The sequence below is a fragment of the Balaenoptera ricei genome, chromosome 4 (genome assembly GCF_028023285.1).
Source record: "Balaenoptera ricei isolate mBalRic1 chromosome 4, mBalRic1.hap2, whole genome shotgun sequence".
Classification (NCBI taxonomy): domain Eukaryota; kingdom Metazoa; phylum Chordata; class Mammalia; order Artiodactyla; family Balaenopteridae; genus Balaenoptera; species Balaenoptera ricei.
In genome coordinates, this window is record NC_082642.1 from 7,381,499 (window position 1) to 7,453,587 (window position 72,089).

General features: G+C 42.1%; 1 protein-coding gene across 1 annotated transcript; it reads left to right on the forward strand.

Annotated features, from left to right (window-relative positions):
* The first annotated feature begins 10,705 nt into the window (after nt 1-10,705).
* MINDY4B (MINDY family member 4B) lies at nt 10,706-49,835 on the forward strand. The gene is given in 12 exon segments (XM_059921806.1): nt 10,706-10,812; nt 11,052-11,079; nt 12,887-13,054; nt 20,115-20,234; nt 20,966-21,057; nt 23,697-23,862; nt 24,738-24,803; nt 29,628-29,698; nt 31,468-31,540; nt 32,437-32,598; nt 47,847-48,027; nt 49,693-49,835. Coding segments are annotated over 12 exon segments (1,377 nt in total).
* The last annotated feature ends 22,254 nt before the right edge of the window (nt 49,836-72,089 follow it).

Consider the following 72,089-nt stretch of genomic DNA (forward strand, 5'->3'; position numbering starts at 1 on the left):
GGAAAAGAATTCAGAGTAATAATAGTAAAGATGATCCAAAATCTTGGAAATAGAATGGGGAAAATACAAGAAACGTTTAACAAGGACCTAGAAGACCTAAAGAGCAAACAAACAGAGATGAACAACACAATAAATGAAATTAAAAATTCTCTAGAAGAAATCAATAGCAAAATAACTGAGGCAGAAGAACAGATAAGTGACCTGGAAGATAAAATCGTGGAAATAACTACCACAGAGCAGAATAAAGAAAAAAGAATGAAAACAATTGAGGACAGTCTCAGAGACCTCTGGGACAACATTAAACACACCAACATTCGAATTATAGGGGTCCAAAAGAAGAAGAGAAAAATAAAGGGACTGAGAAAATATTTGAAGAGATTATAGTTGAAAACTTCCCTAATAGGGGAAAGGAAATAGTCAGTCAAGTCCAGGAAGCAGAGAGACTCCCATACAGGATAAATCCAAGGAGAAACATGCCAAGACACATATTAATCAAACTATCAAAAATTAAATACAAAGAAAAAATATTAAAAGCAGCAAGGGAAAAGCAACAAATAAAATACAAGGGAATCCCCATAAGGTTAAGAGCTGATCTTTCAGCAGAAACTCTGCAAGGCAGAAGGGAGTGGCAGGACATATTTAAAGTGATGAAAGAGAAAAACCCAAAACCAAGATTACTCTACCCAGCAAGGATCTCATTCAGATTCGACGGAGAAATTAAAAGCTTTACAGACAAGTAAAAGCTAAGAGAGTTCAGCACCGCCAAACCAGCTTTACAACAAATGCTAAAGGAACTTCTCTAGGCAGGAAACACAAGAGAAGGAAAAGACCTACAATAACAAACCCAAAACAATTGAGAAAATGGTAATAGGAACATACATATTGAAAATTACCTTAAATGTAAATGGATTAAATGCTCCAACCAAAAGACATAGACTGGCTGAATGGATACAAAAACAAGACCCATATATACGCTGTCTACAAGAGACCCACTTCAGACCTAAGCACCCATACAGACTGAGTGTGAGGGGATGGAAAAAGATATTTCATACAAATGGAAATCAAAAGAAAGCTGGAGTAGCAATTCTCATATCAGACAAAATAGACTTTAAAATAAAGACTATTTCAAGAGACAAAGAAGGACACTACATAATGATCAAGGGATCAATCCAAGAAGAATATATAACAATTATAAATATTTATGCACCCAACATAGGAACACCTCAATACATGAGGCAAATGCTAACAGCCATAAAAGGGGAAATAGACAGTAACACAATAACAGTAGGGGACTTTAACACCCCACTTTCACCAATGGACAGATCAACCAAAATGAAAATAAATAAGGAAACACAGCTTTAAATGATACATTAAACAAGATGCACTTAACTGATATATACAGGACATTCCATCCAAAAACAACAGAATACACTTTCTTCTCAAGTGCTCATGGAACTTTCTCCAGGATAGATCATATCTTGGGTCACAAATCAAGCCTTGGTAAATTTAAGAAAATTGAAATCATATCAAGTATCTTTTCTGACCACAATGCTATGAGACTAGATATCAATTACAGGAAAAAATCTGTAAGAAATACAAACACATGGAGGCGAAAGAATACACTACTAAATAACCAAGAGATCACTGAAGAAATCAAAGAGGAAATCAACATATACATAGAAACGAATGACAGTGAAAACACGATGACAAAAAAGTTATGGAATGCAGCAAAAGCAGTTCTAAGAGGGAAGTTTATAGTAATACAATCCTACCTCAGGAAACAAGAAACATCTCAAATAAACAATCTAACCTTACACCTAAAGCAATTAAAGAAAGAAAAACAAAACAACCCCAAAGTTAGCAGGAGGAAAGAAATGATAAAGATCAGATCAGAAATAAATGAAAAAGAAATGAAGGAAACAATAGCAAAGCTCAATAAAACTAAAAGCTCGTTCTTTGAGAAGATAAACAAAATTGAAAATCATTAGCCAGACTCATCAAGAAAAAAAGGGAGAAGACTCAAATCAATAGAATTAGAAATTAAAAAGGAGAAGTAACAACTGACACTGCAGAAATACAAAGGATCATGAGAGATTACTACAAGCAAGTATATGCTAATAAAATGGACAATCTGGAAGAAATGGACAAATTTTTAGAAAAGCACAACTTTCCAAGACTGAACCAGGAAGAAATAAAATATAAACAGACCATTCACAAGCACTGAAATTGAGACTGTGATTAAAAATCTTCCAACAAACAAAAGCCCAGGACCAGATGGCTTCACAGGTGAATTCTATCAATCATTTAGAGAAGAGCTAACACCTATCCTTCTCAAACTCTTTCAAAATATAGCAGAGGGCGGAACACTCCCAAACTCATTCTATGAGGCCACCATCACCCTGATATCAAAACCAGACAAAGATGTCACAAAGAAAGAAAACTACAGGCCAATATCACTGATCAACATAGATGCAAAAATCCTCAACAAAATACTAGCAAACAGAATCCAACAGCACATTAAAAGAATCATACACCACGATCAAGTGGGGTTTATCCCAGGAATGCAAGGATTCTTCAATATACGCAAATCAATCAATGTGATACACCATGTTAACAAACTGAAGGAGGAAAAACCATATGATCTTCTCAGTAGATGCAGAAAAAGCTTTTGACAAAATTCAACACCCATTTATGATAAAAACCCTCCAGAAAGTAGGCATAGAGGGACTTACTTCAACATAATAAAGGCCATATATGACAAACCCAGAGCCAACATCGTTCTCAATGGTGAAAAACTGAAACCATTTCCTCTAAGAGCAGGAACAAGACAATGTTGTCCACTCGCTCCACTATTATTCAACATAGTTTTGGAAGTTTTAGCCACAGCAATCAGAGAAAAAAAAGAAATAAAAGGAATCCAAATCGGAAAAGGAGAAGTAAAGCTGTCACTGTTTGCAGATGACATGATACTATACATAGAGAATCCTAAAGATGGTACCAGAAAACTACTAGAGCTAATCAATGAATTTGGTAAAGTAGCAGGATACAAAATTAATGCACAGAAATCTCTTGCATTCCTATACACTAATGATGAAAAATCTGAAAGAGAAATTAAGGAAAGAATACCATACCATTGCAACAAAAAGAATAAAATATCTAGGAATAAACCTACCTAAGGAGATAAAAGACCTGTATGCAGAAAACTATAAGACACTGATGAAAGAAATTAAAGATGATTCAAACAGATGGAGAGACATACCATGTTCTTGGATAGGAAGAATCAACATTGTGAAAATGACTATAGTACCCAAAGCAATCTACAGATTCAGTGCAATCCCTATCAAACCATCAAAGGCATTTTTCACAGAGCTAGAACAAAAAATTTCACAATTTGTATGGAAACACAAAAGACCCTGAATAGCCAAAGCAATCTTGAGAAAGAAAAATGGAACTGGAAGAATCAGGCTCCCAGACCTCAGACTATACTACAAAGCTATAGTCTGTAGTATAGTAATCAAGACAATATGGTACTGGCACAAAAACAAATATAGATGAATGGAACGGGTAGAAAGCCCAGAGATAAACCCACACACATATGGTCACCTTATTTTTGATAAAGGAGGCAAGAATATACGATGGAGAAAAGACAGCCTCTTCAATAAGTGGTGCTGGGAAAACTGAACAGCTATATGTAAAAGAATGAAATTAGAACACTCCCTAACACCATACACAAAAATAAACTCAAAATGGATTAGAGACCTAAATGTAAGACCAGACACTAGAAAACACTTAGAGAAAAACATAGGCAGAACACTCTATGACATAAATCACAGCAAGATCCTTTTTGACGCACCTCCTAGAGAAATGGAAATAAAAACAAAAATAAACTAATGGGACCTAATGAAACTTAAAAGCTTTTGCACAGCAAAGGAAACCAAAAACAAGATGAAAAGACAACCCTCAGAATGGGAGAAAATATTTGCAAATGAAGCAACTGACAAAGGATTAATCTCCAAAACATACAAGCAACTCATGCAGCTCAATATCAAAAAAACAAACAACCCAATCCAAAAGTGGGCAGAAGACCTAAACAGACATTTCTCCAAAGAAAATATACAGATTGCCAACAAACACATGAAAAGATGCTCCACATCACTAATCATTAGAGAAATGCAAATCAAAACTACAATGAGGTATCACCTCACACCAGTCAGAATGGCCATCATCAAAAAATCTACAAATAATAAATGCTGGAGAGGGTGTGGAGAAAAGGGAACCCTCTTGCACTGTTGGTGGGAATGTAAATTGATACAGCTACTATGGAGAACAGTATGGAGGTTCCTTAAAAAATTAAAAATAGAACTACCATATGACCCAGCAATCCCACTACTGGGCATATACCCTGAGAAAACCATAATTCAAAAACAGTCATCTACCACAATGTTCATTGCAGTTCTATTCACAATAGCCAGGACATGGAAGCAACCTAAATGTCCATCGACAGATGAATGGATAAAGAAGATGTGGCACATATATGCAATGGAATATTACTCAGCCATAAAAAGAAAAGAAATTGAGTTATTTGTAGTAAGGTGGTTGGATCTAGAGTCTGTCATACAGAGTGAAGTAAGTCAGAAAGAGAAAAACAAATACCGTATGCTAACACATATATATGGAATCTAAAAAATAAATAAATAAATAAATAGGTTCTGAAGAACCTAGGGGCAGGACAGGAATAAAGATGCAGACGTAGAGAATGGACTCGAGGACATGAGGAGGGGGAAGGGTAAGCTGGGACGAAGTGATAGAGTGGCATGGATATATATACACTATGAAATGTGAAGTAGATAGCTAGTGGGAAGCAGCTGCATAGAACAGGGAGATCAGCTTGGTGCTTTGTGACCACCTAGAGGGGTGGGATAGACAGGGTGTGAGGGAGAAGCAAGAGGGAGGAAATATGGGGATATATGTATATGTATAGCTGATTCACTTTGTTACAAAGCAGAAACTAACGCACCATTGTAAAGCAATTATACTCCAATAAAGATGTTAAATAAAAGAAAAGAAGTGAGTAGATAATGTATAATAGCTAAGGGCTTTTAAAATTCTGCTTGGTTACTTTTTACGTATGATGATATAAGCCATATATAATAATTAACATAAATCAAAATTAAAAAAAAAAAGAAATTAAAGAGGGGACATCACTACAGATCTCATGGACATTAAAAGGATAATAAAGGAATACTATAAACAACTCTATGCTCACAAATTTGATAACTTAAATAAAATTGACCAATTCCTTGAAAGACACAACTCACACAAGAAAGAGACCATCTGAAAAAGCCAACAGACTATGGCAAAGGTGGTGGGCTATCACTCCCATCATTATGTTACCTCATATGGCAAAGGTGAAGGAATTTTGCAGATGTAATTAAGGTCCCTAATCAGTTTGACTTCCAATTAATCAAAAGGGAGATATTTCTGGGTGGACCTGGTCTAATCAAGTGAGTCCTTTATAAGAGAGCTTAGGCTTTTCCCAAGATCAGAGACTTGAAGCAGCAGAGCCTCCCTTTTTCCTGCTGGTCTTGAAGAAATAAGTTCTATAGTCACAAGGAAATGAGTTCTGCCAACAACTATGTGAGCTTAGAAGAGGACTCTGAGTCTAGATGAGAACTGAAGGCCTGGCGAACACCTTAATTGCAGCCTTGTGAGACCTTGAGCAGAGGATTCTAAACCATGTCTGGACTCCTGAGCGGGGGAAACTGTGACATAGTAAATAGGTATTGTTTTAAGCTGCTGAGTTTGTGGTAATTTCTTGTGCAGCAATAGATAACTAATATAGCAGAGGAGCAAAGATTCCCACCCAATCTGACTCCAGGACATGTGCTTTAAATGCTGGTTCTCAGATTCTTTCTGACACCAGATGAGAGATTGTTTTTTTTCCCCAAACCAACTAATTCGCTATTTCTCCAACACCACCTAGGTGTTCTACAATTGAAATTCCAAAGGTTTGACAGGAACTGGGGACAAAGACCAAATATGTATATCCCATTATACCACATTGGTCTTTAAGACCTTTTGGAGGAGGAATGTGGCCCATACCAGTGACTAAGTGACCAACCAATGACCTCTTGGCCATTGAGGGACAAATGCCCCAGTCTTCATACTTTAGGACTTTCTGACTTCTAGCTCTATCCCGAGCCTGTGCTATCACCCCTAGAATGCGTAAAGGCAGGGAAAAGTAAAACTTTGAAAGGAGAATTTTTAATATATAAGAGGCAAGAAAACATTGGCTAAAGGTTAGGAGTTTTCGCATAGGTCATATTCATTATGATTCTGTGAGGTAAGTCAAAGGAGATACGGAAAGTGAAGCTCAGAGAAACTAAATAACTTCTCCAAGGTTACGGTCATGGGAGAGGCCCTGGGATTTGACCCTGGGCCTGACACCCTCTTTCTCTTCCTTACCACACCACCAAAGAACAAAAGGGGAATATATCAACTATCTTCTAGTTTCCAGTGGATTGGCAGAATTCTTTAAGGAAGGACTATAATCAGGAAATTTCCATCTCCACAGAAAGAAGAACTAAAGAAAATGAATGATAATTAAACCATAAAGGATTTAACTTAATCCTAAGGAAGAGCTTTCCAGGAGTAAGGTTAATTAAACACTAACAAGATTTTATTTAAGAAAAAAAATCGAAAGGCTCTAAAATTCTGCTTCCAGATTTCTGTTTATAAAGTCTCAGGTAAAAACAGCAAGAAGAAAGGTTGGGGATAATTTTTCAAGCCGGTCAAAATGCTTGCAAGCCCAAGGTCTTCAAATTTGACCATAAGGAGGAACTGAGTAAATACTGTAAAGATCAGTCATAGTTTTCTGGGAACCTATAGCAAATGTTAATAACATTAAATGTTTACATGTTAATTTCCAAGTTTGAAATAAAAACTAGCTTTTCTCATGAAATCATTGGTATTATTTTTCAAAATTATCAAGAAAGAAAGCAAATGGATTCAGGCACAGGTTTCTGCACTTACATAGTGTATTTCCTTTACAGGTGAAGGATTTCAGACCCTGCACCATCCCCCTGCCCCACTGCAGGGCTGCAAAACTTCCCTCCTACCCCATGGCCCCTGCTTTGTACTCTTTCCTTTTGCTGTGCAGATCCATTGCTGCATGAGACCCTGTATTCAGGCCCAATCCTTTGATGCATCATGGGCAGTGTTGGGACAGGAGATTTAGGTGACTTCATGTGCCATGGGGTGGGGGCAAAGGTATTAAAAAGTGAGGGGGATAACCCCAAATTCTACATATTTGTGTACACCTTTCCTGCCCTATCTCTCCAGATCTGGCTCGAGATCCCCCAATCCCATCTTTTCTTTCCACCCTACTTCTACGCCCAGCTCCACCCTAAGTCTTTTGACAAAATGCCCAAGAGAGCGGTGTCTTCCTCTGGACGTAGCTGAGTCACATTCTTAACTCCTGGTGTAGTCCAGAGGCCAGCCCTTTCCATTTATAGAACTCTTATCAACATCTAACTGAAAAGAAAAAGAAAGGAAGGGTAGTAAAGACAGCACTTTCTTGATTGAAAAGAATGGGACCATGAATTCCAACTTAGAAATAAAAGGAACAAAAGGGGCTGGGCAAGGAATGCTCACAAACAATAACAAAATTTGGCAGTAGCAAAACTCTTTAAAATAACCATATCATTTGGTTCAGGGATTCTATTTTTAAGGATTAAACAATGGAAAGATAAATAAGATCTACATTAAGTAGAGTGATATACCGTTTTCATCGATTAGAAGTCTCAACATGGTAAAGATATGGAACTATCCCCATTTCACAGATGAATAAACTGGGCACAGAGAGGTTAAATAACTTGCCCAAGGCCACACAGCTAGCAAGTGGTGAAACCATGATTCAAAACTAAGCAGCTGGGGCCCAGAGGCCATGCCCTTTACCACTCTGCTCTCCTACCTGCCCCCTGTGCTCCCACAGCCCCAAGCCACTGTTCTCACAGCATTTTCCCCTCCCTGTGTGCCTGTTTCTTCTGCTAGAAAGAGCAAGAACCACATCTTACCTTGGCATCTCCGAGTGCCTGGCACACAGGAAGTACTCAAAATATTTTATTGAACCCAACAGAATGGTGCATTAGTAAGTTGTCTAGTCAATGGGGCTTATGCTTCTACCTTTATAGAATTCTCTGTAAACCAGGACACAGACATAGTTCCAAATATACAGACTTAATAATGATTCTTAAGAAAAATAGTTTTCTCAGCTACTCTTCTTTCTTGGTTTAGGGTTGTTAAATTATTTAAATGGTAGATCCAGAATTAATTTTTTAATATGACTTTCTAAATTGGAAATTCCAAGACATTTCTCACCTTTATATTATTTGAGAGCAAGGATCAAGTATTTTCATTGTTTTTCTACAGCGGGGGTTAGGGGGTGCCCAATAAATATTAAATACTGATGCCACCATTAAAACTATAAAATTATAAAGAGGAAAGCAGAGTAAAGCTTTTTTTAAAGGAGGATGTATGGTTAGAGGAGGGAAATAAGGAAGGATTTCTTTATGCCTCTTATGTTTACAATAAAAATACTGAACCTGGTGGAAGTTTATGAGACCTGTGAATATGAAATGGTTAAGCAATCACTAAAAGTTAGTTTAAGAAACTGGAGTAGAGCATTCCCAAGCAAAACTGTGGACATTTAAATCTGCCTCTGATTGATGTGGTGACTTGCTGTGTTTCAATATATAACCAGTTCCCTCAGCCCTGACTACTCTAGTCATCACAGATCCACATAGCCTCTTTGCTTTGACCTCTTAGTATTCCCAGAATTTCACAAAACTCATGATCATATATGTCATAGAGAAAGTGACCTCCTGCTGAAGAGGTCCAATTTAGGTCAGAAAAGACAGGAACCCTTTTCTGGTAACCATTATTTGTTTTGATAAAACCATTGTATTTCTCAGGGTTTTCCAGAGAAACAGAACCAATAGGACATGTGGATCTCTCTCTCTCTCTCTCTCTCTCTCTCTCTCTCTATATATATATATATATATATATATATATATTTCCTTAAACTAATTGGCCACATAATTGTGGGGACTGGCAAGTCTGAAATATGCACAGCAGGCTGGCAGGCTGGGGGCCCAGGGAACACTTGATGTTGCAGGCTCAGGTCTAAAGGCTGTTTAGAGGCCAAATTCCTTCTTCCTCTGTGGACCCTGATCTTTTCTCTTAAGGCCTTCAACTGATTGGATAAGACTCACCCACATTACAAAGGATAATCTGCTTTACTCAAAATCACCAATTTAAATTTTTTTGGAATTTTTGAATTTTATTTAATTTATTTTTTATACAGCAGGTTCTTGTTAGTTATCCATTTTATACATATTAGTGTATATATGTCAATCCCAATCTCCCAATTCATCCCACCACAACCACCATCTCCCACCCCCACTTTCTCCCCTTGGTGTCCATACATTGTTCTCTACATCTGTGTCTCTATTTCTGCCCTGCAAACTGGTTCATCTGTACCATTTTTCTAGGTTCCACATTTATGCATTAATATACGATATTTGTTTTTCTCTTTCTGACTTACTTCACTCTGTATGACAGTCTCTAGATCCATCCACGTCTCTAAAATGACCCAATTTCTTTCCTTTTTATGGCTGAGTAATATTCCATTGTATATTCTTTATCCATTCATCTGTCACACTGGTCAGAATGGCCATCATCAAAAAATCTACAAACAATAAATGCTGGAGTGGGTGTGGAGAAAAGGGAACCCTCTTGCACTGCTGGTGGGAATGTAAATTGATACAGCCACTACGGAGAACAGTATGGAGGTTCCTTAAAAAACTAAAAATAGAACTACCATATGACCCAGCAATCCCACTACTGGGCATATACCCAGAGAAACCATAATTCTACCATTTAAATGTTAATCATATCTAAAAAATATCTTTACAGCAACATCTGGACTGGTATTTGACCAAAAACTCGGTACCATAGCCTAGCAAGTTGACACATAAAATTAACCGACACAACCATCAATATTCTTTTTTATGCCAGTTATTACAGCTACAATTCATTCAGCCAATAGGAAGATACATACTTTTAAATTTCTCCCCAAAACAAATCAAACCAGTCCCTCTTCAAATTGTGTAATATTTCTGTGGACTAAAATCTATATCAAATATCCTTTGGCCAGATTCTTCCTCGGCCTACGTATTACCTAATAGTAGTTGCTATCATTTTTCAGTATCAGCATGATGGCTTTTATCCTCTTTGACTACGTATTTCCAAGGAGGCACCACAGAATAAGGAGCTATCACATTCCCCCAGCATGGTATCTCTCATCGATTAAATTATCCCAGTTGCTTTGATACAGGTAAGTAATTGCAGTCCCTTTGTTTATAAATCTGTGTCTTGGATTAAACATTCATGGCGCCCATACAGTGAAGAAAAACACAAAAGTATTCTACCTCTAATGAAAGTTGAATCATGATCTGATAGCAGGGGCTTACAAAACGCCCAAAGCTGCTGCAACTGGGTGGCGTGATCTCCTTGATGGTCAAAAAGTAGGGGTTGCACACACTTCACTTGGGCATCTATGCCAGCCATCTCACTTCACTGCCAGCCCTCTCTCTCCCACCTGAACAACTTCCTTCTTCTAATTCCTTACATTATCTAAACAGGTATGGAGCCCTCGGACCGGGAACAGAGCTCCCAAGAGCTGGATTTAGAGGAGATAACTAGGAAGATTTCATTTCTGGACAAGTGGAGGGAAATCTTTAGTTATCACCGGTAAGATGTTCTCATTTTCTCATTTCTCTAGAACCAGAGGGATTTTAGGTGTTTAAGTAATCAGCTTTTATGCTTGCCACGTGAGAAGTGTCCGTTACAGATTTACATTTTAAATGTTTCAGGTATAACTGTTTGCAGAAAGAGCCATCCCTAGCAAGGTTGAAGTTGAAGAGGTTTGAGGGTGTGAGGGTTCAACATAGTGAGTAATTTTCTTGATGTTTTCTCTCTTTCATTTATAGGTTGGGAACCAATAATACAACTTCTCAGGTAATTATTTTCCTCAAAGCTAGTGTGTTTTCCTCTAGCTGCTTCTTCAAAACAATCACATTAACAGCATAATCTGCATTTATTCTGTGCGCATAATGTCACTCAGGCACCCAGCATTTAATGTGTGAAAACACAAAACTAGAAACCTTGTTGAAGATCTTTTCTTGCGCTTTCTTTTTTCATAAAAATCTCTTCCTACTTTTTCTTTCTAATTGGGGTATAGTTGCTTTACAATGTTGTGTTAGTTTCTGCTGTACAATGAAGTGAATCAGCTATATGTATACATATGTCCCCTCCCTCTTGGACCTCCCTCCCGCCCTCCACCCCATCCCACCCATCTAGGTCACCACAGAGCACCGAGCTGAGCTCCTCTTCATCATTAAAAGCACCATGAGGTTATTATTTTAGAAAAAATAATATGAGAATCTAGAGTTCCTACACTTGTGAAATAACACTAGATTCTGACACCCAAGTGCTTCAGTGATCCTGAAGAAAAGTCGTTCTGAAAATAGTTACTGTCTTGATTCAGCTTCTGAAAAACTGTTTTCCTTACCATCTTCAAATAAGGAAAAGATGACTGAATTCAGGTGTTAAAATGTATTTTAAAATCTGTTATACAGTATAAGATGAAAGATGTTTTTCTCTCACGTCACCTGAAAAGGTTAGAAGGTAATGGACTTTGTGTTTCAGTTATTAATTCAATCACTGAACAAACACAGCATAAAATATTAAGGTGATTTTCTTGGCACTAATATATGATACAATCAAGCAACTGAATTATTAATATTTTAACTATTAACACTAAATCACCTTGCTCCAAGTAACCTGTGATCAAAAGCCTTGTTATTTGTGCTGAAACTCTCTTACCCAGTCTATTAGAATTGGGGAGATAATACTTCTATTTTAGTCCTGAAAGTATTAAATGGAGCTAGCTATCATTTGGGGGAATAGAATAGTCAAAAGATAAAACAATCTTTGCAAGGAAAAAAAAAATAAATGTCAAGTTATGCTTTACACGAGGTGGGGGAAACCCCCTGCCAAAAATGTAAAGATTTTCCATGTGATTTATGAAATGCATCTTATCCCACCAGTAGTCTTCGACTTGGATGCTGTGTTTCTGAGATAAGAAAGCATCTTAGCCTCTAGGAATCCAGAAAAACTAGGAAGGCAGTTTCCTTCATGTTTCAGCTACCAACTGGGCAAATTTGTTTCATGAAATTAGGATAGAAGTAAATTGGAAGAAGAATCATTGCTAACATATTTAAATGCTGTAAGAATCAGTTAAGAAAAGTAAAAATAGATTTTTTTCTTAAAGGTAGGGGGTGGATTTTTTTAAGGAAGAAAATTATTATATTCACTTGCTAAGCAACAGGAATCTGAGAGAATTAAAAGGAGGTAACCTGACTTTGTTTATTGGTCAGTTAACAACAAAATGACAAATACTTCATATAGACTGGAAGATTCACTCATTGTTTATAAAATGTTGCCTTCTCAAAACAAGAGACAGTGATATTTACATTCTTCTATAAACATAATTTCAAGTCAAGGTCTTGATAGCGTTAATTATGTTTCCATAGTTACACTTAACCTCTCCGAGTCACATAAAACTTAGGAGAAACCCTTTTGACACAGACACTGGGATTTTTCTGCCTCTTTTATTGCTATTTATGAAAATTTTCAGACATCTTTAAAAGGGAGACAACATTTTCTGAACACTGATATTTCAGAGAGAAAGAGAGAAAAGAGGGGAAAAAAGGTCATCACCAGCTCTGTTTGCTTTGTTTTTTGGTGGTGGCATTTTACACAGAATCGTGAAGGCAACCATATATCTGCCGGTGAAACTGAAGATGGAACGGGAATACCTCAGCCAAAAGGACACGGACAGTGGCCATCAAGTAGCCTTTGTTCTATTCCCAAACCCTCTACCATCTCTTCAAAATCGGGCGGCTTTCCTATCTCCCTAGCAGTGGCCACGGTAAGTATAGCTTGTCAATTAAACATGAAGTGAAACGTAATCTTCCCCAAACAACAAGGCTGGGGAATCTTATCTGCTGTCATGTGAGAGTATTATGGAAGATAAGACTACAGACAGTGGTTACTGGTAAAAGGCGAATATAATTAAAATGACTTATTTATGGTATTTTTCAAGGACACCTGTGATGTTACAGGCTTTTCCTCCCAAACTTTCAGTCTCTCTTTATTTACTCCCTCAGTGTGACAGTCAAGTGTGAAGCCATGAGGGAGTTAAATTCAAATAATTTACCATATAAGGTAGGACAGGGCAGACGGGGAGGACTGCAAAGGTGGAAGACGAGGTAGATGTGGGAGACAGGACTCCTGTCCTGTGTGGGCAGGAGGGAGAGAGATGGGGGCACGTTTCCAGGCCCAGAGACCTGCTTTTCGAGCCCAGAGGTCAGGCTGGCCCTGACTGCATATTTCCAACCCTCCGTGTAGCTGTTCCTGAGGCTCCCCAGACGGAACATCAGACACAAGGACTACAGCCCCCGTGTTCTTTTTCATCATGCACATCCTTACAGGCTTCACAGAGCAACCCTCTCCACTGCCGTAGCTGCGGCACAAACGTGCAGGGAGGCCCACGTGCTCGTTCTTATCTTCACAGATCTTTCTGCCTCAATCCACCTTCCCTCTTGTGCTCCAATGCCGGATGTCACAGGAAGACAGGCCGGCAGGGCTCTCTTGAGATGCTGCACTTTGCTCACTGGCCTCAAAGTCCCTGGACGGTGCCTTAACTTGTGTCTTCATCACTCTCCTTTTGAGTAATGAAGACAGGTAATGTGTAATCCTATTAGCATCTCCAGCCTCAGTGGTTATTCCGCCTACACTGTGCTGTAGAAACAGTAGTTAGAGCAACTACAGCGCCCCTCAAAATCCTCGGGAGATTGGTTTCAGGAGCCCCCAGAGGAAACCAAAATCCTCCGATGCTCAAGTCCCTTATATAAAATGGCCTAATACCATCTGCGCCCCCATACCCGCAGATACAGAGGGCCGAGTGTATCCATATTTTACTGTAAAAGGTTTTTAATGAACACTTTAATAAAAAAGTATTATTGGCTACTAATGAATTTCTATGGAGAATGTCATTTTAAAATTTACACGTATCAGGAAATAGGCTACCTTTTGTACGGAAAATAGAGAAAACTGTGATTCTACACTGATACCGTATTTGCCTGTATATGCACACAGAAATTCCAGAAGACTCCCTAAGATGTAACAGTAGGGGGAGGGAGAGGCGCAAGAGCCCTGGGTCGGGGGGAGTCTTCTCAGCATAGCTTTTTGTACCCTCTGGATTTTGAACCATGTGAATGGTTCATGGCCCTTTCAATCATAGTGAAAATCAGGGCTTCTAGGGACAGTTTTCCCACATTCCCATGTCCATTCCCACATAGAATGGACAATCTATTTCTAAAAACACCGTCATGCATTTTAAAAACAGGAAAAAAAGGCATTCACAGGTGTTTCCAAAGTCTTCTAGTTCCTCTCTATATTGTGGAGGCAGGAGAGTCTGGGTCTGAATTCTCCCACTTGTCTGCAAACACAGACGTGATGCAATTGGAGACCTCCTCGGTGACTTTTCCAAGGTAATTCTCTCCCTTTGGAAAAGGCTGGGAGATGAAAGAATCAGACCTGATGGAGTGTTCAGGAAGTCCCAGAAGCAAAGAGAATTGATTTTTCTTCAAAAAAAACAAAAAAACAAATTTGGACATATTCCCATTATGAGGACCAGATGATAATGTGTCCTTTAAATGACAGTAGCATTAATTAAACACACACTGGGATTTCAAGATGATGAGCCTTGGGATTCTGAATACTCGTGTCCAGGGAGGCAGTTTGGAAGCTTGACCAATTCTAATTGACATTTTGGCCATGCAGCCGCCTGGCAAATTATTAGAGCGATTGGATCCTAGCACTCACATGAGAGTGCTTTTCGTTGTCATTCTGCTGTTCTCATTTCCCCCCTCCATTTGGAATTGCGATTCATAGCATTTCATGACATTGGCACACACGTTTTGCTGGGAATCTGCTGAGAAAGTAGGGAGTGGGCAAAGCAGCCAATGCCCCTTTGCTTTCCCCAGCTCTCCTGTTTCTCGCCTTTTGTTGCCCTATTTCCAATACCACAGGGTTCTTCCTTCCCCCAGCCTCACGTCTTATAGTGTGTGTGGTGTCATGAATGGCGGGCAAGGCTGCTGGCCCAGGTGGGATCATTGGAGAAGGTGAGGGTCCTCCTCTGGGCTCTTCCACAGCAACACCCCCTTCCCCCCTGTGCTTCCCACCAGCAGGAGTTTCTCATCCTCCTCCACAGTCAGGCCCTTCTGCAGGACCCAGCCTGGAACACATTCCTATAGCCTCTTTTATCAGCAGCCAATAAACAAACCCCTAGTGTATTTGCAATATCACCCAGCAGGATCATATTAAAACTGTAATACTGGGAGATCAAAATATTCTGGGCGAGAACCAGAAGAATGAAGCTCTAATCGAGGGTAACAGGCAATGGGCTGGCTTTAGGGGAGCAGGAAGCACAGCCTGGTAACCCCAACATAGGACTGGCTGATAGATGGTTCTCAGTAGATGTTTAATTCATTCATTCATTCATTGCCTCTGGGAGATCCCCAAGAGAGGCATCTCTGTACAGGGCAGTGGGTGTCATTTGTGTGCCCCTTCAGAAGCATACTCTACCCCTGTCCGCCCTGCTTTCTGCGCTGGAGACTGAGCTGTACTCACTCCATCAATAGGGCTCCCTCCTCTGACTTCCTGTTGAGTTTGACCAATGGGATCCCTGGAGGGAGCCTGGAGGGACGGAAGGGAATGAAGTCAGGTGTGCAAACCTGGCTGAATCCCTCTCCTCAGAAGGCAGTCCTCTCCCAGGACTCTCTTCTCCCTTCCACCCCTCCAGGTGTTGGGGACGTAAAAACTTCTCACTCTTGCTAACCCTGGGACCCTGCATTAGCCACTGTTGTTGCCCCACATGCAGCCCACATCTTTGTAAATGGTCCCTGAATTAAAGTTTCCTCAAGTTAATTATCCTGACTTGATTGCCATCTGTTTCCTGCTGGGACCCTGACTGGTACCAGTTGAAAGGCTTGCATTTGATTCCTGGCACTACCATTTACTATACATGTGACCTTGGGCATACCACTTCACTGCTCTGGGCCCCAAGTCCTTTAACTGTAAAACAAGAGAGCCGAATCAGATTTTTAAAAATTCAACAACTACTTCTTGCAAGCCTACTCTGTACCAGGTACTGCACCAGATGCTGAGAAATCGATGGTGAACCCAGCCAGGTCAAGAGACTACCACTCTATTTGATGGGCTAGTTTAGAAATGTCTTCTTAGGACGCAGTAATTCTAAACTCTCTGATTCCATGATGGTCCAGTAATTTCTAAAGCAGGAAAAGATTGAGGGAAGGAGCTTCAAAGAGAATTATTCTACTTCAAGTTGTGGGCAGGGGGCGTGTGGGAGAGGACTGGATGGGCACAGGTGGTCACAAGAGGTCCCTCTAAGACCAGGGACAGTGGACCAGGCAGTCAGGGTAAGGAAATGAAATCTGTTGGAAAGAACGATCCAGGACCTGTGTGTGTGTGTGTGTGTGTGTGTGTGTGTGTGTGTGTGTGTGAGACAGAGAGAGAGAGAGAGAGAGAATGATCACCATCATTATCGTCATCACAGCAATCAGGGAAGAGAGGTTTTCCTGGAAAACTAACAAAGTGAAGAGAGAAAAACCGTGCTTGATTGTGTTAAATAATAACAATCATTAGAGTCATTTATTAGGACCATTTACCATTTGTGTCTAGTTACCAGGCAGCACAACAACATACATGTATCATTGACTATGTGTCAGGTTAATCTTGTTATAAATTATATGGATATGATAGTCAGTGTTGGGAGGAGGGATAAATTGGGAGATTGGGATTGACATACACACACTACTATATATAAAATAGATAACTAATAAGGACCTAGTGAACAGTGCAGGGAACTCTACTCAGTACTCTGTAATGCCCTATATGGGAAAAGAATCTTAAAAAGAGTGGGTATATGTATATGTATAACGGATTCACTTTTGCTGTACAGCAGAAACTAACACAACATTCTAAATCAACTATACTCCAATAAAAATTTTTTCAAAAAAGAAAAGAAAAGAAAGTCAGTGTTACATAAGTAAGGTGAGTCATCTTTGTCGCCACCCTGGACACTGGGGGCTCCCTGAGAAGCTTGCAGTCCCCCTGTTCTAGGCCGAGGTGAATCTGGACAGCGGCGCTCCCTACGTTGGAGGGGGCAGCTGGCAACAGAAACGGGAGTTTGATTTGGCTTACTGAATTTTTTTACTTGAATTTGAATTCTAAGCTTTCTTAGCCACAGTTGTCTTAGTCTGTCGCATTATCCATGGCTTCTCCTCCCTCACTCCCGCCAGTCTCTGGTCTTTTTCCATCTGGTTCTGGGACTTTCTTCCATGCAGCGTAAGAGGTTCCAGTGTAGACAGGCTGTGTTTTCACAAAGGTAATAACAGCACTTACGGTTCCCACAATCCTTTCCATACTTCTCCTCTTGCAGGGATAGCTTTCAACGTCAGTGATGGGGACAGAGCAGGGGTTATCCCCATTTCAGGATAAGCAAAGAAAGTCTTAGAGAGGTTTGACAATCTGTGCCCGTTCATGTGGTCGGCGAGGAGCAGAGCTGGGGCTTCTCAACCCTGGAGTCAGGAGCGAGCCGTTTTCTTCTGTGCAGTCTTGATGTCAGGGAGACACTTTCTGTCCATATTCAATGCTCTGCTGAGGATGTCCTGGGGTGGTGGCCCTCTTTGGTTACGGTGCACACCGAGTCTGCGTCTCCCAAGAGCAGCCTTTGTGCTTTCTGCCCCCTCTCCTTGATGGACACCGGACAGATAATTTTCCTTCAGGTGCAATTCTAGCCTCTTGCTTATTCTGAAATGCACCTGTCTCTATTTCTCTGTAGAGGCAATCTTTCCTTTTGAGGGTGGGTGCAGAGGTGGCCAGGAAATGAACTCCAGCCATGGAACCAGACCCTGGTTTGAGATGGGGAAGACCGTTCCAGATGCATGCTTCTCCTGCATCTGTCCTTCTTGGAAACCATTAGAGCCCGTGCTATGCACAGCTGGGAAGAGGTACCCTGGCTCTGGACCAGGTGGGCTCCATGTTCCTTTTGTCCACACTCTTCAGCTGGCTCCAAATGCCTGAGTGTGATATTCAAAGCCCTCCAGGGTCAGACCTAAGGTACTTTCCATTCTGAGCTTCCACTGACTTCCTGCCCTGTGGCCGCAGAACACACAGTGTTCTAGACCCCGTGAACTACTCACTGTTGCTGGACACCCTGGTACCATGCGTGTGCGTTTGCAGATCTCTCTCTCTACCCAGCCTCCCCGCCTTTACAGGCGACAGACCACTGTGTGGTCTGTTACAGCGTGTGGGACATGTGCCTGTGCTGGAGCATGGGGTGCTTTGGGGATATGGCAGTAAGTGACACTGAATAGCACTGAGTTACCTCGTGGGAAAGTCAGCCCCTTCTCCACTCTGGCAGGCCAGGGAGAAGACCGGGTAAAGGACAGCACACATTCTCACCTCTATAACGCCTCTTATCTCCCTTTTTAATTACAAAGAGAGCAGGGCTCAGTCAGAGCTTTCACAGGCAACGGTTTCTAGCATAATCCAATAACATCGTTTTATTTCTATTCTTTTTTATTATGGCAAGTGATTTTGATTCTCATTTAAGGATGTGGTATAAAGTGTCCTTTTAAATAAATGCTTTATTTATTTAAATAAATGTTTCCTTGTGAAATGGGTATTAAATGAGATAATGCATATATCTGACCCTTTGTAAGCTCTTAATGACGGTGAACTGATTTGAAATAGAGAAACTGCCAACCTCCCCACCAAGAAAGGAAGAAAGAAAGAAAGGAAGGAAGAAATGCTTTAAATAAATGTTTTCTAAGTTATAAAAGAATGGCCCAAGCTAATGAGAACTATTAATTCAATAATCATTGGCATACAAAAATGACAGCAGTTATAAGGATGGCACATACAGGATTAAAGTTGGGGAGGCGGATCAGTGGTGTTAGAATGGGTGCGAATACCAGCTCTGCCTGACTTGCTGGGTGACCTTAGGCAAATACTTTCCTGTAAAAGGAAGATGATAACAGTACCTTTCTCCAGGAATTAAATTAACATAATGAATGCAAAGCACTTAGCCCAGTGCCTGGTGCGTAGAAAATACTCAATAAATGCTAGATGCCATCTGCCAGCCTAGTTTAAATGCCACCTCTTCCACGAAGCCTTCCTGAGTACTTCAGTCGGAAGTTCTCTCTCCATATCCATACCCCACACAGGACCTAGCACAAGCCGAATGATTAATATGCCTCTGATTATAAAGGGATTCCCTTTTTGCCATGGGTTTGGTTTACAAAGGCTTGTACCCAGTTTTCTGGGATTTTCTAAAAGACCGTCTCCAACCTTAACATGCTGCAGAGTATCCAGAAAAAAACTTAAAGATTCTAGGGCCAAAAAACAGAGACTGCTTGTTTAATACCAATTTACACCACTATTGAACTCAGACTGGAATCAGAGTCCTGCCTATTCCTTTTTTCTGGAGCAAGAGAGAAAGACCCAAATGTGGGAGAGACAGGAGTTACAGAGTCATGGTTAGAGGAATGAGAGGCATAAGGAGAGAGCAGTCGCCCGTCACGGATCTTAAGGGGGTACAGGGAAGATGGCTGGCAATGGAAGCTGAGACAGACACAGAGACAGAACTCGGATGGGGAAAACAAGGTGTGGAGTTGACACTCTCAGCCTTCAGGATAAAATGTCCTAAGTGAACCCTATGCAAACCTTTTGCACAGAGCTGCACAATTACAATCAGGGAATAGAGTAATGTGTGAACCTGACTCTAGGAAGGGGACCGGCCCTCCTCCACGATTTCACCACCTTGCTTAAGTCTGTTTGCTGAGGGCTTGTGTCTAGGAAGGATTCTCTTTGTTTGAACCATTTATTTCCCCTCTTTTCAGAAACTGCGCCAGAGCCTCTTTGGAAATACACTCCAGGTCTTCAGCTCTGACTGGACAGAGGCCTATTTCCGGTTTCATGATCCTTTTTCTGACCTGGCTTTCGCTTTGGAAGTGGGAAAGGTAATAGCAGGTGATAATTTTTTAAAGTCCTAATCCCATGCTCCCTGTCTGTGTTTCCTTCCATCCTCCTCCATACGAAGCATGTTTTCATTATCATCATATTGCAGAAACATATCGACAACTTAAAATTTAACCTTAAATGATAACAGACTATTGAAAATTATGACACGCTATCTAGGATGTCACAAAGTCTCAAACTCCTCCCTACCCTCTTCCAAATTTTCATTTTCCTGGCTCTTTTCTCCAGGTCCTAAGCATTCCTAAGAATTTAGAGGCAGGAAGAGATCTAGGAGTTTCTTTCTGGCTTGTTTAAAACCTCAATAATTCAAATCATGGATCCCTAGCCAGGCAGGATTTCAAGAGCTAGCCGACTAGTTCCGTACCTCCTGCAAACCTAACAGTTGGACATGAGGCACGAGCCCAGTGAAGGTGGGGCGGAGGGGCCAGGCATACCGTGGTGCCAGTCTATGGAGCTCCACAGAGAAGCTACTCATCGCAGATTCTAGCCCAGCCGTGGCACCCGGCCACAGCCCATGGGGAGGGATGGCACACGTAGAGAACAGTGGCCCTTCCCTAAGCCTAGGGGATGCTGTGTGCCAGAAGGGAAAAAGCTGCCGAGAAGAATAAATAATGACATCCATTTCCAAGGCTTCTCTTTTATAACGTTGGCCCTGAGGGTTCCACCACCACTGTAAAGCCCTGCTCCTCACTATTCACCCTCCGCTTCTCAGGGAGGTGCCCGAAGCATTCAGATGGCTGTACAAGGATCCATCATTAAATATTTGTTGTTTACAAGGAAGGGAAAAGACTGTAACTTTCTCAGGTAAGAGGCCTATGAGAAGTATTTGAAAAGAATTACCCATTTCCCGAGAACCTTTATAGGCTAAATAACCAGCAGGGAAAATCCCCCAGGTTGCCTCAGGAAGGGGACTTGCCTCATAAGAGGACTTGCCTCCTAAGACAGAAATGGCTCTGGCTCTCCCAGAGAGACTGAATTTCATGACTAGGCAGAGCTCTTCCAGAGTCCCTTTCAATGTTCAGTTGCAGGGGTAACACTGACAGCTTTTATGCTCCACTGCAGAGCACCCTGACAGAGAAAATGAAGCACCAGGTCTCCAGATAGGCTTACTTGACAACATTTGATAGGAAGTCCCAACCTAACAGTTCCAGAGAGAGAACAAAAGGGGTGATGACAAACCTAATAAATGAAGGATTCATCCTCCTATTTAATCACGCTGACAAAGTACAGTGTTTGGTAGTTGCCTATTTAAAAAATCAGTTCCAATTATTTTGTTCTTAGATGCTAATAAACCCCTATCATGTGTAAGACTCTATGGTTGATATTAGAGGAAACAGAAATAATTAAAAGGCATCTACCTTCCCTCAGGCAGGGTAACTTATCACCCAAAACAGGAACTGAATGTCTAATCTATTCTAAGAACGTGAATTGCCAGCTTCCTTAGAAGCAGAGCCAGAGATGGGAATTCTTCATGCAGGTGATTTATTAAGGGAATGAATGCCCGCAGGAGAAACCCCTAAGAGAGCAGGGAAGCAGGCTAGGGAAGGAGGAGAAGCAGGGGAGGCATGTGGCTTCCAGGGATGTCTAGCCTCTGCCTGATCCATGGGAGCTCTGGGGGGCAACTGCTCCATCTTCAGATAAGGGGGCGGGGCCTTTTCACCTCCCACCCTCATCAGGCATCCGCTATGGACCCTCCTATGGGAACGTGGCACAACTCCCAGTCACTTCCAGGGAAGGTGGCTCCAATTCTTCAGAGAAAGTTGAAAAGTAGGAGCCACTAGCAGCAGTACCCAAAGCAAGGGTGGGGGGGACATGTCCACCAACTGAGTAAAAGCGATCCCAAGGAATGTAGATGGAACACATACAACATTTGCTACATGAATAGAAAGCATTTAGCACAGTACCTGGCATGTGGCAGGTATTACATAAATGGTAATGCGTAATTGCTATTATCGACCTGCTCCATGAAGCCTTCCTGAACCTTCCCGATCACAAGTTCTCCCTCCTTCCTCCGTAGTCTCACAGCACTTTGTTTTACTCTCATTCTACCTTGGACAAGGGTCTTGGAGTGTGAGGCTTCTGCTACTCATTTCGGTATCACCATAGAGCTAGATGGATTCTATAAATCAGGAGTCCCCAACCGCCGGGCCACAGACTGGTAGCGGTCTGTAGCCTGTTAGGAACCAGGTCGCACAGCAGGAGGCGAGCGGCGGGCAAGTGAGGGAAGCTTCATCTCTATTTACAGCCGCTCCCCATCGCTGGCATTACTGTCTGAGCTCCACCTCCCGTCAGCATTATGGTGAGCTGTATAATTACTTCATTATATATTACAATGTAATAATAATAGAAATAAAGTGCACAATGAATGTAATGTGCTTGAATCATCTCAAAACCACCTCCCCCTACCCGCTTGTGGAAAAATTGTCTTCCACGAAACCAGTCCCTGGTGCCAAAAAGGTTGGGGACCACTGCTATAAATCATGGCGGAGTTCATTCATTAACCTCTATCATGTGTTTCTTCATCAGGACAACAGTTGTCAATGTTAAACATTTAGAAAATGAGCATAGGAAAGGTCTGTGATGTAAAGATTGGCTCCCATTTCCGGGGAAGTCTCACCCACTGGGATTATTTGATGGAATCTAATGGTTAAGAACAATCTAATGGTTAAGTCAGGAGGCACACTGCCTGCATTCAAATCACTGCTCTACTGCTTTAAAGGTGAATGACCAGGGGCAGAGTACTCAACCTCCCTGTCTTCCTTTCCTCATCTCTAAAATGGGACTAATAATATTGATAGCATCCACCTCGCAGGTTGTCATAAGGATTAAATGAGGTAATATGTGTTAGGTGCTTAGAACAATTCTGGGCCCAGTGAGGGCCAGATGAGTGTAAACTACAAGTTAGTAAGGGGGAAGTCGGCCTCAGATGATTCGTAGGGTGTGATCAGGCAGGAAGAACAGACAGAACTTGCATATTAAAGGCAGACAAGTACATGAGAAAAAGCATGGGGGCAGAATGCAGAAAATATGTCCAGGGAGCTAGTCCATCTGGGGCAGAGGGTTTGCAAAATGGAAACCTGGGAGATAAAACTGGAAGGATTGTTTGGGGTTGCACTTGGGAAGGGCCTGTGTTATCGGGTTAGAGAGTTTGGGTGGAGCCCGGCTGGAGCTCAGGAGAGAAGACAGTGTTGGGATTCAGCAGGGGCAGTAATGCACCGGGTGGGATCAGTGGAGAGCCCAGAGGATTAATGCTCTGGGGTGAGGATGCCCGTTCGGGGTGGGCAGAGAGGATGAGGCCCTCCACAATGTTCTCACGGTGAAGGTTGATGAAGGAACCAAACTGACCCATCCTGTACTCAGAAGGGTTCATGAAAGTGGAGGCCCAGGCCCTCAGCTAGGTGGCATTCATTGCAATGTGTCCCTACCCTCCTCCTGTGTTGAAGTCTGCGCGCGACAAGCAAGCGGGAGCAGGACCACGCGCTGGCTGCAGCGCTCGCGGGTGCCCTGTGGGCCGCAGGAGCAGCTCGGAAAGCCACCATCTGCCTTGTCATGGAGGACGCTTACGTCGCCCCGACTCCTGACTACTCTGGGGACGGTGTCACTGAACGGGTGAGTGCACTCCTGTCCGTCCTGCCAGATAGAGGATGAGGAAGCCTGGGTGAGTATTAGACTCACCATGGAAATGGAGGTGGAACTGATGCCCCTGGGTGGACCTCCAAGATGTAAGCATCTGATGTGGCCAAAGGTACCTGCCAAAGAGGCAAGGGTCAAGGGCATACGTAATCCAAGCAGCCAAAATAGAGGTGCCTGCTGTGAATTTCTCCTTCCAGAATTCACCATGATCAAGAATATTCCATACCCAACAGAAAAGAAGCAGATTCACAGACATAGAGAATAAAGTAGTAGTTATCAGTGGGGAGAGGGAAAGGGGAGGGGCAACATAGGGGTAGGGGATTAAGAGGTGCACACTATTATATATAAAGTAAGCTACAAGGTATGTTGTACAACACAGGGAATATAGCCAATATTTTATAATAACTATAAATGAAGTATTACCTTTAACAATTGTGAATCACTATATTGTACACCTGTAACTTATATAATATTGTATATCAACTATACTTCAACAAAAAAAATTTTTTTAAAGAATATCCCATGCCTGAAATTATCATAAACTCCATTTCCATAGCCACTCTTTTAAACTTGGCTAAATTCTACCTATTAGGGAAAAAAATCTGTTTACAGTTTTCCTGCTCCAGATACCATATTGGTTTAAAACTGAGGAATGTAAAAGTGAGGCCAGTGGCCACCCAATCCTACCATGTATGTTTTACATGGCCTGTGTAAGATAACATGTCAGTTTCTAGCAATGTGATTTTGCAAGGAAACAAAGAACTCCCTTGAGGTACTAACAGTGAGTTGACATCTTCTAGATATAACTTTCATCCTCTGTTTCATTTTTATCTTCTATTTCTGATTTATAGCTCCAGCTGTTTGAACTTTTAGAGAAAGAAGCCACTGAGAAATTCATCTATGATCATTTACAGTGTGTAAGTGTTTAAGTGTTGAGATAATTCCTTTATGTTGAATTGATCTTACAGGAATCTTCTTCCTTTTATAAAGTGTATTTCTAATGATGCTTGTTAAGAAAAGCAGGTCATTTTGAGGACTAAGAGAGGGCAGAATGAGGGAAAGAGAAACCCGTCTCTCCCTCCCCACAATCTAGAAAGAGGCCAGATCACACACAGGCCCACTCACAAATGCCTTTCTCCTTGGCTAATCAAACCCAGAGAATAATACTATAGAGGGCATATACAATAAGATCGCTTTTATGGGAAGAGAAAATGTTAGAGCAGCCTTGCCTCATCTAAGGGATAAAACACAAAAATGGTAGTCTAAATTGCCAAAATGGCCATTCACATTGGCTCAAAAAAATGACTGCCAGTCTGAAAAAGGCGGCCCCCTTTCACGTCTTCTATCAGCACCTTCCACACAATGCCCTCCCCTGCAATGAATCTTCCCCACCTCCTGTGTGGGAAGGACACAAAGTAGGGGATAGGGATGGTGGAAAACGGAAGGTGCTTTTTTAAGTTTCCTCTGTGGATAAAGAAATGTAAGTTGATTTTCTAAAGAATCAGAACCTTACAATGTAGCAGAGGACAATTTGCAGAGTAACCATGAAGCCATAGAAAGGTGGCTTGTATGGAAAGGGAAAATTTGATTCATGAAACTCACAACCCCATTCCTTTCAAAGGTCATAGGGACAGAAAACTTGGGCCTGAGTTCCCAGCCACACACTAGCCATGTGATCTTGCTTAAACTAGTTACCCCAGACTTTCCTCCCCCACCCTCTCTTGGGTCTATGTGGTAGGCAGAAGAATGGTCCCCTGAAAGATGTCCGTACCCTACCCCCTAGAACCTGTGAATGTTTCATTACATGGTAAAGAGGAATTAAGCTTGTTAATCGGATGACTCTAAAATAGGGACATTATCCTGGATTATCCGGGTGGGCCCAGTGTAATCTCAAGGGACTTTAAATGTGGATGAGGAAGGCATAAGAGAGGGGAAGACTGATGTGATGTGAAAAGAGTACCACCCACTGTTGCTGGCTTCGAAGGTCGAAGGTGGGGGCCATGAACCAAGGAATGTGCGGGCCATGAACCAAGGAATGTGGGCAGGGCTGCTAGAAGCTGGAAAGGGCAAGGAAACAGATTCTCCCTTGGAGCCTCCAGAAAGAACACAGGGCTGCTAACATCTTGATTTTAGGCCAGTAAGACCCATTTCAGTCTTCTAACCTCTAGAACTGTAAGATAATAAATCTGTATTATTTAAGCTACTAAATGTGTGGTAATTTGTTACAGCAGCAATAGGAAACTAATGAAAGCTATATGATAGATTTTAAATACCTGACATGAAATGTTAAGCTAGAAGCCTGCTTAGGGACTCTTTGTGGTAGAGGGAGATGTTTAATGGGGCTACATGGAGAGGAACCATGTAAGAAATGACTCTGCCAGCAAACAGAGGCAAACCCTTCCCTCTCTGTCTTCCATCTCTTCAACTCAGACCTGGGAGAGTCTGATTCAATAAGAAAGTCTATCACATCTGCAAGGGCTTCTTAAGTGTAGCCAGAGTTGAGAATAAGATGATTAGAGCTAGAGCTATACATAGGTTTTCCCCCTCAAGGACTAAGAGTTGATAACGGGGACCTGCTGTACAGCACAGGGAACTCAGTACTCTGTAATGACCTATATGGGAAAAGAATCTTAAAAAGAGGGGATATATGTATATGTACAACTGATTCACTTTGCTGTAAAGCAGAAACTAACGCAACATTGTAAATCAACTATGCTTAATTTTTAATTAATAAAAATTAATTTAAAAAATAAAATTAAAAAAAAGACTAAGAGTTGAGCTGGAATAAGTAATGAAAGGAAGCAGAATCAGACTGCATGGTGCAGGTGAGCTTTGCACAAGAGTCGTGTCAAGCGGACCCAAGCTGACCATTACCATAGCCACGCAGGGAAAGGGTTGGCACCATTTCCTGAGTGAGGGGGCATCTTGATGCATAGATATTCCTCTGAAGGGCACTCCCTAACTGGGGCTGCATGTGTGATCAGCCCCCATCCAGACCTTTACCAAACGCCATTCACTATCAAAATGAAGCAGTTCTGTGCCCTGTCTTCAGGCAGAGATCACAAGCTAGAGGTCTGAGGGTTACATGTGGGCAGTAGGCCTGTTGTTATTATGGGTTGAATTGCATCTCCCCTCTCCCCAAAAAAGAGATATGTTTAAGTCCTAACCCCCAGTACCTGTGAATGTGTTCGTATTTGGAAAGAGTTTCTTTGCAGATGTAATCATGTTAAGATCAGGTCATGCTGGATTAGGGTGGGCCTTCATCCAATGACTGGTATCTTTATAAGGGGAGACAAATTTGGTCATAGACACCGACACATGCAGGGAGAACACCATGTGACAATGAAGGCAGAGACTGGAGTGACGCACCTCCCAAACCAAGGACACCAAGGACTTCCAGCAGCCACCAGAAGCTAGGAAGATACAAGGAAGGATCCTCCCCTAAGGCCTTCAGAGAGAGCATGGCCCGCCTCTGACACCTTGATTTCAGACTTCTAGCTTCCAGAACTGTGAAGGAATAAATTCCTACTGTTTCAAGCCATTCAAATTTCAGGCCATTTGTAGGGTAGGTCTAGGAAACTAATACATCGATCACATAGGATCTGCAGCATTAGCTCATATGGTGTTGTATTTTTAAAAACTTGAGTTGGTGAACTTCAAAAATAATCAGAAAATTCCACGTAAAAACCTAAATGTTTGGGCATTCCCTGGTGGTCCAGTGGTTAGGACTCCTCGCTTTCGCTGCTGAGGGCACAGGTTCAATCCCCAGTCTGGGAACTAAGGTTAAGCCACCCCTCAATCTGCACAGAGCAGCAAAAAAAAAACAAAAAAACAAACAAACAAAAAACCAACAACAACAAAAACCACACACAAAAACTAAATGTTTAGGTCCCCCCCCACTGCCACCCAAAATCAGAAAATCTGACAGGCCTGTATTCTAGCATGTCTTCAATCAGCTGATAAAGGGAGCAGTGACTCCCATTAGACAAGTCGTGATAGACTGAATGATGTTACCTAACTGGTAAAGAGGACTCTGCAGATGTGATTAAGTTCAAGATCTCAGATGGGGAGATTATTCTGAATTTTTCTGGTGGGCCCAATGAATCATAAGGGTTTTATAAGAGAAAGAGGACAGCAGGAGATTCAGAAAAAGGGATGTGACGAGGGAAGCAGAGGAGAAGAGGCTATGTGACGTGGAGTCATGAACCAAGGAATAAGGACAGCTTCTAGAAGCTGGAAAAGGCTAGGAGACATCATAGCCTCCAGAAGGAACACAGGCCAACCAGCAGTTTGAATGGAGTCCAGTGACACCAGGGCTGGACGTCTAACCTCCAGAACTGTGAGATGATGGATTCCTGTGTTTTTTTGTTTTCGTTTTTTTTTTTTTAACATCTTTATTGGAGTGTAATTGCTTTACAATGGTGTGTTAGTTTCTGCTTTATAACAAAGTGAATCAGTTATACATATACATATATCCCCATATCCCCTCCCTCTTGCGTCTCCCTCCCTCCCACCCTCCCTATCCCACCCCTCTAGGTGGTCACAAAGCACAGAGCTGATCTCCCTGTGCTATGCGGTTGCTTCCCACTAGTTATCTATTTTACGTTTGGTAGTGATTCCTGTGGTTTTAAGCCAACACGTCTGTGGTCGTCTGTTAAGGCAGCAACAGGAAACTGACGCACAAGTGCTCTCCCTTGCCTCGGGCCCCACCTCTCCCCGTTTCCCTCACGTCCTGCCGTACACCCATTTGGGTTCCCATCTGGCTTCTGTGGGCACTGAAATTTCTTCTCCTGCCTGAAGATCCAGCCCCTGCAAGGGCACAGATAGTGAAGGGGACAAATTAATCCACAAAAGGAAAAGTGCATGCATTTTAGCAGAAGGCTTCCTGATATAATGCCTTTAAAGAAGAGGCTTTAAGCCTGGACACCTTGAAAGCCAGCCAAGGAGCTTCTTTTCTGCAGGTAGAGTATTGACACAAAGCTAAGATAAGGCCAACCACTGAGAGGCCCTGAATGGGGATGGATTTTATCCTGGAGCTCACAGGGCACCTTTGGAAAGTTCGGAGCAGAAAAGTAACCTGGCCAAGAAAAGAGACAGGGAGAAGTGCCTTAGAGAGGGACAGACAGTAATTTTGCTGTGGTTCTAGCATGTTCTAAGAACTAAGGTAGGTCCTGTGCGTTATTTCATTTAACTTTTGCAACAATCCTAGGAAAAGGGTATTTTTATCTACATTTGCAGATGAGATTGAGACTTAAAGAAGCTGGAGTCAGTATAGTAGAACTGGTTTTGAACTCAGGTTTGTATAACTCCAAAGCTATTTCTAGAAAGCTCCTCTGCTCCCCCTGAGTTTAACAGGGTGATGAGGAAGGGTGCACTGACTGAGGGAGGCTGGATAAGGGCCAGCCAGAGTAGCTCTGAGGGACTGAGCTAGGATAGACGCTGGAAAATGGAGAGGAAGTATACACTATGTCTTAGCTGTGATTCGAAGAGAATCACATGATAGAAGTGGAGGAAAGAGAGGTTGAAAACCAAGAGAATGATGGTGCCATTGGCATGCCTGAAGCAAGGAAAGAGGATGCATCTGAGGGTGGACGTGACCTAGGGAAGCAGAGAGAGCTCCCACCGTCCTTTCGGCAGCTAGAAAAAAATCTCTCAGGTGTAAATCCTTGAATTCATGCCCACAGATACACAGAGATGCATTGTGTTTATGCAAACGTGTTTTTCCTTTGTTTTTCAAATAGTTCAAAGGAGAAGGAAGCCATGGTGTCATCTTGTTTCTTTACAGCCTGATCTTCTCCAGAACGTTTGAAAGGTAAATTCTACAAATATTTGCACAGGTATTTCCTATAGCTCTGGGGTCACATAAACAATGCTCTCTTGTGTTAGAAAATATTTTCATGCCTTATTGGAAACATGAGTGCAATTTTTTTCTAGTGGACACTCTTCTGTTGATGCATCCTTTTCTGTAGTTCAGTTTGGCCATATTCATGGGAGAGTGGATGTCATCAGAAAAGTTTGAATCTACTTTTCTAGCACAGTAGTAGGTTCCTTTTTCTTGTGGTTATAAATATTGGCAGATACCACTCAGGCTTATTTGTACAGTTTTCATAAATGAAAATACTTTATGATTTCTATGTACGATAAAATATATATCCACAAATATTAATTTTGTCCCTATGAAATGCAAAGCCCTGTACTTGGCACTGTGGGAAATACAAATAAAAGAGGATATGGCCCTGACATCCTTGCAGGTTCCAATTTGGGAAAAACCAGGGGTACACAGAGAGACTGAGCAAGTCCCAGGTGGCACTTGACATGCCAAATGAAGTACAGAGACAATGAATCTTAACGGATTCCAGAGGAGGGAGGGGCCCCAACAGATAAGGTGGCCAAGGAAGGCTTCTGGGAAGAAACAGACTTTCTTCTGGACCCTGAGAAAAGGGTAAGCTTTTGAGAGTCAGACGGAGAGAAACAGAGGGCCCCCAGAAAGGAAGAATTTCAAGCCTTGAAGCAGTGTTCCTGAAAACTTGTCTTTTGCATATCATACTTTTATGACCTATATTATTATTTGCTTAACAATGTCCTTAAATCAACACACACTTGGGACTTCCCTGGTGATCCAGTGGTTAAGACTGTTTCCACTGCAGGAGAGGCACGGTTTCAGTCGCTGGTCGGGGAACTAAGACCCCGCATGCTGTGTGGCACGGCCAAAAAAATAAATAAAAGAAAAAGAATTCAAAATCAACAGACATTTAAATATCATCCTCTTCTTAAACATTAATATCCTCTAAATCATGTATTTGCTGTGCTAAAGAAAAAAATGTATGAAACACATCACTGTAAATTTTTTTAAATCCTCCTATCTATACCACCTAACATCATGCCATAATTTAGCAAACGCTGCCCTGAATTATACCTGACGCTTGACCCACGTCTTTAGGTCTTATTCACGGAAGTGCTTGACCTTCCAGGCCTGTGAACAGGTTCGTTCAAGAACACATACAGCCCACGTAACTCAGCATCTCCCTCTGGGTGACAACACGAGCGCTTTCCACCGCGATATTATACTGTCCTGGACGGATCCCTGACCCCTTGGCCCTGGTGAAACAGTAGAGGCCGCGGCCAAGACATGGGCTTAACTCCCCAGCTGGTGGCTTCCACTTGAACAGTCTGGTCAGCTCTGCCTTGGGCCAGCACTCTCTGGAGGGGTCACGTGTCACCACCCTAAGCCAAGCGTCCCTCGGCCCTCAGCGCAAACAGTTTTGCTACAGAGCCCAGCACCCACACGGAGCCCACACCCGGGGATTCTAACGTGTGTGGTCTGTCGCTTCGTCCTCCTCCCTGACCACTTATCGCTGGCTTCCCCCATCGGCATCCAGAGCTTGCCCAATCACCTCTGCAGCCGCAGTCCTAGAAGCTTTCCCAGCGACAGATGGAAACACGCCAGGCACATGGGAAGGACAGTGGCCAGGCAAAAGCCCAAGTTACTGCTGCTGTGCGTTGGGGGGTGGAGGGAGGAGAGGCTGCATGTCCCTGGAGCATCGTCGTCTGTGAGTGCTGATGGCTCCTCCCGCTCTGCAGGCTTCAGAAGGACCTGGACGTCTCCACCACTCCTCTGCTACGACCAAATGCTGGAGGTTTCCTGTGCAGGTAGGTGGGTTGGAAGACTTTGCCTTTTTTTTTTAAATTTTTATTTATTTATTTATTTATTTATGGCTGTGTTGGGTCTTCATTTCTGTGTGAGGGCTTTCTCTAGTTGCAGCAAGCGGGGGCCCCTCTTCATCGCGGTGCGCGGGCCTCTCACTGTCGCGGCCTCTCGTTGCGGAGCACAGGCTCCAGACGCGCAGGCTCAGTAGTTGTGGCTCACGGGCCCAGTTGCTCTGCGGCATGTGGGATCTTCCCAGACCAGGGCTCGAATCCGTGTCCCCTGCATTGGCAGGCAGATTCTCAACCACTGCGCCACCAGGGAAGCCCCGACTTTGCCTTTTTATTGTAGCATCTCAATTAGGCTTTTTTTTTTTTCCTTTCAACTAAGTATATTCTCTCCTTAAGTGAAGAGTGATCAAATTATCTTTGAAAAACTAAGATGCTCCCCTGAGTTTGTTATCAGATTCTGTCTTTCCACTTTCCATTACAGTCCTTTCTAGTTTACCTCTGAGAGCCTGCCATCCCTGAGATTCTAGAAACATTAGAAAATATCTTGACAAGACCCCCCAGGAGTCCCTAATAACTGAAAGAAAAGCACTATAAAAACTTCTTAGCTTCTTGCAGCTTAAATCACAACTATGGAAACCAAAGTTTAAAAAAAATATGAAGGGAGAAAGGGCCCATGGGGAGTTATGGAGCATAGCTCAAGAAAAAAAAATCAATAAACTCCTGTTTTAACACCACCAAACATTCATGACATACGTCTTCCCAGAATTATATATTGCGGGATTTCATTCTTTTCACTAAAAATGATACATTTTATGATTATTAAAAGAAAAAAGAAATTAAGTCCTTGCGTCAACGCTACCTGAAATGTAAATATTTGTAAAATGTGTCATCTAGGCAGCTTTGAACATGATTTTAACTGGAAGAGCAAGTCCACACGTCTTTAACGGCTTTAAGGAAGGGAAGTCTCAGGAAATGTTATGTGGGGTCCTGACCCGCAGTGACGTCGGCTATTTGCAGTGGCGTAAGGACACCTCAGAGGATGATAGGCTTTCACAGGTGAGTGTGTCCCAATTCTCAACCACACCACCAGAGTGTCACTATTTGGACAAGGCAATTCAAATCGGAGCTTGCTTTTTCCTTTACTACTTTCCTGCCTGCCTTCCACTTGCACATATAGACACACATGGAGATTTTTCAGCATCTAAATGGAAATATCCAAGTTTACTTGCTTCATATTTTACTGTATATATTTTTATGTATACAGAGTATAGGTAATACAAGTAATATGCAAATAATTTTTAAACAATACTTGAAATATACAAATAAAGTTTCCTGGCATCCCCACTCATCAGAAATCAATACTGCCAGCAGAGAATGGTTATCTGCCCAACTGTTTATTATGCAAACATGAATGCATATATTCTATCTATTGCTCAAAGCTTTAAAAAAAAAATAACTGAAAAGAAAAGGGAATCCCACTTACGAAACACCTCTCAAAAAGCTTTCTAGCTCAGGGGATGTACAACCTCTGACAACCAGAAAGTAGACTGTGCTGTTGAAAAGCACAGCCAGAGAATTAAGTAAGATGTGGTTCTGTAAAAAAAACCAGGAGAGAGAGTGAGGAAGCAAGAATACCCACCCAAACCACAAATCAAAGATGTTTCTGTGATATTTTCACAAAAGTTTCATTATAAAACCCAGAGAAGGCAAGGCAGATTCTATGAAAAGCAACACTTCTTTGGAGCGGCCCTAACACTAGCTGGGATGGAATTCAATGTGATGGTGACAAACCCCGCCCAGGCTCACCATCCACCAGCACCAAATGAGGCCCCATTGCTCAGAGCCTGTCCTTCACTCTCCTGGTTCCAGCTCAAAATCCCTTTCAACGTACAGGGCTTTACACTTTATCATGTCCTTTTATATCCATAGCTTCATCTGTCTTTCCTCCTACTGTTGGCTCCAGCTACAATGTGTTAATCATGAAATCAGCATCTCACAACACATACAAATCACGTCTGATAGCATTGGGAACGTAGTGTCTGACTTTCGCAGAATTAGTATGTTTTGTGTACAAGTGTGTCTTAAAAGTTTACCTAGTATTCCTTGAGTTTGGAATCTAGTCCATCATAGAAAAATGACACCAGAAACTAACATAACATTGTAAATCAACTATACTTCAATTTAAAAAAAGAAAAAGAAAAAATGAGAAGTGACAGATAAGCTAAAAGCAAAAGAAATGAACCCAATCCCATCACCCAGGGTCAATCCTCTCAGAAATGCTTCCTTCTCTTTCTCATATAAATATGTTCTATTCTACTCCTCTGAACCCTGCCTTTTTCATTTAACACTAACGTCCTTATATGCCAATGAATATATATCCTTCACCACATTTAATGGACGCAAAGATTTGCACTGTATGAATGTGAAGACTGTACTTTGAATATGCCCTAGACAGAGAATGGATTTGTTATTATTATACAGTTCCTAATCATTTGTTCTAGACAATTTGGGAATTCATGTTAGAATTTGATATATATATATATATATAATGACAAGGACAACTAAGCCAGAAATAGGGGACTTACAGGTTTCATTTTACATATTTTTCTTTTCTTTCACCCATGCATGGTCACTTGAGGTCCATGGTAAAGCACTCTGTACCGATCAGAGCCCAATAACAAGCCAAGACTCAGTCTGGTAGGATACACTGGGGGCAAGTTTCAAGGAGTGAGGGTGCAAAAACCACAACAATTTTAGTGCTGTGTCTACTATTACAAAGCTCTTTCACAATATTATTTCACTGTATCCTCATTTTAAACTACAAAGATTTAAAAGTGTTTCTCATAGTTCTGTCATTTAATTAGGTAATTCAAAAGCTTTGTCATATCTTCGCACCACCTCTGCTGTTATTTGCTTAATATTTTCCTTTAAATCAACTCACTTTTACAATTTGAATCTAATGTTTTCTGCAGCAGTAATACAAACTATGGACTTGATATGCTATTTTTTTCTAATACATATTAAATAAATAAGTAAACATGTTTTGTTTTAAAGTTCACCCCTTGTGCCCTGACTTCCGTGCCACATGCCACCAAGGGGCACGTGCACCATACTTTAGAAACCTGGTGTAAAAGTGGGGAGGTTCCCCTAACACGTGGAAAACAGCCCTGTCCTGGGAACCAGGAGACTTGGCTGGAGGCCTTGCCCTGCCACTCACAGGAGTGTGACTTGGGCCAGTCCCTTACCTGCTCTGAGCCTGCTTCCTCATCCACAGATTAATGTCCTAACACTTGCCCTGCAACCACATGACTGATGCGAACAGCAAACAAAATCGTGAATGCTGAAGCCTGTTTGGAAAGCCCGAATGACCTCTCCACACATAAGGCTTTATAATAGATGATAAGGAATAACAGTAGAGTGTTTTATTCAGCCATGTTCATTCAGCATCTATTGATTGTGAGATTCTGTGTCCAATACAAAGAGGAGTTATACATGGGCCAATACCACATACGTAAACTGAGTGCTATAGGAAGGCTACGCAATAAAAGCTAAATAACAGCGATCTTGACACTGGCTGCACATTGAAATCACCTGGAGAGTTTTGTTTTTTCAAGCGACTTTATTTTTTTAGAGCAGCTTTAGGCTTTCGGCAAAACTGAGTGGAAAGTATTTACAAAGATTTCCATGTATCCCCTGTCCCTACACAGGCATGGCCTCCACATTATCAGTATCCATCACCAGAGTGGTACATTTGTTACAACTGATGAACCTACACTGACATATCGCTATCATCCAAAGTCCATAGTTTACATTAGGGTTCACTCTTGGTGTTTACATTCTATGGGTTTGGACAAAGGTACAATGACATGTATCCACCATTATAGCATCATACAGAGTAGTTTCACTGCCCTAAAAATCCTCTGTGCCCTGCTGTGCAACCCTCCGTCCCCTCCAACCCCAGCCACCAATGATCTTTTTACTGTCTCCATAGTTTTGCCTTTTCCAGAAGGTTACCTAGTTGGCATCATAGAGTATGTAGCCTTTTCAGATTGGCTTCTTTCACTTAATACTATGCATTTACATTTCCTCCACGTATTTTCACAGTTTGATACCTCATTTCTTTATAGCACTTAATAATATTCCATTGGAATATTGTAACATTTCATTGAACAAATATTATTCTACTGATAAACCATGGTTTATTTATCCATTCACTTACAAAAGATATCTTGGCTGCTTCCAAGTTTTGGTAATTATGAATAAAGCTGCTATAAACATCCATGTGCAGGTTTTTTGTGTGGATGTAAGTTTTCAACTCCTTTGGGTAAATACCAAGGAGGGCAAATGCTAGATCATATGGTATGTTTAGTTTTGTAAGAAACTACCAAAGTGCCTTCCAAACTGGCTGTGCCGTTTTACATTCCTACCAGCAATGGATGAGACGTCCTGTGGCCCTACATCCTTGCCAGCATTTGGTATTGTCAGTGTTCTGGATTTCGGCCATTCTAATAAGTGTGTAGTGGTATCTCAATTATTGGGTTTTTTTTTTGCATTGCCCTGATAATATTATAGTATATGGTATGGAACATCTTTGCATATACTTATTTGCCATCTGTCTGTCTTCTTTGGTGAGGTGTCTGTTAGTCTTTGGTCCACTTGTGGAGCTTTTAAAACTATCAATGCCCAGGTCACCCTCCAGAACAGTATCAACTACAGGTGTGTAGGACCTGTGTGCTCACACCCAGCCCCACACTTACAAGGTGCTGCACTTGGTTTGATGCTCTGTTGTCACTGCCTTAAAATTCTTAACACTTTTTCAACAAAGGCCTCCACTTTTTCATTTTGTACTGGACCCGACAAATTGTACAGCCTTGTCCTACCCAATGACTCTGTTTATCTGGCCTGGAGAGCACCTGGGCATTGAATTTTTTTTAAGTCCTCAGGTGATTCTAATGTGCATCCAAGGCTAGAAACCTCTGTTCTGGAACAGGGCTGCTTAACCTCAGCACTACTGATACTTTGGACTGGATAATTCTTTGTGATGGAGGCTGTCCTGTGCATTATGGGATGTTTAGCAGCGTCCTGGCTTTTACCCACTATGCCCCCTGCCCAGCGTGACAACCAAAAATGTCTTCAGACATTGCCAAATGTCCCCTGGGGGACAAAATTGCCCTGACTGAATCACTGCTCTAAAAAACGGAAAAAAAAAAAAAAAATCTCGTTTGGCTTAGCTGATTAAATCCATGGTGTGCAGAACTGGAAAACTAGCTATTTCAACTGAAATTACAAGAAAGAGTATCTCCTTTCAATCAGTATCAGAAAGGTTGACAGCTTTCTATTCCTTTTTACCGTTTGCAAGGCTTTCGGGGCAAGTTTCAAACCTTATCTTAAATTAAAATTAAACAGGTGTTTGCTAAATAGCTACTAAGCTGCTCCAACAAAAGAAACTATATCAAAGGCTACGTGCCCCACCACCACCACCCCCGCCCCTGCTCCAAGAAAGAGAGTGAGATAGATAGAGAGAGAGAGCGAGCCTCAGAGAGTCAAGAATTCACAGCAATCCAGTGCTACCATTTTCCCTGGATCGCATTTCTTTTGATACAAGTCAGCTCTGACCAATAGTGCTACTAAATCATGCTCTAAAGAAAAATACCTGCAGAGCCTAAAATATCCTCCAATAATAAAGTGGGTGTTTGTTGGGACCTTAAAGTCAATCAAGAGGCCGAGGCCTAAGGTTAAAAAAAATAATAAATAAATAAATAAATAAGTGCTTTCCTGCCGGGAAGAGGGCAAAATGTACCCGACCTCAGGACCACCGTCCAAAGGCCTGCTCACAAATTGGAAGTAGGGCAAAGGATGGCGACAGGCCAGGTTAGCTTTTAAATCTACATAGAAATCACATCTACAAAGCTCCCATCTTTTCGAAAAATGACTAATGTGGCTTTTCATCCTTTCTCCTTAGAGTCAGCGTTCTCTCTCCAGGGAGACGCCTATGAATCCTGCCCACGGTAAAAACTGCCTGAAATTGTACACTAATGGCTTGAAACCCGGAGGATGTTTATTATGTCGTCTCTAACGTGCACTTGAAGCTTGGTTTCAGAACAAATGTATTAAAGAGCAAATATAGGCTGGTAGGTGGTATTCTTACTTGAACTGCTGAGATATATGACTATTAGGCATCCACATGTGTACACATAAAGTTTATTTAATCTGAAGGTGCTTTTTTATTTTCTATAGCAGCTCATTATATCCCAGGATAAAAGCAATCCACAACTCATCTATTATTATTAAAATAATTTTTACATAGAATGACTTTATGTATATAAGAATTTTATATTTTCTCATCATCCTTGAAGATGGTATTTTTTAAAGCTCATTTAGTCATTATATTGCCAACAGCCACTTGTGTAGAGCACATACTGTGTGCCAGGCTCTCTCTAAGCCACCGGTAATGATATCTTCTTTCATTTAATCCTCACTTCCACTCAAAGTTATAATCAGTGTTAGTTCAAGTGCACTGGCTGTTGTTTGGTCATTCATTTTAGAGATGAGAAAATCCAGACTGAGAAAAGTCTAGGAAGTTGCCCTAGGCCACCAGCTAGGGAAGTGTCAGAGCCAGGGTTCTGACCCCAGACCCAGCTACATTCAAAGGCCCCTTCAGCCCACCATGCCATGTTGCCTGTCATGATCATCTTGGCTTGTTTTCTGATAAAGTGGTAAATACAAAATGCCAGTTCTTGGCATTATATCATCAGAAGTACTTTCGTAATCGATCGCATCAATGTATTGGCATAGAGATGTAGATCTGTATTACATAGTCTGTAGGATCAGTCACAGGTACACTGATGCTGAACCACAACAGTTAGATGGTAGCAAAATCATGGCTCAGTTTTAGAATGCATGACGGCTGTGCTCAACATCTAGAACTTTATCCACTGACTTCCAGGTTAAAGCAATGGTGAGTTTGAGTTGACCATGAACTGCAGGTACTGGTAGCACGTACCCTTTCAAGTATCCGTCACCCTTCACCTGTGCTTTGTCAGACCACATCTCTCACTTCCGTGCTAGAAGGACAAGCTCAGTGGCACTCAGAGACGTGCTAACCAGAAGCCCCATCTGACTGCAGTGCGTACAGATGTCTAGTATTTCATAACGTTTTATCATAGAACTTCTTGCAGAACAGCAATTTGCTCAGAAAAGAACCAGATGTGGTTCTAGGACAATGCTTTAAGCATCACTGGATTGAGGCTCTCACAGTCGCTCCCCTCCCTTTCTGCTCTGAGGCATAGTGACTCTGCACAGGACACGTGAATATGCCAAAAGTATATAGGTTTAAGCATTTTATGGGTATTTAGGGACTCCCGCCTAGGGTGGGTGCTCTACATCAGAAGATTCTATGTAGGCACTGGTAATAGAAACCTAATATAAGAAGGTTTCTGAGTTCAAAAGAAAACCAACGTGCTGCCTGACAGATTCTGCTGTCGAGGTGAAACCCCTCCTGTACCACTGCATCTGTCTTCCCGAAGTGAATCTCTTCTTACTCAGTGACAAAATTGCAGAGATTGCAAAAACACACGTCTTTCAGTCCCAATGTCACAGCCCAGTAGGTGAGATTAAAAAATAAAAAAGGAGCTCTCATTAGATGACATGGCAGGGCCCCCAGAGCCCAGCAGACGGATGGTTCCTGCAGCACACAGCCAGCTCCCCTCAGGATGAGGCACTATTTTGAAGCCTCCCGTCACTTTTCTATTTGAAGGTACAGGTTTGAGTGTGAGGTTCCAATACCTAAGTGAGAACATAAAGCAGTTGGAGTCTAACACCATCTGGAAAGCCTTAGGAGGTTCACATTACCTTCGCACCTGCCACAGAGAAGAAAAATCAACTCTGGTTTTTAGAAGGGACTGAAGCCATTTAGGTCTTGCTGGATTTATTCCCCCAGCAGCCCTGGCAGAGCACATCACCATCCGAGTGCTACCCTCTTCCCTCTTTACGTTTTCCCTTTAAAGAGACTGATAGGAAGATATCCAAGCCTAAAAGTACCAGATGAAGCTCCACCCACTGTTCTCTACCACTGAGTCACTGAGGTAGTGCCCTGAAAACATGACAACATCCCTGCAAACTCACTGAGAGAAGTTACATCAACTCAAGTTCCAGGTGGCAGAGATGAGAGCCAGACCCCAAACAGTCATGCACACAAATTGTCACCAGGAATCAGCAAAGAAAACACGACATTTCCAACACCTTTCTCCGGTTCAGATCACCGGCTGGGGGCCTTGGGACTTCAACATCACGCTCGCTGTGCAAAGGCATACTGTAAGAGCCATCGTTCTCGACGGCGGCATAGGAAAGAATTACGTGGACTCCATCCTCATCCTCTGGTGCTTAGAATTGTCCCATCTTTCTTCCTATCTTCATAACTTTACATTAAATGATACATGTTATGGAAGGCTTGATTGCTGCATGTAAGGCTGAACACACTGGGCTTATAACACTATGAGTGAATTTAAGGAGAAAGGTATTTTATTTATAGCACCACTGTATCACAATTTAATTTCCTTCTTACCATGGCAACATGAGGCAACACGCACAAATTCTGCATTGGTGGAATCTCACCAATAAAACATATTTAGAATCCTCCTTTGGGGGAGCTTAGCTGATAAATTGTGTCTAACCCAAAGCAATACAAATTCTTTTTTTTTTTTTGAATTTTTTTATTTATTTTTTAATACAGCAGGTTCTTATTAGTTATCCATTTTATACGCATCAGTGTGTACATGTCAATCCCAATCGCCCAATTCATCACACCACCACCACCACCCCCCGCCACTTTCCCCCCTTGGTGTCCATACGTCTGTTCTCTACATCTGTGTCTCAACTTCTGCCCTGCAAACCAGTTCATCTGTACCATTTTTCTAGGTTCCACATATATGCGTTAATATATGATATTTGTTTTTCTCTTTCTCACTTACTTCGCTCTGTATGACAGTCTCTAGATCCATCCATGTCTCTACAAATGACCCAATTTCGTTCCTTTTTATGGCTGAGTAATATTCCATTGTATATATGGACCACATCTTCTTTATCCATTCGTCTGTAGATGGGCATTTAGGTTGCTTCCATGAATGGCTACTGTAAATGGTGCTGCAATGAACATTGGGGTGCATGTGTCTCTTTGAATTATGCTTTTCTCTGGGTATATGCCCAGTAGTGGGATTGCTGGGTCATATGGTAATTCTATTTTTAGTATTTTAAGGAACCTCCATACTGTTCTCCATAGTGCCTGTATCAATTTACATTCCCACCAACAGTGCAAGAGGGTTCCCTTTTCTCCACACCCTCTCCAGCATTTGTTGTTTGTAGATTTTCTGATGATGCCCATTCTAACTGCTGTGAGGTGATACCGCATAGTAGTTTTGATGTGTATTTCTCTAATAATTGGTGATGTTGAGCAACTTTTCATGTGCTTCTTGCCCATCTGTATGTCTTCATTGGAGAAATGTCTATTTATGTCTTCTGCCAATTTTTTGATCGGGTTGTTCATTTTTTTAATATTGAGTTGCATGAGCTGCTTATAAATTTTGGAGATTAATCCTTTGTCCGTTGATTCGTTTGCAAATATTTTCTCCCATTCTGAGGGTTGTCTTTTCATCTTGTTTGTAGTTTCCTTTGCTTTGCAAAAGCTTTTAAGTTTCATTAGGTCCCATTTGTTTATTTTTGTTTTTATTTCCATTACTCTAGGAGGTGGATCAAAAAAGATCTTGCTGTGATTTATGTCAAAGAGTGTTCTTCCTATGTTTTCCTCTAAGAGTTTTATAGTGTCCAGTCTTATATTTAGGTCTCTAATCCATTTTGAGTTTATTTTTGTGTATGGTGTTAAGGAGTGTTCTAATTTCATTCTTTTACATGTAGCTGTCCAGCTTTCCCAGCACCACTTATTGAAGAGACTGTCTTTTCTCCATTGTATATCCTTGCTTCCTTTGTCATAGATTAGTTGACCATAGGTGCGTGGGTTTATCTCTGGGCTTTCTATCCTGTTCCATTAATCTATGTTTCTGTTTTTGTGCCAGTACCATACTGTCTTGATTACTGCAGCCTTGTAGTATACTCTGAAGTCAGGGAGTCTGCTTCCTCCAGCTCCGTTTTTTTCCCTCAAGACTGCTTTGGCTATTTGGGGTCTTTGGTGTCTCCATACAAATATTAAGATTTTTTGTTCTACTTCTATTAAAAACGCCATTGGTAATTTAATAGGGATTGCACTGAATCTGTAGATTGCTTTGGGTAGTATAGTCACTTGCACAATATTCATTCTTCTAATCCAAGAACATGGATAAATAAATAAATTTTGTCAAAAGTTTTTCTGCATCTATTGAGATGATTGTATGGTTTTTATTCTTCAGTTTGTTAATATGGTGTATCACATTGACTGATTTGCATATATTGAAGAATCCTTGCATTCCTGGGATAAATCCCTCTTGATCATGGTGTATGATCCTTTTAATGTGTTGCTGGATTCTGTTTGCTAGTGTTTTGTTGAGGATTTTTGCATCTATATTCATCAGTGATATTGGTCTGTAATTTTCTTTTTTTGTACTACCTTTGTCTGGTTTTGGTATCAGGCTGATGGTGGCCTCATAGAATGAGTTTGGGAGTGTTCCTTCCTCTGCAATTTTTTGGAAGAGTTTCAGAAGGATGGGTGTTAGCTCTTCTCTAAATGTTTGATAGAATTCACCTGTGAAGCCATCTGGTCATGGACTTTTGTTTGTTGGAAGATTTTTAATCACAGTTTCTATTTCAGTGTTTGTGATTGGTCTGTTCATATTTTCTATTTCTTCCTAGTTCAGTCTTGGAAGGTTATACCTTTCTAGGAATTTGTCCATTTCTTTCAGGTTGTTCATTTTATTGGCATAGAGTTGCTTGTAGTAGTCTCTTAGGATGCTTTATGTTTCTGCAGTGTCTGTTGTAACGTCTCCTTTTTCATTTCTAATTTTATTGATTTGAGTCCTCTCCCTCTTTTTCTTGATGAGTCTGGCTAATGGTTTATCAACTTTGTTTATCTTCTCAAAGAACAAGCTTTTAGTTTTATTGATCTTTGCTATTGTTTTCTTTGTTTTTATTTCATTTATTTCTGCTCTGATCTTTATGATTTCTTTCCTTCTGCTAACTTTGGGTTTTGTTTGTTCTTCTTTCTCTACTTACTTTAAGTGTAAGGTTAGATTATTTATTTGAGATTTTTCTTGTTTCTTGAGGTAGGTTTGTATTGCTATAAACTTCCCTCTTAGAACTGCTTTTGCTGCATCCCATAGGTTTTGGATCATCGTGTTTTCATTGTCATTTGTCTCTAGGTATTTTTTGATTTCCTCTTTGCTTTTTTCAGTGATCTCTTGGTTATTTAGTAACGTATTATTTAGCCTCCATGTGTTTGTGCTTTTTACGTTTTTTTTTTTTTTTTTTCCCTGTAATTGATTTCTAATCTCATAGTGTTTTGGTCAGAAAGGATGCTTGATATGATTTCAATTTTCTTAAATTTACTGAGGCTTGATTTGTGACCCAAGATGTGATCTATCCTGGAGAATGTTCCGCACGCACTTGAGAAGAAAGTGTAATCTGCTGTTTTTGGATGGAATGTCCTATAAATATCAATTAAATCTATCTGGTCTATTGTGTCATTTAAAACATGTGTTTCCTTATTAATTTCTGCTTGGATGATCTTTCCATTGGTGTAAATGAGGTGTTAAAGTCCCCCACTATTATTGTGTTACTGTCGATTTCCTCTTTTATAGCTGTTAGCAGTTGCCTTATGTATTGAGGCACTCCTGTGTTGGGTGCATATATATTTATAATTATTATATATTCTTCTTGGATTGATCCCTTGATCATTATGAAGTGTCCTTCCTTGTCTCTTCTAACATTCTTTATTTTAAAGTCTATTTTATCTGATATGAGTATTGCTACTCCAACTTTCTTTTGATTTCCATTTGCATGGAATATCTTTTTCCATCCCCTCACTTTCAGTCTGTATGTGTCCCTAGGTCTGAAGTGGGTCTCTTGTAGACAGCATATATGTGGGTCTTGTTTTTGTATCCATTCAGCCAGCCTGTGTCTTTTGGTTGGAGCATTTATTCCATTCACATTTAAGGTAATTATCAATATGTATGTTCCTATTACCGTTTTCTTAATTGTTATGGGTTTGTTTTTGTAGGTCCTTTTCTTCTCTTGTGTTTCCCACTTAGAGAAGTTCCTTTAGCATTTGTTGTAGAGCTGTTTTGGTGGTGCTGAATTCTCTTAGCTTTTGCTTGTCTGTAAAGTTTTTGATTTCTCCATCGAATCTGAGTGAGATCCTTGCCAGGTAGAGTAATCTTGGTTGTAGGTTCTTCCCTTCCATCACTTTAAATATATCATGCCACTCCCTTCTGGCTTGTAGAGTTTCTGCCTAGAAATCAGCTGTTAACCTTATGGGAGTTCCCTTGTATGTTATTTGTCATTTTTCCCTTGTTGCCTTCAATAATTTTTCTTTGTCTTTAATTTTTGTCAATTTGATTACTATGCGTCTCGGCGTGTTTCTCCTTGGGTTTATGCTGTATGGGACTCTCTGCCTTTCCTGGACTTGAGTGGCTATTTCTTTTCCCGTGTTAGGGAAGTTTTCAACTATAATCTCTTCAAATATTTTCTGGGATCCTTTCTCTCTTCTCCTTCTGGGACCCCTATAATGCAAATGTTGTTGCCTTTAATGTTGTCCCAGAGGTCTCTTAGGCTGTCTTCATTTCTTTTCATTATTTTTTCTTTATTCTGTTTCGCAGCAGTGGATTCCACCATTCTGTCTTCCAGGTCACTTTTCCATTCTTCTGCCTCAGTTATTCTGCTATTGGTTCCTTCTAGTGTATTTTTCATTTCAGTTATTGTATTGTTCATCTCTGTTCGTTTGTTCTTTAATTCTTCTAGGTGTTTGTTCTTTAATTCTTCTAGGTCTTTGTTAAACATTTCTTGCATCTTCTCGATCTTTGCCTCCATTCTTTTTCCAAGGTCCTGGATCATCTTCACTATCATTATTCTGAATTCTTTTTCTGGAAGGTTGCCTATCTCCACTTCATTCAGTTGTTTTTCTGGGGTTTTATCTTGTTCCTTCATCTGGTACATAGCCCTCTGCCTTTTCATCTTGTCTATCTTTCTGTGAATGTGGTTTTTGTTCCACAGGCTGCAGGATTGTAGTTCTTCTTTCTTCTGCTGTCTGCCCTTTGGTGATGAGGTTATCTAAGAGGCTTGTGCAAGCTTTCTGATGGGTGGGACTGAGTTCCCTCCCTGTTGGTTGTTTGGTCTGAGGCGACCCAATTCTGGAGCCTACCTGGCTCTTTGGTGGGGCTAATGGCGGACTCTTGGAGGGCTCACGCCAAGGATTACTTCCCAGAACTTCTGCTGCCAGTGTCCTTGCCCCGTAGTGAGTCACAGCCACCCCCTGCCTCTGCAGGAGACCCTCCAACACTAGCAGGTAGGTCTGGTTCCGTCTCCTATGGGGTCACTGGTCCTTCCCCTGAGTCCCGATGCGCACATGACTTTGTGTGTGTCCTCCAAGAGTGGAGTCTCTGTTTCCCCCAGTCCTGTCGAAGGCCTGCAATCAAATCCCCATAGCCTTCAAAGTTTGATTCTCTAGGAATTCCTCTCTCTGTTGCCGGACCCCCAGGTTGGGAAGCCTGACGTGGGGCTCAGAACCTTCACTCTAGTGGGTGGACTTCTGTGGTATAAGCGTTCTCCAGTTTGTGAGTCACCCACCCAGCAGTTATGGGATTTGTTTTTATTGTGATTGTGCCCCTCCTACCATCTCATTGTGGCTTCTCCTTTGTCTTTGGATGTGGGGTATCTTTTTTGGTGAGTTCCAGTGTCTTCCTGTCGATGACTGTTCAGCACTTAGTTGTGATTCCGGTCCTCTCGCAAGAGGAGTAAACGCACGTCCTTCTACTCCACCATCTTGAACCCACAATACAAATTCTTAACAGAAGATTCCAGTCAAACAGATTACACGGTGCTCAGAGAAATGAAAGGGGCATGATATTTGGCTGGGTTCCATTGGGAGGTGCTCAGTTTTGGTTTTGTGGGACTCCCTTTAAACCAGGTATGTTCTCAGCTGTAATCCGAAGGCTCACCCCTTGGAGTTAAAACCCAAAGTACTGTGACAGACAGTTTCCTCTTGACCAGAATCTCTCAAGACAAGCGGGACTCTGCCTGCTTAGTGTGGGGTCTGTGGCTGGTCACTTTGGGTGCTGGAGATTGTTATATTTATGACTACTTCATTTTCCTCCTACTTTAATAAAATCTTGAGTAGCTTTGAGTTCAGGAAAGAAAACCATTGCATTGTTGCATAAAATCACAACAGTGTGGTATCAGCCCTTTGTGGAGTATGAATCTGAGCGCCTGTTGAATTTTGCCTACGTTACAAAGATTCCATGAAACAATATCATACAGTCTATTACATCCACCCACACATAATTTACAGGAAATTTCATTGGTTTAAAATCAGCCAGAACATCGACCTGAAGTTCAAATGGAGTGGCTTTTTATTACAAACAGCCCTCAGTTTCCTAATTGGTTTATCCATGCGTTCCAACCTTAACAATCCCAAATCACATGGATCATATTTTGATTACACATAACCTTAGTACAGGAGGTACCATCGCAAGAAGGCCTGAGAAAGAAAGAGCTTATTTTATAACTAATGAATGGTGACAGTGTTCTTTGGAACTTGGGGGTGGCTCCTGGAACGTAAACACATGGGGCTGCTTCAATGGCACATCCTCTGTGTTTTATTTCCGACGTAGCCAGTGGGCGACTTGCCCCACGTTTGTTGTGTGAGAGGTTCATGTTATACTCAGCCCAGAGGGGCCAGTGCTGGTGTGGCAGACGAGCAACTCCTGCACCAACTATGAGCATATCCAGACTGGGGTGCTGGGCTTGCACCCCTTTTTCCAACTGTCAACTAAAACTGAGGTCATTTCTTTTAAACACAGTAATATAATTTTTCTCCAGTAGCTGAAGAGAAAAGCTTAAAGACAAAAGCACCTCTGATTCACCCACTCACCCACAACTGAAGAATTTAAACTCTAGAAATAGGAAGAGATTTGAATAGAACTATTGAGAAATCAAAATGTCAAGTTATTAGCCTTTAGTACTTGGGTTTACAAAACACATGATCATTTTCTCAAAGATGGATTTTCCACACAAAAGAATTTGCTCCTGAGCACACAGGACAACTTGAAGGACTGAGAAGAAAAGAAACAGAACTGAATCCTTTTGTTATGGGAAGACGTGCCAGGGCTGAGGGTCCAGAGCTCTCCCTGGCATCGTGTGAAAATGATGGGGGTTTCCATGTAGCTCATGTTTGTCTCTTTAAGTAGAAAAAAAGAATTTTTTTAACATTAATGAGTTTCAATGGCATTTAAAAAAATGTGCTTCCCTGCCTCTTCAAACAAAATGGGAGACATCATTAAGAAAAATACACTGTAATATCGAGATACCCTCAGGGGCCACTGCAGTGTATAGGACCCTTTATTACGGCACCTCCCAGAGTGGTGTTTTTGTGAATCTAATGCACTACCTTGAAAATTCAAGGCTGAATTGACAGTTGCCTGGAAAAACCAGATAACAAGCTGCTTAAAACAGTGAACTTAACATTATAGGTAATATTAAACTAGTACACTCAGCTGTAAGTACCTCTTCACAATTGATCTACACGTTAACATGCAGATATATGTATATCTGTGTGAGTGTGAGGGTGTGTGTGTCCCCCTTATTTCCCAGAAGCTTTTTTCTGTATTCAAAATATTCACTGTTTCCATATTCTAAATAGTCTCTTTTTCCTATATTCTAAATGGTTAGTGCTGCCAGAATGACCACCTGCTGAATGAAATACTGTCCTACCTTGGGAATGGGGGTAAATACACTAGGCAACAACAAAGACCACTTGACGTTCTCCTGTTCCACCCCTACATTTCTATTTCAGTTTATCTATTTATTCTCCACCTCCCTTCCAAACTGAACTAAGGTGGTCCCACCTCCTCCGTGAGCCCATCCCCAAAATGTTATAAAATACAATCCATGCAGAGAAAAACTGCAGCATCACCAACACGCCATTCATAAATGTAAATTCATTCATGATGAAGCTTTCGTTTGAAATCTTCCTTCACACACTGAGCCCTGCACAGCTCCCCGCGCAACGCCGAGCCCCCAAGCTGCTTTTTGATCCTGATGCCATATCAGCATCTTTCACAGTGTGGCCAAATCTCTATGTTCATCTGTATCCCCCTCTCCCCTTGCAGGTGGGCAGCATGCTGAAGACTCCCAAGTTACCTATTTGGCTGTGCAACATCAACGGAAATTACAGCGTCCTTTTTAGCACAAACAGGCAGCTGTTATCAGACTGGAAAGTGGAGCGCCTCTTTGATCTGTACTTCTACAGTGGCCAGCCCGCACAGAACAAGCCTGCGCACCTTACCGTAGGTGAGCATTCCAGATCCCAAGTGCCCTGAGCTTTAATGTGCTCAGAGAGATGCAGCTACCGCCGGTTCACAGCTCATGCTAGCTCTGCAGGAAGGTGTAGAAGTGTGATCTCTGAAATGAAACCTAGGCATCGATCCCATGGGCCTAACCTAAGCAGTGTAACGTGGGAATTCTAAACCTGCTTTAAATAAGGGTAGGGGGGTCTAGAAGTAGCACAGAGGAACCAACAACTTGTAGGTAAGAGAAAAAACAGAAGGTTGAGAGTCAGATTTCCAAAAAAGTCTTCCCTGGGGTCTTCTATCTGTGAGCACAAGGCATGTAATGCCCAAGGAAAGAACTAGAAAAACAAAGGGATAGGGGCGGGGAGGTTCCAATTGGTCTATTCTATCCCAAGAACAAACATCAGATGATCAATCATCCCGGGACATAGTAACGAAACTGAGAGGGCATTTGTGTTCAGATTAGTTCAAAAAGCATTTTTGAGGCCTACTAAGACGCAACCACCGTGCCAGCCACTAGGAAAGCAACGATAACGAAGGCACAGTCCCAGCAAACCTTAGAGGTTCTGGTCCAAGGGCGACCACACAATCCATTTCAATTCCCACCATATTTTTTTAAACACATGAGGAAAAAAGACCAATCTTAAGATGTCTTTAAACATTAGCCTTTTGGACAAGGGAAAAACCATGATGAGACTGGGAGGCTGTATCTGGTACCTCGGCACCATAGATGGAGGCTTGTTGATTTGATGTCTGACTCTTTGCATTTAGTGTCACAGGTCTGGTGTTAAGCAACTTTTCATCATTATGACTAAATTTGGAGAAGTATCTTAGTGACTGCTTTATCTGTGTAACTCCTAATTCTTTTTCTTTAATTATGAGAAATATCTATGTAGATATAGAGATATACATGAGCCCATTTCATTTAGTGGAACACTGACAATACATTCCTTAAAATATATTATCGTTTCTACTTTACTCTCTTCTTCGAGGAAAGCATCGTTTTTTGTTTTTATTAGCTCACATGCATGGCAAGCATTCTGTTCTAGGCTCTGCGCTGAAAACTTTACGTACTCTATCTCATTCTCCCAACAGTCAGCTGAGGTAGATACTATGATATTTATTTTATGTAGAGGAAACTGAAGTGGCCAAAAAATGATTCCTAATTGAGTAAATGAGGCTGAGAGATATTAAGTACCCTTAAGTACCCTCTCAAGTTGGTCTCAATGTCATTTGAGACCAACCTGGGCCTGGAACTCAGTTCTTGACTACCTCATGAGAATACTTTGCCCTTCACCCCAAAATGCAAAGGTACTCTTAGAAGCATTGAGAAGTGGTAAGCTCTCTCTTTTCTTGTTTTTCCTGACAACATCCGGTGACCTACACCCGGCTCTACGTGTCCCATCTGGTGCTGGACCATGCCATTACATGTCATCAATATTCCGTTTCCAAAATCTACAACAACCCAGGTTATCATGGTCGTGTTTTGTATGGGGCGAGTCTAAATACCATCATCTACTAGAATCCCCCTCTGCTTACCCAGTTCTAGGAACACAGCTCGCTGAGCCCAACTCCTGCCCACCCATCCTACATTCCTTCCTTCCTGGCTTCCTCCAAAATGGTATACATAGGCTGGGGTCTAAATGCTGGCTGTTCCCCCCGACAGATACTCACTCCCATCACTGGGAAAGAGTCCGACATGAAGATGAACACAGGCCAGGAAGACGGTTTTCTCCAGTGGAGATGGCAATCAGAAGCAAGTGGAGAGAGGCCACCATCAACTGGAATGGAACTGTTCCCCTTTTCTAAAGAGAAAGCCAGGATGTGCAATGACGTCTGAAGCGTCAGCACCGCTGGGATACAAAGCCTAATTGGGGGAGAGACCATCTCACATCTACATTCCTCATGCCGAAGCCCCACCAAACCCCGCCCCCCGTGAGCAGTCTGTTCTTTCTTTGGTCCTCTGTGAACTCTCTGCAGTTGCTATATCAGTGCTGTAGGAGACATACAGGCCACTTACTGCAGCACCTGGAACGTGTGTCCTCTATACTCACCTAGACTGGTGCCTTCATTTTTATTCAAAAGAGAAACTGAAGTCTCTTTCCTTCAAGTCCTCTCCAAATTCCCCTCTTCTTGGTGTGATTCTCCCCGGGGATTATGGAAGCAGGGAGCTAGCTTTCATTTGGGGATGAAGTCATCAGTAATACATCATCAGATTTTTAGTTATGGCAAGAACTCAAGCCTTCTCAAAGATTTCCTGGTATGAAGAGCATTCCCTTCCAAGGTTACATTTTGAGTGCCCACATTAGCAAGTTCTTGTCATTAAAATAGTAAATGGGCTTGAAGTGGGGTCTATTCCTGGTAGGCTGGCTATTGCAGCTGGCTGGGAGTTCAAGCCATCAAGGAGAGCACACAGAAGGAGAGATTCTTTCTATCAGTGCTATGTTTGCTTCGTTTCCCTATAAGCTGGATATAAATACATAGACGGACAAACAGATAAACTGAGAAAGAAGTCTGATTCCTAGACAAAATAAAATTATATACAAAAATAAAATGTCTTCTTATGTCATTGTTCAAGGGGGAAAACAATTCTTTTTAGAATATGATCTTTCCCTGTCCTGCTGAATGCTTACACTTTTTCTGTAGAAATACACAGAGCAAGACACATATTCTTTCTAAAAGAAGCACATGGGGACCATCTAGACCTTTTTCCTACCCACCCCACTGGTCTACCGACTCATAGAATTTGGGCTTTGTATTCATAAGCGAAAGGTTCGTTTGCAAAGAACAACTTGTCTGCACCCGTTGTCCAAATTAATTTGTTAAATGCATTTTCTTTTGGCTCAGAGAATAATGTTTCAACTTGAGAAGCATATAGTAAATGAAACTTCAAGGTGAATAATAAATTATGTCAAAAGAAAAAGGCAATATGGCTTGGATTGCTGATTACAGTATCCTTATCATTGATGCTTTCATTCGGGATTTTAAATACATTGGACAAGTGAGTGGATCCCTACAGACCCTCAGCATATTTCTTAGTGTTAGCAATATTGTGCTTTTCCTGAGGTGCGAACCTGTTTTTGTTTTACGGACACTGACTTATTTCTAACTAAATCTCCCTTTTGGTGTGGACTGCTGGAAAGCTTAGAGCCTAATGAGAACCATAGCAAGTGCATCGGTCAGAAACCTCCCAGCCACAAGTAAGAGATCTCACTAAAAGTGTCTCACACAGTAAGGACATTTCTTTCTAACAAGAATGGTCCAGATAGTGGCCCATGACTCTCTTAGATCAACCATGGTTCATCCTCCGGGACTGAGCACAGGATACTTGATATCAGAACATAATCAGGGCTCTGTAGAAGGAAGAAGGGCAGGATGACTGTTGTGTAGACAACCAGCAGTGTTGCCTGGCAGTATATTAGTCCTTACAAAAGGCATTTTTTAATTGGCCTCATTTCTGAATCTATTTTCTATCCTACCCTATTTTTCTGTTGAATTCTTAATTGATTTATAATTTATGTTATTTTGTTGTATTTTATCTGCTGTTATAATGTCTTAAATTATTCCTGGAACAAATGTATTAATAAGTAAAATAATAGAGGAAAGATTAAGAACATGTTTTATATATAGTTGTGTAATAATTTTGACATAGAAAGGCATTCATCACTTTGTATGTCAATATCCAGTGAAAATGAGTGTTTATTTCAACTTATGAACACGGCACCCAATAATGTTTGATTTTCTTTGTAACGTGGAAACATGTTATTTAAAAGTAGCTAGAAATTTCCTAGGACTGGCAGTTCACCTTTGAACTTTCTGTGTTTTGAGATAAATGACTTTAATTGTCCTGTCAGCTTCTAAAACATAAAGCAGGAGAAAGCTATTTGCATGAAGATAGAGATAATAATTTTTCTGAACAGTTACCTAAACTGAATGTGTTTTTAGTGAGACCATGCCCCTGAGGAGACGGCAAATACTTTTGGTATGTCCCTCAAAATCATTGTTTGTGGGCTTCCCTGGTGGCGCAGCGGTTGAGAATCTGCCTGCCAATGCAGGGGACACGGGTTCGAGCCCTGGTCTGGGAAGATCCCACGTGCCGCAGAGCGACTGGGCCCGTGAGCCACAACTACTGAGCCTGCGCGTCTGGAGCCTGTGCTCCGCAACAAGAGAGGCCGCCATAGTGAGAGGCCCGCGCGCCGCGATAGTGAGAGGCCCGCGCACCGCAATGAAGAGTGGCCCCTGCTTGCCGCAACTAGAGAAAGCCCTCACACAGAAACGAAGACCCAACACAGCCATAAATAAATAAATAAAAACAAATACTTTAAAGAAAAAGATCCACACATAATCCTCAAGGTGAAATAAGCATTTCCATTAAAAAAAAAAAAAAATCATTGTTTGTTCTTAGCGAAGATGCATGTATCATTTTTGTCAAGGGTACGCTCACCAATGTCACAAGACCAGGCGGGACCAGGCGGGGGTGGGCAGGCGGGCCTGAGTTTCCCTGGCCAGGTTTGGCAACTGCACGTTATGCTCAACCTTCCATCACTCCTGGACCTGATTTTATTTATAAGTAGGTAACACAAACTATGGATATTCACCGTGGGCTGTTGTAATTGCCTCGTCAGGGCCTCAGAGACACAACAGTTCACTCATTCACTCAGGGAGCTTTTTAAACATCACCTATGTGCCAGGCACTTGGCTGGGTGCTGGAGAGACACCGTGAGCAAAATTAGTCATGGGCCCTCTTCTCTCTGGAGCTCTTCTGAAGCAAAGGCATTCATCAAGAAACCGCTTTAATGAATATAAACTTGGAAACTGAGATAAGTGTTCAGAGGGAAGGTATTTCTGACGTGTCATAGCTTATAATAAAGGCTGGAAGTTCAGGAAAAGGCATCTCTGAGGAACAGACGGCTAAGCTGAGGTAGGAAGGCTGAGTGGAGATAAGCAGGGGAGGGGCAGAGGGGAGAGCAGGTGCCAATCCCTGCAGTGGACACGCTTGAGGAACAGAGAGGCAGTGGGTCTGCCGTGCAGAGCGTGGGGTGGAGCGTGACTGAGAAGCAGCTGGAGGGGCAGGGGAGGACCCACCACCGGGCACCGTAGACTAGGAGGCGTGGGCAGCCTTGGAAGGTTTGCAGTGGCCTGAGAAGATGTGCATTTTGAGAAAATGCCTCAGTGTGGAGAATGGATTAGAGAGCCCACAGTGGACACGGAGACTAGTTAGAAGGCTACAGCAGGGGTCTAGACAAGAAATGACCAGAGCAGAGTGGTGGCAATAAAGGTAGACCAAAGTGGGCCACTCAGGAGAAACTACGTGGTGGGTAAAGCAGACAAGGCCAAGAGATTGATTGCTGGGGCGGAGGGGAGATGACGGAGAAGGAGGCATCAGGAATAGCTTCTGAGTTTCTGGTTTGAAAGCTGGATGGAAGTTTGTGTCTTCATTGAATTTAAAAACACTAAAAGAACAGCAGTTTTGGAGGGGAGGAAATCCCAAGTTCAGTCTTGGATGTGAAGCCTTCACATGCAGAGGTAGAACAGTGGGTTAGAAATAAAGATCTGGACCTCAGAGGAGAGGTTTGCACCACACAAATACATCTGGGAGGCACCAGTGGCGAGAAACATGATGGTCGGGAATAAATTTGCCTGAGGAGAGTATGACGTAAGAAGAGAACTGGGCCTGAATCTGAGCCCCGAGGAGTTCCACTGTCAGTGGTCAGGCAAGTTCTGATGAGCCTGGAAAAGAGACAGAGAAGGAGCAGCCAGAGATATAGGAGGTGGCCCTCAAATGACATCTAAATAAAAGGTATTTTCAGTCAGTGACTCTTTTATGTCAAAACTCAACCAGAGAGAATGGACTTCGAATAAATGCAGCCAGTCAGTTTCAGGAGAGCCGGAAATTAATTCTGCTGAATGTGTTCATATCCCCTCTCTTTCCAAGAAGGACTTGGGGTGGCTGATAATTGGTAAACTTTCTGGAGAACTTGGTGTCTTTTTTTTTTTTTCCCCCCCTCCGGTTATTAAACCCAATTTTTAAAACTTCTCACTACTGTCCACAAGGTGGTGCTATGAGAGTGACTTTTTCAATCTCATCAAAAATAATTAAGTAAATGTGGTCAATTCAATCACACACACAAAACTTAGCAAATAATTATAAAATTGATGCGACGGCTATTTAACTTCTGTGATACTTAGAACTGGTGTCACTAAGCACGGCGGGTAGTACTGCTCTCCTTGGAGTCTCCCTCTGTCTTCAGCTCCAATGGCGGGGAGGGGGGAGGGGTGCGGAGGAGGTGCAGCAAGGACTATAAATGTTAGCTCTCAACTACTTCCATTTGCATTGCCGCCTTCCTGGCGCAGACACCACTGGACTATGAAAAGAGCTGCCCAGATGCTCCCCTCCCCTTCTCTCTTGTCCACTTCTAACCGTTTTCAACACAACAGTTATCTTTTAAAACTTTGAATCTGATCATATTATACAGTAGAGTCATGTTTATGGACTTTGGACAAAATGCCAAAATCTTAACATGATCTCCAAGAGCCTGTGGGCTTTAACTTCTGATTCATCTCATGCCCCTCTCCTCATCACCATGCTCCAGCCAAGCCAAACTCACCCCCACCTGAGGAGCTTTGCCCATCCTGCTCCCTCTGCCAACAACAATGTTCACCCCTATCTCACTCTTCAGATCTCTGCTTAAAAACCACCTCCTCAGATGGGCCTTCTCTGACACTACCCCCCATCTAATAGCTCTCCCTGGTTTGTCTCTCTTAGCACCTTGTTCTCCCTTATACACTCACTGTGGTGGTTAATAATTACATACTTATTTGTATGCTTACGTGTTGAATGCCTAACTACCCACTAGTCCAGTGGTTCTCAGACTTTTTGGTCTCAGGACCCCTTTATGCTCTGAAAATGATCAATGACCCCAAAAACCTTTTGTTCATCAGGGTTATTCTGTTAATATTTATCCTGTTAGAAATTAAAGCTGAAAATCTGTTTAAATATTTATCTATTCATTCATTTAAAATAACAATAATAAACCTATTACATGTTAACCTATCTTATGAAAGACAACTATATTTTCCAAAGGAAGCAGTGGCATTACTTTATTACATTTCCGTAAATCTCTTTCATGGCCAGCTTAACATGAGATGGCTATATATTCTCATATCTGCCTCTTATTTCAATCTGTTGTGATACACTTTTAGGCTGAAATACATGAAGAAAATCTGGCCTCACATAGATATTTAGCCAGAAAACAAAGGAGAAATGTAATAGTTCTGTGGCTCTTCTTCTTTGATACTACACCAGAACTCTACAAGTAGTCATTTCTGAACGGTTAGTTGCAATGCAGGAAGTGAAACCATATCAACGAGCTTTTCAAACTCTGTTATATTAAAATTCATTGGTGTATCTTGCACTTTCAACGCATCTTTCCTATGCACCAGTCATTTGGAAAATATTGCTTTGTTGAATTATGTAGATCATTAAATGTTGTCATATTTTTTAATGCCATATCAAAAACTCGTATTAGTTACTAATGAACTATTGCTACATGAAACAACATGGATGGAGCTCATAAACATAATGTTGAAGGAAAGAAGCCAGACAGGAAATACTACGTGCTACACAGTTCCATTTATATATAGTTCAAAAATAGACAGAACTAATCTGCGGTGATAAAGTTCAGGAGAGTGGTAACCTGTGTGACTAGTGGCTAGAAGGCGTACAAGAGGGTTGTGGGGTGCTAGTAATGTTATATTTCCAAGTCTGAGCACTGGCGACACAGCTGTGTTCACTTGCAAAAATTAATCAGAATTATACATTTAAATGTATGCTCTTTTCTATATGCATATTATAATTAATAAAAAGATTTTTCTGAACTAGGACATTTGAGGATAGACATATAGATCAATGGAAGGGAATTATGAGTCCAGAAATAAACCCTAAGTTTCATGGTCAATTGATTTCTGACAAAGAGGACAAAACAATTAAATGGGAGAAAGAACAGTCTTTTCAATAAATGGTGGTGGGATAACTAGATATTCATATGCAACAGATGAAGTTGGACCCTTATCTCACACAATATGCAAAATTTAACTCAAAGTGGGCCACAGATTTAAATGTAAAAATTGAAACTACAGGACTCTTAGAAGAAAACATAGGAATAAATCTGAGATTTTGTATTAGGCCATGGTATCTTAGATACAATACCAAAAGCACAAGCAGTAAAAGAAAAGATTGATAAGCTGAACCTCTCAAAATTAAAGACATTTGTTCTTCAAAGAACACCGTCAAGAAATGACAACCACAGACTGGGAGAAAATATTTGAGAATCATGCATCTGATAAGAGACTTGTACCCAGAATATGTAAAGAATGTGTATAACTCAATAATAATTCAGTTTTAAATGTGCAAGTGATTTGAACAGAGATTTCTCCCAAGAAGATCCACAAATGTCTAAATAAGCACACAAAAAGATCTTCAACATCGTTATCCATTAGGGAAATGCAAATTAACACCCTAAGAAATATTACTTCACACCCACTAGGATGGCTGTAATCAAAAAGACAAGTGTTGGTAAGGATGCTGATTGCTTCATTGCTGGTGGAAAGGTAAAATGGTACAGCCACTTTGGAAACCAGTTTGGTAGTTCCTCAAAATGTTAAGCATGAAGTTACCACATTAGCCAGCCATTCACTCCTAGATATGTACCCCAGAAAAACAAAAGCCTATGTCCACACAAAAACTTTCATGCAAATGTTTATATCAGCATTATATTATAAATGACTATTTATAATAGTCAAAAAGTAGAAACAACCCAAAGGTCCATCAACTGATAAATAAACAACATATTGTATATCCATACCATGGAATATTATTCAGCCATAAAAAGGAATGGCCTACATAGATGACCACATCACAGTTGACTATAACGTAGATGAACTTCAAAAAATTATGCGAAGTGAAAGAAGTTAGTCACAAAAGACCACATACTATGTGATTCAATTTATATAAAATGACCAGAAAAGACAAATCTATAGAGGCAGAAAGTAGATTCGTGGTTGCCTAGGGCTGGGAGGAGAGGGTAGGCAGGGAGGATGGGTAGAGAGTGACTGCTAAAGGGTACAAGGTTTCTTTTCTGGATGATGAAAATGTTCTAAAATTAGATCATAGTATTGAATACACACTCTGTACATACACTAAAGAACATGTAAACAGATGAACTTTATGGAATGTAAATTACATCCCAATAAAGCTGTTTGTAAAAAATAGCTATTTATAAGGGGTACTAACACCATTTGTTTGCAAGGGGCCATAGTAAAATAGTAAGGATCTGATAGATTTGCAAAGACAAAAAGTCTTTGCCTCTGACCAACGTGTTTTGAGAGGCATGACTGTTTATGGTGGAGGGAGAGGGTGAAAATTTCATCACCATCCCCTGCTCCCTAACATAACCAACACTGTTCCCTAAAAAGAAACTGGTACTTTGGCCTATTTCACACGCTGCAATCAGACCCTCCCCTACTTGATTAAGCCCCTTCACCTCTAATTAGCTTTTGTTTTGCATGAGATTATAACCCCACGAGGAGGGGGGCAGCCATGCAAATGGCCCCTTCCTCTCCCAGAGGACCCCAGCTTCACTGCTCTCTTTCGCCTTTCTCCCCTGGGTGCCTGAATGGCTGACCACCATCCACGAGAGAACACACAGGTGACCCCTCGGCAGCAGCCCAAGAAGCCACAATGTGCAAGAACTAATCAGACTTGACCAGGCAGAAAGACAGAGCAGCCCTGACGGGCAAAACGAAAGTAGAAGGTGAGCAACCTGCTTGATTGCTGCTTAAAAGTAAGACAGATTCACTAACTGAGCAATTTAAAGCCACTGGGGAGGAAAGAGCTGTGCAAATGAGCTGGCTAAGTGAACTCAACTGTCACCATAGAAAGTAAAATCGCCCCTGGCTGGTGGGCAGTTCACAGGACAGTCTCAGAGCACAATTGGTACCAGGTCACGGGTGAGATGAGGGCAAGCATGCAACCTATGAACCCTTTCCGAATGGTGAGTCCAGCTCAGAGTAACATCAGATATACTCCAGAGCCTGAATTTCCAGGGTAATCAAAAGGCAGAAAGTTGCTCCACGCACAGAGCTGTAATCACTGCTTAAAGCCGTTTGTAGCTGCCCCGGCTATTAGCGTGTAAAATGAAAAACCAATTTGGAGTCTTTTCCATAGAATGAGATCTCCCATTTCAAAAAAGGAACAGTACACCATAGAAAATACTTTGCTCCTTGGAATGATCTAGGTCACGTTGCCCTGCATACTCAGGTTGCAGCTGCTAGCATAATGGAAAGGATGAAATCATTGTCCAAGAATTTAAGAGATCCAACTATGTAAGGTGTGACGGATCTCCTTGCTCTGCCCCCTCAAAGTGCTACCCCTTCCCGGGAACAACCGAAGAAATTTGTGTGAACAACTGCCATTCCAACGTACAGGCCATACCCAGGCTGGGTTTTTTTCTACTTTCTTCCCGTATACATATATACACACACACTTTTTCAGATTCTTTTCCATTATAGGTTATTATAAGACACTGAATATAGTTCCCTGTGCTATACCGTAGGTCCTTGTCGTTTATCTATTTTATACATAGTAGTGTGTATATGTTCATCCCCAGCTCCTAATTTACCTCTCCCACCCCCTGCTAATGCTCTGGTAACCATAAATTTGTTTTCCATGTCTGTGAGTCAATAACTCTTAAAGCCATCAGTCCCTTCTATTCTTCTCAGTACCTCCTTCTCACACACTGCCTTATAAGTGATTTATTGGTCTGAGAGATACATTTAATCAGTCATTTGATGTTGATAAAAAGGTATCTTTTGGTGACCTAATCAAGATCAATCAAGTTCCCTTTACTGATGAAAAGAATAGGGAGTGAAGCAGGGCTGATGCTGATGAGTGTGAGAGAGAGAGAGAGGAAGGAAGGGAGGGAGGGAGGGAGGAAGGGAGGAAGGGAGGGAGGAAGGAAGGAAGGGAGGGAGGGAGGAAGGGAGGGAGGGAGGGAGGGAGGAAGGAAGGAAGGGAGGGAGGGAGGGAGGAAGGAAGGGAGGGAGGGAGGAAGGGAGGAAGGAAGGGAGGAAGGAAGGGAGGAAGGAAGGGAGGGAGGGAGGGAGGGAGGAAGGGAGGAAGGGAGGAAGGGAGGGTGGGAAGGAGGGAGGGAGAGAGGAAGAACCTCCAGAGGTCTCAAGACAGACTGGTAAGGGACAAGCTGCCCAGAGAGCTAAACTGAGAAGAAAAAGAACAGTACAGCCCAGTAATTGTGCACATGTTTTATGGAAAAAACATAACAGATACCTGTTTAGTCAGAAAAGCTGATTTCTTATAATTAGTCTGCCTTGATATTTTGCACCAGAAGAAAATAGCATTCCCTTCTTGAGCTCCAATTTTCTCATTTTTAAATAACTACAACCCACAATCTGTTTCCAAAATTATTAGGATGACAGCAGTTACATTAACTACTTTAGGTTCCTTCAGACAATAGTGAAACAATCAAGGAAAGAAAAAAAATGCTTCACGCTTTAGTGGAAGTTTAATAGTTAAGAACTTCGCGTACATTTTTAAACACAATGTGTCCATGTACTTTAAAGACATGGTATTGAAGACTATAGATAATATTTCCTAACACTGACTTAGGTCCACATTCTGCCAATTGCTATTACCAAATTTTAAAAGTGACCGTTTCATTCATGCAAATGCCTTGACATAAATTTGATATTTTTAGAGCATGCCGAGCTGCCTATGAAATGATAGTAGCATTGTGGTATCAGGCAAATAATGACCCCAAATTAAGTTTGTTATTAAGTTACAACAAGGGTCACCTTGTATGTGCAACTTACAACTGCAGGAAATGGCTTTCCCTTAAACTCCACAGAATGGAATTTAATGCAAGACGGCAGGAAGGTTGAGATGTGTGAAACGGCCACTGTCCACATTGACTGGGTCTTTCCCCCAACACTCCTGCACCTGAACATTCTGTCAGCCCACACATCTCACCTCCACCCGAGTCCCACACCATGGGAACCTCTCATCCCTCCATTCCAGCATCCAGGAACAAGGAAGCACCCGCTGCAACCTTCCAATTAGGTCAAATCCCAAGAGCCCTCTGCTACAACAGAGGAGGTCCACACTTAGTCAGAAGTCTCACACTCCCACCGGCTACCATCCATGCTTCTTCAATCTCTGCTTTAAATCCCTACTTGAAAATAGCTTCACAATCTAGTACTGTATTGGAAATGCTGTTTACATAGCAAGAGAGAGAATCACAAAGAAAGCACATGACCAATTTCCAGCCTAACTCACCTCTGTCACTATATTTTTAGCTCATAATCAAAAGGATATGAAATAGGTGGCATTTAAATTGTGTTAGGTTTGCGATATGCTTTCCCATGTATAAGCTGCTATTGTAAGCTTCACAACGATCTTGAAGTTGGGCTTAGTAATCTGTTTTCCAGGTGAGGAAGTGGATTCAGAGAAGGTAAGCAAGCTGCCCAACGTGTTATATCTAGTGACCTGCAAGGCCAGGACTGGGAGCTTCTGGTTTCCTCCAGGACTCCTTCCCCCACCCCTCCCTCTGCTCGCTAATTAGTTCAAGGCTCACTGGGTAAGGCGGGGGGTGGCACAGGGTGGGGGGTGGGGAGGTGGGGGGGGCGGGGCACAGGGGAGGGGGGCCAGCCCATCTTTTCCCAGGGCCCTTAGACCAGGGTCCCTGGTACTGCTCTCAAATCATTGAGTCTGAGTCTTGAGGGTTGATAGAAAGGGAGACTTCAAAGCCGAATGCTGTTGTGCCATCTCCCCGACCTCAAACAGTGCCCTTCAAGAGTCCACAGCAGGTTAACCAACTTTTGGAATCTTTCTGAAAGGTGCCAGGACTCCTGTTTCCTCCAGCAAAAAGTGAATTCTGCCCCAGCATGCCATTGGTCCTTGTTGCCTGCACTGATTCACCCATTCATTCATTCATTGTCTGCCTCTCCTCGCTAGGATGTTAGCTCCATGAGGATGGGAATTTTGTCTGTTTTGTCCACTGATAAATCTCAGCACTTAAAAACAGTGCCTGGCACACCATCAGTTCTGAATAAAAATATGTTGAATCAATACACAGATCCTATAAGGTTTTCCTATTTTAACTAAATCACATCTTACCACAATGTATGTTTAAGGCCATGGGCAAAATCCCCAGAAAACAAGGGAAACGTGGTGGAGGGAGCTGCCCCAGAAGGGGGTGTTCTCTGCACTAGGGGCCCTACTAAGTTACGGGCAGGGGGAGGGAGGAAGGAGGTGCTTCGAGTGATGGGCACAGTTTTTTAAACCTGATAATTAAACAAAATAATCAACCTCCTCTAAGATATTTGATAAGTACAAAAAACAACTAGATACCAGAAGCCTTATTTCAACGTTAAAAGAACATATTGTTTGGTATGATCTCAGTTTTTAAGTATATAATGTGGTGTACTTTAGTTACTTATGCACTTACTTAGAAAATGCTTCTAGCAGTTCTCCGTAGGCAAAGACGACAGATGCACTCAGAGCAGATCTCTGTCCTGCCCAGTCACGTGAGGCAGTGGTGTCCTGCAGCTGGACTCCCAGGGCAGAGAGTGCCAAGTGTGTGCATCAACACCCAACTCCAAGCCCTGTGGCATCTCCTGGATAGGTTGAAATTGGTACGAATATTTCCGTCACAAAAACTGGCAAACGAAAACTCAGGGTTTTTTATCTTTTCAGAGATCTGCCGGTTAAACACTGACCAATATACCACTGCTTGAGGAGTCCTGTTAATTATAGAAGTGTAGGTGGTGGCCAGCCATGACCCTGGAGAGAAGGATGTGATTGGTCTCTACCTTTCATGGAGCTTAGCAAAAGCTCCCCTCCCCCTAGTAGGGAGGATTGGAGAATTGTGGGGATGGGTAGATCCATGAGCACCAAGTGCCCAGGCTCCTTCTGGATAAGAAGGTACTGTAGGGCTTCCCTGGTGGCGCAGCGGTTAGGAGTCTGCCTGCCAATGCATGGGACGCGGGTTCGAGCCCTGGTCCAGGAGGATCCCACATGCCGCGGAGCAACTGGGCCCGTGAGCCACAACTGCTGAACTTGCGCTCTGGAGCCCGCGGGCCACAGTTGCTGAAGCCTGCATGCCTGGAGCCCGTGCTCCACAACAAGGGAAGCCACCACAGTGAAGCCTAGGCACCGCAACGAAGAGTGGCCCCCACTGGCCACAACTAGAGAAAGCCCGTGCACAGCAACGAAGACCCAACACAGCCAAAAATAAATTAAAATAAAATAATTTAAAAAAAAAAAAAAAAGAAGAAGATACTGTAATGCCCCACCCCTGTTTACTGAAATTCAAGTTAGGGAAACTTGTTAGGAGAACCATGGTGTGATCCTAAGCAAGATCCAGTACTATCAGCAAAGGGCAATGACGCCATGATACAAAATTACCCTGAGGAAAAGGGGGTAGTTTATTTTTTTAAATTTTTATTGAAATATAGTTGATTTACAATGTTGTATTCATTTCAGGTATACGGCAAAGTGATTCAGTCATAAATATATATATATATACATATATCAATATATATAATTTTTTAGATTCTTTTCTATTATAAATTACAAGATATTGAGTAAAATTCCCTGTGCTACACAGTAGGTCCTTGATATTTACCTATTTTACATATAGTAGTGTATATATTTTAATCCCAAACTCCTAATTTATCCCTCCCCCCTACCTTTCCCATTTGGTAACCATGTTTGCTTTATATGTCTGTGGGTCTGTTTCTGTTTTGTAAATAAGCTCATTTGTATCATTTTTTTAGATCCCAAATATAAGCGATATCATGATATTTCTCTTTGTCTGACTTACTTCAGTTAGTGTGATAATCTCTAGGTTCATTCATGTTGCTATAAATGACATTATTTCATTCTTTTTTATGGCTGAGTATTCCATTGTGTATATATACCATAACTTCTTCATCCATTCCTTTGTCGATGGACACTTAGGGTGCTTCCATGTCTTGGCTATTGTAAATAGTGCTGTTATGAATACTGGGGGGACTTTAGAGTTGGTCCAGACTCAACACAAAGGCCTTGGGATGGGCTACTTCCCAGCTGTGCCATTCTTCAGCTGTTTCATGCTTTGGGACTCCATGACTCTGACCTTGAAGCTAACATGTGAAGCACCTCTGTAATGCTTCAGAGAGTACCAAGGTCACCTGTCCAATAGCACAGAATCGGTCTTCAAGAGCAATTCTATGATGCAGTGAGTGGGAGAAGAATGATCACATTTTCCGGGGTACTCACACCTGGCATCTGGAAACAGGACTAAGCTGCTCTATCCCAAGTAACGTCCTGGAGTTTTTCAACAAATAAGCATGGGGAGTGGGGCATCCTATAGAACAGAATTCCAGGGGGAGATTCTGGGCTTCTTGTTAACAAGGTAGCATGATGCTCAAGCAATCACGTGGTAAGCAGAGAACATTTTAAATGTACATATATGAGAAAATATATTCAGATAGTAAGAATGATTATCAGGAGATGAGGGAATTGTGGATGATTCTCTTTACACTTTATTTTTTACGATTCTATAAGAAAAGTAAATCGTAAGCCCATGTATTTTGCTGTTGTATCAAAAACATTCAAGTTCTTCCCAGTGGCAGGAAGATGCCTCCACACCCAGAGGCTTGCCCCTGTAGGGCTAATAAGGGAACCACCTGGATTGTACCCTCCAGTTCAGACCTTGCCAGGATCCGCTCCACTCCAGGCACAGGGGAGAATGGCAGCGCGGGGGCCCTGCTGGGGCCGACTGGGGGGCTCGCGAAGGTGATGGGCTGTCACCAGCCTCACCAGGACAGGGAAGAGAAGCACAGTCACAGTCAAGATCCGCAGGCCCCTGGATGCAGACGACCCCATGAAGACCACCTACCCCAGCCGCTCCCTGCCACTGTATTTGGTGAGAGGGACTGTGGCTGATCTTTGATCTTTTTTCTTCAATTTCTTTAACGTCATATTCTCACAATTAAACAAATAAAAGGCAAAAACAAGATTGGTCAACGGGTGAAACTTTATAAGATTTCCTCTGGGTTTTATGTAAAGTAGGAACTCTGAGGACCTACTGTATGTTTGTGTGTGTGTGTGTGTATATATACATATATATATATATACATATGACTGAATCACTTTGCTGTACACCTGAAACTAACACAGCATTGTAAATCAACAATACTTCAATAAAAAATAAAAATTAAAGCGACTTTTTTAAAAAGTAGGGACTCCACCGTCGAGATGAGACTCTTGTGCCTTGCTGAGTCTCTGTGCTGAGTCTTTTTTTGTGGGTATGGGGTAGGGGGGAGGGACTTCTATACTAACATTAGTTTGACTCTAGAGAAATCTGTCTCCACTCCTGAAAGCTGTGAGGGACGCTGATGCCGGCAGCTGCACGCCCCCTGCCTTCCCCCCCACCCCGACCCCATGCCAATGACAGCTCTTCTGTGAGAGACAGAGGTCAGGGCAGGAACCACTCAACCGCAGTCTTTAATAACTCTCTCTCTCCATGCTAACATGGGATCAATGAGATCTAAATTGAAATGTGTGGTTGAATGGCTTTCTGAAAATGTCCTGTGCCTCTGAGTCTTTGCAGAAGTTACACTCTCCTTCAGGGCAAGTTGGGGTGGGTACTCATGTGGATGACTATTGTGCACCTAACCCCTTTCACAGAGATAGCACAGAGGAGAATGGATTTATGCTGCTGACGGAATGGGAAATGGGATTTGAGGAAACAAGGTGTTCTCCAGCAAGCAGAGCCTGAGAGGTGAAGGCTTCCGTGCTTCTCCTTTATTTAGGGGTGGAAACTCCACGGAGCAGGAGCGAGGGACACGGGGAGGGAGGCAGGGAAGGAGGAGTGCCACGCGAGGGTGAGATGCATGGAAGGCACTAGAAGCTTGACCTCCTGCCACTCCTCTGAGAAGCCTTTTTTTTTTTTTTTTTTTTTTTTTGATTTGTAAATAGGCCAAAAGCTTCATTTATTTTTATATTACATCCTAGTAAAAAAGATTACATCATATTATTAAGAGAATAAGGTGTACAGACCAAGCACACGGAATATACTAAAGGTCTGGAATTGAGTCTTGGCTTTTTTAGAAATCTGGGGCCTCGGTTTCCCCACAGGTAAACAGGATCCTCCCCTCCCCCAGCTGGGAGTGAGTCTGAATGTTCTCAGGAGACACTGTTCTGAAAGTTTCCTCGCAGCCCTCTCCACTCTGCCTCCTCTCTCTGCTGGAAACACAAATATATTTATTTATTCCATTTTCCTATTTTTTGCACTGGAAACTCCTAAAATAGAACAGGAGGTGGGGCTGTGAGGAGAGGCCCCTGGGCTTTGGAAGCTCCTCTCTGAGGGCCCACAGGCAACTGGGGTTCTGCCCAAGGGGGGCGGGAGGTGGAAATCCCTGAGCTCACCCCGCCACACCCACGCCACCCAGACCTGCCCTGGGTCCAGGAGAATGTGGTCTTTTTGGTTACCAACTTTGTTCACGCCATACCTGGATTCTTCCGCTTTGCCAGAGGCCCTGGCTTCTAATGGGTGGCTTGGGAACCAGCTGAAGCGCGGCAGCCCTGGGGGGAAATGAAGGCTGTGTCTGCATCAACCGAGTGGCCCTGGTCCCGGGGGAGGGGGACAGCACCCACTGGGAAGGTGCTGGCCATGGCCGCGTCTCGAGAAGCCTTTTTTTTTTTTTTTTTTTTTTGCCACGCCATGCAGCATGTGGGATCTTAGTTCCCCGACCAGGGATCGAACCTGTGCCCCCTGCATTGGAAGCGCAGAGTCTTAACCACTGGACCACCAGGGAAATCCTGAGAAGCCATTTAAAATGTGCCTCAGGACTGTTCAGCTGGGTGAGAAAGGGGAAGAAAATGTATCTAGCAGCCCTCCTCTCAGGTTGAAGGTTTATTCCAGGGGGTGTTTTCTGCCCTGCATTTCCGGTTGTGTACGTGTGGGGGTTTTACAACTTCCCATACATCGGTGTCAACAGGGAGGGCCCAGAACAGAAGGCAAGAAGTCTGAGGGGCAAGCGTGAAGCTGGGGGTGGCCCAGGCATAGCTGGTCACCACTGCAGCCCCTGGACCTGGAGACGTGGGTTGGTCATCAGCTGGCTTAACTCCTACACGTGCCTCAAATATCAGATCGGATGCTCCTCCACCAGGAAACCTTCCCCGACAGGCCACTCCTCCATGGTTCCACTAAATTGATTCATTAATACTATGTTCACTGACAAATGATTCCAGCCAGAAAATTATTAAAGGCTTTAGACTCTATAAAATAAATTACTATTTAGTAAACTAAAAATTCAACACTCCACCTGCTGTTTTAACTTAACATGCCCAAGATAGACTCTCCGGTGGTTTTTAAATTCTTGTTCACTGTGGCAGAAATTGATAGTTATCCCCAAATCTTCATTTCCCTCCTTCTACAGTAATACAGTTATACTAATAGTTTTTATCTGGGCAGATGTCCTCCCAGAATACATTTCCCAGGCTCCCTTGCAGCGAGATGCAGCCACGTAACTCAGTTCCAGCCAATGGTATGTGAGCAGAAGCCAGGAGTGCAAATACCAAGTTGGGTCCTTAAAGGGAAAGAGCGAGGGCTCCGTCATTCCCTTCACCCTTCCCACTGGTTTGAATGTGGGTGGACACTGTGGAGATGGTCCATCTAGGCCCACATGGACGAGAGCAGCACCTTCAAGACAGTGAATCAAAAAGATAGGACACTGGGACCCTTCACCCTAGTGCTGCTACCCCCGCCCTGGACCCTTATATCCAGACTATTTGGTGAGAAAAAGGTACACATCACGCATTCATCGCCTAAAAGAAAAAAAACTGTATTGACTGTCTTACTATATACTTAGGACTTCCTAAGTTCTGGGAACTCAGAGTAGGACTGTGGAGATCAAAGATGTCATTCTTACCTAAAAGAAGCGGTTGGCCTAGTGACAAGGGAGACTATAAAAAATATCACAGGGCTTCCCTGGTGGCGCAGTGGTTGAGAATCTGCCTGCTAATGCAGGGGACACGGGTTCGAGCCCTGGTCTGGGAAGATCCCACATGCCGCGGAGCGACTAGGCCCGTGAGCCACAGCTACTGAGCCTGTGCGTCTGGAGGCTGTGCTCCGCAACAAGAGAGGCCGCGATAGTGAGAGGCCCGCGCACTGCGATGAAGAGTGGTCCCCGCTTGCCGCAACTAGAGAAAGCCCTCGCACAGTAAACGAAAACCCAACACAGCCATAAATAAATAAATAAATAAATCCCATTAAAAAAAAAAATTGTTAAAAAAAAAAAAAAAAAGAAAAAAAAATATCACACACACACAAGTGTGACAAGGGCTATGACAATTAAGTACAGGTGCTGGGAGAGTGCGTGTGAGAGGGCTTCCTGAAGGAGGTGACGTCCATATGATTTCGAAACAAGGAAAGGAATCCATGAGGAAGAAGAACAAAAAGAACAGCATAAACAAAGACAGTGAGGCGAGAGAGCGTGGTGCCTTCAGGTGAGAAGGCGGTGGAGCCCAGCAGTGACGGGAATGGGCTCGGTGGTCAAACTGCTCAGATTCAAATCCTGCTTTAGCACTTATTAACTGCTAGACCTTAGGTGGGTCACTTAACCACTATGTGCCTACCTCGTAGAGTTGCCATCAGGACTGCATGAGCTAACAACCCATGTAAAAATCCTTAGCACAGTGTTTGACTTGTAGTACAGAACAGGCTGGGTAAATATTAGATTAAAAAAAAGAAAAATGTAGGTATGACTGGCACCCAGAGAGCAGAGTGAAGACTTATCAGAGAAGAGGCTAAAGGGATAGCCCGTGACCAGATCATCAAAGAGTGTGGGTATCATCCGGAAGCCTAAGGGATTTTAAGCAGGAAGTTCACGTGGTCAGAAAGATTTCTGCCTCCCAAGAGCTCAGTTTGACGGCAGAGGGGCACAGAGGTCACCAGGGGTCAGTCCTCCTTTCTAAATGAACCTTGGCTCTGCACAAAGAAAAGCATTTACTCCACACATCGCACCCCCTAGGCAAATATTTTTTGTGAACTGTAGACTGAGAAAATGGGTGGACCAAATACAGATGACCACCCTGGTAATGACAATTCAGCATGCCTTCTGGCAGAGCCTCACTGCCTTGTCCCTGTCTCAGAGGAAGACTTTTATTGCTTTTGCCACTATTATTCGATAACAAACTAAATTTCCACTTCCTGTCTTGCTAAGAAAAATTTCCATGGTCAGATGACCAAGAATATCATTTTCCACCTGAATGAGGTTAAGTCATTGCAGGGGTCTCCCTTGCAGTCAGGGATAAATTCACTGAAGCTTTTCTCAAGGTGGAACCTGACTTACTTTCTTAGTCTGGTTTTTCCATGCAAGCATATCCAAAAAATACTCCAAAGCTGGCCCGGCTGTTTACATCCCTCAGACGACCCAAGCGTATTCGCGCTCTGAACAGCGCTCTGGGAGCAATGCACTCCGGTGGCGGCTTTCTCTGAAATTTCTCCACCTGGTATTGGATGGCCCAGCTCCTGTCATGTAATGACTTTCCTCCCTGCAGAAATGGTGAGTGCCAACAAAATAGTGATTCTTTCCCTTAAAGAATGCCAAATAAGGTCTGCACAGTTTCCCATAAAATATCTGCATATCTGCACTAAGGGGGAATAAATAACATATGCAAATCCTTGCTGGAAGGTGGGGGGGAGAGCTTTCTTTCCCAAGTAAAATCAAATCACCCTGAAGCAAGATTTAATGGGATTTTTCCATGAGTATGAGTGTAAGCAAATTCACCAAAATCCTGAAAGCTTCCCAGGAAAGACAATAAAAAGCACTAGAAATACCACCTCCATTTTCTGGAAGGGTAACCAGTTAAGTCTGCAGAGCCTCAGCTGCAAAGGCATAGGTGACCCCTTGGTCTTTGGATTATCCCTTTTATAAATAATGGTGATCAGACATTGAAGCAGGAGAAAATTACATGAAACACACCTGGAGACACACTGGGAATTCTCTGCCTCTGTAAAGGGTACATTCACCCATCATAGGCTCACTTCTGATCTCCCAGTCCCCTCCCACCTGGAAGTCTCACTTTTCAGGTGGGACTTCACTGTGCAGTCTCTGAATTACTGGAGACTGGGTCTTATCTCCTCATTAGCAGGGGCAATCTCCTGTTGTGTCATATGCATGGCTAATGTCCCATTATGCCTTCTCCATTACTTAGCTCTAATTACTCCAAATTAGTGTTTTCCCATGGCACACCAAGGAGGGAGGAGCCAAATGAGGAGTTCTCTTCTCATTCTTTGAATGTCTCATCTATTCCTCACCCTCAAAACATTCCAGAGACAGGTGGCAGAGCTCCCCAGGACTATTAACTGCCTCTGACAAAACAGAGTGTTGGTAGAATGACATTTCAGAGGTGGGGAACAATGAAAATGAGACAAATTCCATTTATCCCAACAACCCTTTGTCATGAGCATACCAAACTTTTCAATGATTTCTACATTTGAAAAGCAGAAATTGTTCATTCACAGATGGGGGAAGCACCAAGACTATTGTTATAGTTCTTCAATGTCAGCTACTAGAACAGGAAAATGCCCCAGATACGCATGTGTAGATTCATCCCATCTCCAAGTTATCTCTGAGGAATTCATGATTTATTATATGCTGCCACTGTATTGAAGTTAATTATGTACATGTATTATTTCTTCTACTAGATTGGAAAGTCTGGGAGGGCAGAGATAACATCTATTGCCTCTTTACTTTGGGGAACAAGCTGGAAAATATAATCATGCATATATGAGTTCACACACACACACACACACACACACATTGTATACCCTACAGCCCAGCACAGTGCCTTTCCTAGTACACTCTTTAATTATTTTTTAACAAATTGTTTAAAGACTTAATGACAAAAGCAAGATGTAAAACTGTTAATACAGGTCATTCCTAATATTGTCAAATAGAGCTACATAGACATCTATGCATGAAAAGTAGATAATTAGAAAACGTTAATACTTATTCCGAACGGTAGAATTTTTTGTCTTCATTCAAAAAATTTCCAAGTTTTTTTAATGATGAACATGTATAATTTTTATAATCAGGCAAATGCTATTCTAAAAATATTTCTGTAGCAAGCATTGTATATCTAAATTGTTAAAAGGATCCGTGTACAATTTTCAAGAGGCTGAAAGCATCTGATTTTGCAGTGAGGGAGTAAGAGTTTAAAGGAGAAAAGGGAGGATACGATGAAGATTACTTTACAGTCTGCGTTTCCCTGAGACTCCAAGATCTGCTGCCCTCTGAACATGACTGAGTAGATGATATAAGAAAGACCCCCCCACACACTTCTACAATCAACACAAAGCCACGGAAACCCCAAAATGCAGATGATTCGGGGTTCCTACCATTGAGGCCTAAAGCCCTGATACTGGGAAGACGATGGAACCGGGAGAATGTTAGGGATGGGCACCCAGCGCCTGGGTCTCCACTAGCACAGATGCCACCTCTGCACAAGTTACAGAAAACTCCCCAGAACTTGAGGTACCTGAAGGCCCTTCCTTGCCAGGCTGCAAGCTTGGCGAGCCTGGGGCTGGACTTCCTCCCTACTCTTGCACTCTGGCTCCTTTGTACAGGGCACGAACTGCCACCCTGCACTGAGACCTGGCCAGAGAACAGGACATCAGGGGATGCTGAGGACCCACGCCAAGCTGTAGATGAGCAGTCTTCACACGACAGCCTGCACCTCTGCAGACAAACAAAGACCTTTCCAGAGAAACTAGAGCAGGGATTATTTTAAGGTACCGGATTTCTAGACCCTATGCTTCCTTAGGCACTCTGCTAAAACCGATCCACCTAGGAGAGGGGGCTGCATCACAATAGTCCCCTCCCACACTAGCCCTCACCTATTCCAAATCTTACGGTTGCATTGCCCCAGGGTATAAAGACCTCTCTCTTTGTTAATTAATCAATCAGGAACCCATAACTCCTCCTGCCTTTCTCTGTCTTATACACCTCTAAGGTTAGAGGCGGAGCTCAACCTTTAAGCGGGTCAGCTGGTGTTGGGGTGCACGAAATGCAGAACAGTGAAAGCCAATGGATTAGGGATTCTGTCAAATAGAACTATAATTGTGAAATGCAACTGAGTAGTTTGGCTTGTGTTGGGATGTTGTGAATTAAAATACATAGTCAAGTAGAGGGTGGGAATAATCATTTTTATTTAAAAAGGCTCTATCCCTTTTCTTTGAATTTGAAAATATTTAACTTTTTATTATGGAAATTTTCAAACATATACAAAAATAAAGAATAGTGTGATAAACCAAGTACCCGTCACCCAACCTCAAAGAAAATAGGCATCTTTCCACCCTTGTTTCATTTCTTTCCCTACACACACATACACAGACATACACACAAACACACATACTTTATTAGTAGTGGGGAAGGGATACTTTAAAGCAAACACTATATCTTATATATCATATTATCCATAGCTATTTCTGTACACATCTCAGCAGATACATCTTTCTATACCTCTCTCTAAATATAAGCACAATGTCATTATCACACCTAACAAAAATAATGATCCCTTAATATCATTTAATACCTATGCCATATTTAAATTTTCCTAATTATCTCAAAAATGTCTTTTTTCCAGTTGACATCTTGGAATTAGTTTCCAAACAAAATTCGTACATTGCATTTGACTTCATTCAATCTATTTTAACCTATAACAGTTTCCAGTTCTCTTTTTTTTATTCCTGACCCTTATTGAAAGAAATGGACAGTTTGTCCTATAGAAGTCCCTTCTTTTTATAGCTTTCTAGTATTCCACTGTGTGTGTACCATAGTTATTCAACTAGTCCTTTATATGTCAACTTTTGCATTCTTTCCATTTGCATTTTGAGTTTGGTGCTACGATGAGAAGAGTCTTCGTATATTTATCATTTTGTATTTTTGCCAGTGAATCTTTAAAATGAATTTCTGGGATATTAGGTAAATGCATAT